The 60,948-nt window shown below is 30.9% G+C and overlaps 1 protein-coding gene and 3 pseudogenes across 1 annotated transcript; all 4 read left to right on the top strand.

The window, feature by feature from the left end:
* Positions 1–4,666: 4,666 nt before the first annotated feature.
* On the top strand, positions 4,667–6,869 carry LOC146885639 (uncharacterized; annotated as a pseudogene).
* A 2,779-nt stretch (positions 6,870–9,648) lies between these two features.
* LOC146885638 (uncharacterized) lies at positions 9,649–11,656 on the top strand (annotated as a pseudogene).
* Positions 11,656–13,306, top strand: LOC146885637 (uncharacterized). The gene is made up of 4 exons (XM_085674470.1): positions 11,656–12,245; positions 12,337–12,433; positions 12,517–13,133; positions 13,267–13,306. Exons 1-4 carry the CDS (start codon positions 11,656–11,658, stop codon positions 13,304–13,306), a joined length of 1,344 nt encoding a protein of 447 aa, XP_085530596.1.
* A 52-nt stretch (positions 13,307–13,358) lies between these two features.
* Positions 13,359–37,729, top strand: LOC146885636 (uncharacterized; annotated as a pseudogene).
* Positions 37,730–60,948: the final 23,219 nt, after the last annotated feature.

Raw genomic sequence — 60,948 nt, 5'->3', positions numbered from 1 at the left:
CCTGCAACCAAAGTGTGCAACCATGGCCACCGCGAACCTGCACCACCACCTGTAACCAGAACGCACCAGCGGCAGTGCGAACCTTCGAACAGATTGGGAACGCAGCAAAACGCGAGCCAAAAGCCAGAACCAGCGCGCATCTGAACCAGCAGCCGTTCATCACTTCCACCACCGCGCCTTCGTCGCCAGAAAATGGCAGCCACAGCCGTCATCAGGTAGTAGCTTTGTTGGAGAAGAGTAAGAGAGTGAAACCCTAATTCTGGAGAGAGAAGGAGCTGCCACGTGTCAGTCTGCTATTGCACGGTCAAATGGTCAAATCTGGTCAAGCATTCAAAAACTGGTCAAACAGTCAACTCTGGTCAAAGACTGGTCAAAGGAGAGGGGTTTAACTGTAAATATTGATATTTTTGGATGCCTCTGCAAAATTGGACTACAAAATTGAAAATAGGCTATTTAGAAAATTAATACAAATATTATTTGGTGATAATTTATAAGATATCTTTAAATAATTAATTTATTTAATTATATCATAAATTATTAACCAACTATATTTGTTAAATAGTCTATATCTCTCCAAATAGCTTTGAATATCTATCTTTATCTTTATTTTAAAAGATATTTGAGAGGTTTTAGCAACAGAAAAGCCCAGTCCAATTCCTATATAAAGAGACCAAGGGAGAAGCAGAAGAAACAAGCTCGGCACGTCGGAATTTAAGAACCCTTAGGGGGCCTAATTTCTTTTTCTCTCTTTTCTTCTCTCCATTCTTCTCTCTTTATTTTGCATTCTATGGATTGTTAAACTTCTTGGGTTGCTTCCATTGTAATTTCATTATGGATTCTGAGGTTAGAATGAAATAATTTCTTTGTTCTTTTTATTATTGTTGAGGTTTTCATTCATCTATGTCTTTTATCTTTGAATCACGTAAAAAGTAATGATTTAAAATCTATATGCATGTTGATCATATGAGTTCAAGGGTTTTTAAATTGAATTGAGACTATACATTGATTTTATTTAGAAGCTTTCATATGATGAAATGAGTTTTTACCAATAATTGAGACTTTACTTTGGTTAAAGGTATTTACTCTAATGAAAATTAATCGAGACTTTACTTTGATTAATTAAGCTTTTTATTTGGTGAAGAGATAAAATAATAGACATGATTAGGCATAGTAAAATTTGATTGAGACTGTACTTTGATTGAATTTACTATGGATAATCTAAAAGTTCTCACTTTTAATTGAGACTATACTTTGGTTAAAAGTGAGAATGCCAACAAATTAATTGAGACTTTACATTGATTAATTTGCAAATCTACAACAATAATTAATTGAGCAATAATCTTTAGATAACCGATGATGAATCTATTTTTAAAAAGCAATGGAATCAATCTATTTTCTTTACTATTATTTTTATTTCTTTTTATCTTTTAAATTTTATTTCTATCTTTGTTTATCTTAATCCCCTATATTTTTTATTTTATTTGACTAACCGCTTTGTATAGTTTTATAAAAACTAATTTGTTAAAAATCAATTCCGTGTTCGTTGGGAGACGACTTTGGGTTACTTTACCCTTTCTATTTTGTTGACTACTTTCTTAACAATACTGAAGTTGTTATAGATAAGTAGTATTAATTTGAATGCGTCAACGACAGTGATATCAAATTTGGCGCCGTTGCCGGGGAACACGGTTAGAATTTTTATCATTTTAGTTCTTATTTTTATTTTTATTCTTTTGATTTACTTTTTTATTTTTATTTTTTTTTTGTTTATTACTAACATTTTCTTTTCTCAATTTTTGTTCTAACATTTTTTTTTATTTTCTTTAGTTATTTTATTTTATTTTTTTTAGTTATTTTTTTTAAGCATAGTTTTTGTTTGAGGAATTTTGTTGGGAAATTTGTAAAACTAGTTGGGAAAAACTTTGGCTAAGGAAAGATAAGATACTTAAGTTGTCCATTGAGACGCACCTCTCTTTCCTGGAAGTCTACTCAACAAGCTTTCAACTTCTTTCTTTTCAGAAAACCTCTTTCAAAAATGCAAAATAATTTATCATACGAAAGTAATCAACATTGTAGTTTTTAAATGGATTACAATTGTTATCCACAACAACCATGTGATTTTTAGCAACAAATTGTCACACCTACTTCTGCACCTGATATAAGTGGGTTAACTTTACGACAATTTAATGATCTATATCCTATATCATCTTTTTTGGGATATGAGCAACAACCATATTCTGAGTGTCCACCTCGGCAACCATATGCTCCAAATAGTTTTCAGCAACAATACGTACCACCACAAAAAATTGAAGCAACAATGGACCATCCTACAGGGAAGTTATGATATTAATGGGTGAAGTTATAGAGAAATTAGAGTCAATGGATGAAAGGTTGCGAGTTGATCAAAGATGCAGAAATATTGAGCAAGAGTGGTACGAAAATAAGCAAATACTGTCTGATATGTTGAGGGATGCAAGTAAGAACAACTTCATAGAATTACTTGTAATTGTTAATACCACCCCTCAACCCCATCAGACATTTCCTGAAAATCCAGATTTTAATGCACTTCGTCATGAAATCAAAGATGTGCTTCTGAAGTTGGCCATCAGAGCTGAACAAATGTCTGAAGATTTGAGTCAGCTAATGAATGATGCAGTGAGAAAGGTCACTTTGGAAGATATGATGAAAATGATGACTGAAATGATGAAGATGAATCAAACAGATCAGAAAGAGATGATGAATGCCGCCACACAAAGCTTGCAGAATCAGTCTGAAAAACCAATAGCGGAATCACATCACATTGATATTTCTACTGATGCATATAATGATGGACATATTAAGGATGTTGCTGAAGTTGATATAGAAATTGAAGATTCTCACACTAACATATCTACTGATGGATATGTTGATAATGCTCAATGTGAATATAAAGTTTTATCTGTTGATGATATTTTTGAAGAGCAAAGTTGTGAGGAGAATGCAATAGAGGAACCAAGTGTAGTTGAAGAGCCAATGATATTTAAAGATGCAGCTAAAGCATCTACTATTGCAACTGACTTGGTTAATGATGAAGCAGCAGATTCAACTACTTCAATATGTTATCTTTTAAATATTTTTTATTAAAATATGTTACTTTTATTGATACATTTTCATATTTTTTCTACGATAAATCGAACTTATATAAAGATAATTTCTAAATATTTTAAAAATAAAGTATAATTTGGTAATCTTGTTTTTATATGATTTAAATATAATTTTTAATCTATCAAATCCATCAAATCACTGACAAACTTCAACTTAAAGTGAACAATACAAACTTCACACTATAATCCACTTGATGTCATCCTCTCCCTCTACATTCGATTAACCTTGAGTGAGAGAGGGCGGAAGGAAGATGGAAATTCTTCTATTTTTAAATCATTTATGTTATGTCATGGTTTGAGGGTGATATCAAAATTACAATTATGTCCACAATTTATTTTTCAACTTAATTATGAAAATGATGTAAAAATACGACTTTTAAAATTATTTTTACAAAAATTAATAATGACAAAAATTTTAAAATTGTTCTAAAATAAGGTTTAAAAAGTAATTATTCATTATAAATTTTTTTATTACATTATTTTCTAAATATTTTTTTAATAAAATATTTTATTTCGCTTTATACATTTTAATATTTTTTCTAAGAAAATCAAACTTATTATATAATGATAATTTTTTATTTTTTTTAAAATAAAGTACAATTTTGTAATCTTGTTTTTCCCTCATTTAAATATAATTTTTAATTTATGACATCTATCAAATCACTCACAAACTTTACTCTAAATCCTTCCACTTTCACCTTTAATCCACTTAAAGTGAACCACACAAACTTCACACGATAATTCACTTGATGTCATCCTCTCCCTCCAATCAACCTTGAGGGAGAGAGAGGGGAAGCAAGAGGGAAATTCCTCTATTTTTCAATCATCTCTGTTATGTCTTGCTTTGAGGGTGATATCAAGATTTCAATTATGTCCGCAATTTATTTTTCAGCTTAATTATGAACACTACAAAAAAGATTTATTTTAATGGAGATTTATTAACGGAGGTTATAAAACCTCCAGTAATTTTTACACATAGTGAAGGTTTTCTAAACCTTTGATAAATACTAGAGGTTTTATGATAAACCCCAGGAAAAATTCCCTCCACATTTGTTTCCATATCCTTTTTATATATTTTTTTAAAAACCTTTTTATCACTTCGTACATTCGATAAAAGGGACACAGACACACTATACCAACGTTCGAAAAACTCACCTGATTTACTTTGTTCGTACGTTCGAAATCCACTTTCCTCAAACTTCACCTCGCTACGTTTTCCTCAATCTCACTCTCAATCTCAATCTTTGCAGTTGCTTCCTTGCTTCCGAACGATTTGCTCGCGATTTCGTTCGAACTTCACCTTGCTTCCAAACGGTAATGGTGTTCCCTTTCTTTTCTTTAGGTTTTCAAATTTTTTCGTTTTGTGGTTAAATTCTAACTTTGAAATCCTTGATGCTTGTTTTTGTACAAAGATTCAATTATAGGTGTCGCGTTTTCTGAAATCTAAAGTGTGTCTCCGTTGCTCGTTCACTAGCTTTGCATCTCCAACAGTGGTCGACATCTTTGTTCCTGAGAGCAAACCGTGCTTAAGAAACAACACAGTGCTCATGCTTATCAAAATTCAGAGTTTGCTACATCAGCCAAAGGTATGGAGATTTGTGTGTTTTTCTTCCTCTATTGTTGGACTTGTCTGTTATGCCTTCAACTCCTTTTTCAATCATTTAATTGGAAATTGGAGCTGGTGGAAGATCTTTCTTTACATGCTTTTCAGTTTATTAATCTCCCTTTCCACCTTGTTTGCAAAGACATGGGAGTACTCCAATTCTCGCTGTTTGGAAGCTCACAACGTTTTCTACTTTGCTGGTCACTAGTACTCCTTTTTCCTTGATAAATATGTGAAAGAGAAACCAGATGTATATAGTCTTGTTTTGAGTGTTGCATTTGTTATCATGTCTCTAGGCTTGTCTAGGCTGAGTCATTTAGGATTTGAGTTGATCTTCTGTACTTTTTTTGTGGACTTCTGACTGTACAACTCATGAAAATAAAACTATGGTTAGTCATTGTTGGAGGAGCTCTTAGTTATTCCCTCATCCTTCTTCGTTCCAATTTGGATTCGTCAAACAAGAAGTAGGTATTACGGACTTCAACACTAAGATAATGTAGTGATTGAAATTGGTTCGCATTCACAACCCAAACAGTTATGGCTACTTCACACCCAGTAATTGATATGGTTTGGCCTTCCAGAGGAACAAGGCACAGTTCTTCTCACGTAGTTTCACCTCAAGAGGGTGGTACTGGTGGTACCCCTCTAGAAAACATTTACGGTACCAAGGAATATTTCAAAGCTATATCTTTGCATTCAACTCTTGGCAATAAGAGAGGGTGTACATGAGAAACTGCTAGGAACTCAAATCAAATTAAAACATTTAGTTATGTTTGATGTATAATATATTGATGGATACATTGGCATACAATCTTAGATAAAAGTTAAAAAGCAACAACTAAGGCATATGAGAGTTTGATTTTATGAGAGGCTTTTTCAAAGTTCATCTTTGGGAGATGAGAAAGATCCTGTTGGATAATCAGAGGAATTTTTGATTAGGTGTGAAGGCATCATGGCTATGACACAAAGTCCTTCCTTTTTAGATATGTTCCTTTGCATTCTGGTGTAACCATGTTCTCCCCATTATGCTCCCCAAGAGTTTCTCACTATCCAGTAATTAGTCCCATCAACCGTTGTTCCATACCCCACAATCGCTACACCATGGTTTAGATCCGTGCTACAATCACCGGTAAACACTCCTTGTAATATTAAGTTGTATGATTTGTGAGTAGTGATCATTAAGCTTACCACATTTGCCCTGATCTTTCACATCAGTGACAACACCATTCTTCCTCTAATCCACCGAAGCAGGAACACTACCAACATTCTCGTACATGAAGGTGCCGTTACCATGTGGCATGCCTTAGAACATTCTATGGTGATTAACCTTTGAGCCTGCATAGGTACTCCTGAATTCATGGTTGGTCATGTCAGCGAACTTGTTCAGTTTCAGCTTGTAAGGCTTATCCATCTTGTTAGTGTTATGGACATGTACATTTACAAATATTGTAGTGCAGCTGATAAGGCAGAGATTGTCCATTTACGAGGCTTTGGAAGATGTATCACTCAGTGGTGGGATTCATTCTATTACCCTTGAAGTGATGTACCGTATTTATTTGGTTTACAGAAATAGGGAAATTAGTAAACTTAGCCAAGATTTAAAGGAGGGAAATATTACATCATCTGTGTACATAGCCAAAGTGAGAATTCTGTTAGCGAGTAGTTTGGACGCTAAGTCCAAAAATGGTAATAAGCTTGATGTGATGTACTACATTAAATCTCTAGACCGAAGTAAGGAGAATAATCTAGGACTAGGTTTAGATACAATGTTTTCACCTGTGTGTATTTACAGGATGATAGAACTTTTAGAGAGCAGTTTGGAAGCCAACTCCAAAAATTACAAAAACCCTTCTTTGGGTTATGTTTTCATCATGAACAATCGGAGATTCATTGAAGTAGAGACAAAACTAAATGGACAGAGACTTTCTTTTGGAGATGACTGGCTTCACAAAAACATGTTTTACCTTGAGAACGGTAAACCAAATAATGTTTCGTGGATTGGTTATCCTCCTATTGTTCAGATTGATGAACAAAAGGTGGAACTCCTGTTTGTCGGGCTAGATGTGTACCAATTGGGAAAGGGATTGGGACTGAGCTGTGAGTATAGTCTTATCCATCTCTAAATCTTAATTAAAAGTTTGCATATTTGGAATAATTCTTGAAATTTGTTCTTTTTTGTTGACTTATCTTGCATTTAAGTTCTTCTCATAGCTAGCAAAGTCCACATATAAGATATTATTTTCCTTCTGTGTGTTGTTTCTTTTTTTGCAGGTAATGTAGGTTTTATGAATTTTACTGGTTTGTCATCAGGACAAATGGTGTGCTTATTTGTTTTGTGTTTTTTTATGGAAAAAAATCTTAAACTTAATGTTTTTTAGTATATTGGAGGTAAAAGATGCTAATTGGCTTCCAAATCTTTCCTTCTTTATTTTGTTTACATGTTTTAGATTGGTTCAAATTTAAGTTTGGATATATTTTCGTAATTCTATTCCCGAAGAGAAGGAAATAATACCTAAGTTTGGGAAGATTTAGTATACATGCTTAACCTATCTATGGATACTAACTGGATTTATGTCAACTGTCACTGGTCTTCTCTGTTGTGCAATGAGTTTTCTTTTTCAAAGTGATGCAAATTTTTAGCAGTTATATATTCTTCAATTTCTATGGTCTATCAAATTCGAGTTCTTGATACATGCGGCATATAATGAAAGTCCTTTGAGGAAGCGTTCATCTCACTTCAGGAAACTATGTTACTGCAATAACTGAGAAGACCAAAACACTGAACAACCACAATATTGCAAGATTATTCCGAGCTTTTTCCAATACCAATGGAAATTTAAAATTTACTTTGCAAAAAGAGAAAAAATGCATTTCTGCACCGTAATTGGGAAGCTCATAGTTAGCATGCTTGATCTTGTATCAATTTTCATAATTCTATACTATTGTCGTTCTTGCATGTACATAAACAGTTTTAGATTAGAAAATTAGATTCACACTATAATTAATTTAATTTGTTTTATCTTTCCTTTATTCTATATTTTCTATTTACCTTTTTAATAAAAAACTAATTTTATTATCTCAGTTCCAAAGGATTTGTACTTTGTATACCACTGGAAACAAAAATCCCAAATGTGTCTCTTTTTACATAATTTGTAAGCTAGTAAGTAACCTAACATATACACTACACCTTATTTATTTCTTAAAATAATAGATATATGGGTAAATTCTGTTTTACAAGTACATGAACTATAAAATTCTCGTACATATATGGAGCGTTGTAAGAGTTCAGCATCTAAGAGGCCATAGATACTGTATCTTCTAAAAAGGTATTAAAACCTTGTGCTTTAAATTTTCCTGCTAGTAAATAATGAAAATTTGAGATTGTTTTGTGGTTACTGCGTATAATAGGAGTATATGATGGAGATAAGAAAGAGGGAGGGGCGTGAAATGTTTTCCTTATCTTTGATTCAAAAATGCATGGATGAGTAGGAAATAAGAACCACATGTTGGCACACTGTTTCCATGCATTCAAAACATACAAAATTTCAATGTAATCTGTAATTATGTAGTGCATTATTATTTGAATTGGCATTGGTTTTTCCTTATTTATCCTTTCATGGAAGGGTTAGAGTATATGGTTAATTAATTTTGTCATGAAGAGGTTTGAAAAGGTGTAGGTTATGGCTGAAACCAAGACACATAGGAAGGAAGAGAGAGAGGGATAGAGTGTGTTCCAAGAATATCACTACTTCAAATTATTACTATTTACTTATTAATTAATTATTTATTTGGTAAATAAATCTTTTATTAAATCCTTTTATTTTAAGTTTTGAAGTAAACCTGTTTTCATTTTTTTAATATAAGATGGTCTTAGTGATTAAATAAATAAATTATTATTATTAAAACCTATATAAGCTGGTATTTAAAAAATCTTTACAAATATATTGTTTATGCATCTTCACAAAATATTTTTAGTTTTTATTCAGTTTTGTTAACACACTGGTTTTAATATTGTTTATGATTATGAAATTATGTTTTAAAATTAAATAAATTCGATTTCATATTTCATATTTTTCATTAGACTTTTTATATTTAAAATTAGAACTTTGTTCATTTCATTAGTCTGATAACTTGTTCATATTCCAAATTTATATTCTAGAAACGAAAATTTATGAAAACCTGATTTTGTTTTATTTTAAAATCGAGAAATAATGTCATACATAATTTACATCAAAAGGATTTAAGGTGTAACTAAATCTTAAGATTTTATTTAACATATAGGAGCCTATCCTTGAATTATTTTGAAAAAAAAAAGTAGTGTAAAAATCTTTGTAATGTAATTTTTCTTTCAAAATCATACACATATAGCAATATGTTTCATGGTTTTTGCTAACCATTGCACTAAATAAAATATTTAAAGAATCATTGAATGAGTTTTTAAAAAGTTGTGACATTCAATGAATTAATAAATTCTATTGAGTCTATATTTTTACAACATATTGATCGGTGTATTAAGGAATTGTATTGAGTCTAATATTAATTTTCATAAAACACCGACAGAAATATATTGTAAAATCTAAATATTACATTTTTTTTATAATTTTTTAAAACTTTAATTAGAATTTAAATATGGTTACTTGTAATTTATTTACTATTATAATTTGAATCTATCAAAATAGTAAATAATAAACACTAGATGACAATACTCACATCATCCATTAATTTCCGAATGGCAGTAAAACTTACAATGCATATACATTAATTTCCGAATGACCCTTATTCTCCTTATTCTCCTTTTGATCGTGGGTGGAAATATCAATATTTTTTTCTGATCTTATGTCATTAGTTACATTTTTTTTCTTTATTAAAAATATTTTTGTTCTCATAAACAAACTATTCTTAATGGATTTGGATAAGTCTTGGATTGATTTGCCTCGAAATACACAACAATACATGGATGGATTGAATAAATTTCTGGACTTTGCATTTGCTAATAAGAGCGTTGAGGGTAAGATAATTTGTCCATGTCGAAAATGCAATCTTAAAATGGCAAACTCGAGGAGCAACATATGAACACTTAATTCTTCATCCTTTTCCAAAAGGGTATACATTTTGGCTTCTACATGGTGAGACAAATTATGTACAACATACAATTTCAACACCTCCAATTTTCCAATCGAATGAGGATAGAGGTTTTGCTAATGATCCCATATGTGGCATGGTTAATGATGCATTCGGGAATTTTGTAAACACTCAAAATGTGGACAATCATGAGAATATGCAACCTGAATCAAGCCACACGATGCCTGATGAAATTGCTCAGTATATGAAGTTTATGCATGAGGGACAACAGAGTTTGTATGAAGGATGTGACAAATGTTCTAAACTTTCTTTCTTGCTCAAATTGTACCATATCAAATGTCTATGCAGAATGACTAACAAGGCAATGTCAATGATACTGGAGTTGTTAGCAGATGCTTTTGATTATGCTAAAATCCCATCTTCATTCTATGAAGCTAAGAAAATCATTAATAAGCTTGGCCTTTATTACACCAAAATTGATGCTTGCCCAAATGATTACATGTTATACTATAGAGAAGATAAAGATAGGGAATTTTGTATGAAATGTAATGAATCTAGATGGAAGAAAACAAAGAAGAGCAATAGTATTGTTGGTGTTACTAAAAGACAAAAGAAAGTTCCAGCTAAAGTTTTAAGGTATTTTCCATTGAAGCCACGCTTACAATGAATATTTATGTCTTCTAAAATAGCTGAGCATATGCAATGGCATGCATCAAGAAGTACACATGAAGGCATATTAAGGCATCCAAGTGATTCTGAAGCATGGAAGAACTTTGATCTAATGAATCCTCAATTTGCTTCAGACCCTCGAAATGTCAGACTTGGTTTGGCTACTGATGGGTTCAATCCATTTGGTGATTTGAGTACATGTCATAGTACTTGGCCTATTGTACTTATACCTTACAATCTTCCTCCTTAGATGTGTATGAAGCAAAGTTTATGCATTCTTTCCATGATAATTACTGGTAAAAGAGCATCAGGAAATGATATTGATGTATATTTAAGGCCATTAATAGAAGAATTAAAAGAGCTATGGAACACTGGGGTTGAAACTTTTGATTCACATAAGAAAGAAGTGTTTCATATGCATGCAACTATATTATGGACTATTAGTGATTTTCCTAGTCTTGGAACCTTATCTGGGTGGAACACACACACTAGGTTGGCTTGCCCTAGGTGTAATTTTGACACAACTCCTAAGAAGATTCAAGGTAAATTTTGTTTCATGAATCATCAACATTGGTTAAATGCAGGGCACAAATTTAGATTATGCCGCAATCGTTTTGATGGAAGTGTGGAAACTAGAAATCCTCCTTTGAGAATATCAGGAATAAATGTCTTACAAAAAGTTCAGAATCTTAATATTGTATTTGGGAAAGAACCAGAAGTTGAGGAACGGGGGAAAAGACAATGGAAAGGTCACCACCCTATTGATGGCCCTCTACAATGGAGAAAAAAGAGTATATTTTTTGAACTTCCTTATTGCGTGAACAATTTATTGCACCACAATCTAGATGTTATGCACATTGAAAAAAATGTATGTGATAATGTGGTCTATACATTATTGAACCAAGGTAAAAAGTCAAAGGACAACCTAAAGGCACGAAATGACTTAAAAGATTGGGGTGTTAGACCTGATCTTTGGCCTGATGCAAATAACAGATATCTTCCGGCTATATATACATTGACAAAAGAAAATAAACATATATTTATGAAAACATTGAAGAACATCACTGTTCCAGATGGCTACTCAAGTAACATTAGTAGATGTGTTGATGTCAAACAATTTAAGCTTGGAGGATTGAAAGTTATGATTCTCATGTTTTGATGGAGCAACTTTTACCTTTGGCAATGAGGAAGACACTCCCTAAAGAAGTGTGCTCTGTTTTGATTGATCTGTGTTCCTTTTTTAAGCACTTGTGCAATAAAGTTTTAAAAGTGGATGAACTTAACCAATTGCAAAATAGAGTTGTTCTTACATTATGTCACATGGAGATGTTGTTTCCTCCTGCATATTTTACAGTCATGGTTCATTTGATTGTGCATTTGGTGGAAGATGCCAAGATTGAAGGACCTGTCCAATATAGGTGGATGTATCCCATTGAGAGATATTTGGGAAAATTGAAGTCTTATGTGCGTAACAAGGCTCAACCAGAAGGCTCAATAGCTGAAGGCTACCTAACTGAAGAGTCCTTAACCTTTTGTTCTAGATATTTAGATGGAATTGAGACTATATTTAATCGAATAAGGCGTGTTGATGACGAACCTGACACCATGGCATCTAGTGTAAGTGGTTTGTTTCCACCAGTTGGAAAACCAGTTGGGGGTTTTACTTACTTCTCTTTATCAACAAAGGAAAAGTTACAAGCACATCGTCATGTATTGACTAATTGTGCCCAAGTTAACCCTTTTCTTCATTAAGTACTTTATCTTTACAACTTTTTATAATTCATCTACATTGAGGACTAACCATGTAATTATTTCATTGATTTAAATTAGAGAATTTAGAGAAATTGTACGAAGACAGTTAAGAAGTCGTACACGATCATCCTCTATGATAGATAAGAGGGTTCATAGAGAATTTGTGGAATGGTTTTCTCGTCGGGTATGTTTAATTTACATTCTTAAATTTGATAATATTAAAGATATCCAATTATGTTGATCATATTTTTCTTTTTTTTTTTTTAGATAAAGAATGACTTAAATGGACCTTACTCAGATGATTTAAAGCTCTTAGCTATGGGTCCAATTGATTGTGCAAAGCGTTACAATGCTTACAATGTTAATGGCTTCAAGTTTCGTACGTTAGAGAGAGATGATGGACTTAAAACACAAAATAGTGGAATATTTGGTACTTTTGTGACAAGGAGCTATGTAAGTAGCATTGACAATCAAATGCAATTTGGGGGTGTGCCTTATTATGGAAAATTGGTAGACATAATTGAGATCAACTATAATGGTCGATTCTCTATTACTTTGTTCAAATGTATGTGGGCTAATACAACTACTTCTAGAGGGATTATAACAGATGACTTGGGATTTAGATTAGTAAACTTTACACGTTTAATACACATTGGTGATAATGATGACGACGAACCAAACATTCAGGCTGCAGAAGCTCAAATGGTTTATTATGTAGTGGATGAATTAGATAAAAATTGGAGCATTCCTCTGCATCTAAAGCCACAAGTCTTATATGACATTGGTGGAGATAATGATGTCACTTTCCATGATTGTGAACCATTTGAACAACAAAATTTGGAAACTTTATTTCCAGATGGAGAAGGGAATATACCATTAACAAGGTCATACTGAAATTGAACATTTCTATACTAGTTTTTGTTTAAATTATCATCCATATTACTTATACATGCATTATATTAGATAATCATAATTTAATGAATGTGAATTGACTTGTATTAATGTTATTGTTTATAGAATTCCTGATGATGAAGAAAATATACATGAAGAAGACTAATGGCAAAGTTTCAACCCCTACCCAAAATAGAAGCGGCCAACCATCATCTATAATGTGCCCACCTGCGTCTCATCCATCTTGCCCAAGTAAGTTAACTAAGTTTCACCACGGGTTTCACCTATAGTAAGAATTGAAAAGTTTCACCTACTCATACTCCAAGGCCTAGTAATCCACCTCAACTTCCGTTTCTGCCACAGTCCAACATAACACCTCAATTTGCATCTCAATTTGGTATGATGGTTATATTTCCATGTTAAAAAGTATCTTACTTTTTTCGTGTATTAATCTAATTATTATGCAGCACGTCACATGAATTCCCATCCTATATAGAATAATAATGAGCAACCTCCACCCCCACCTCACATGAATTCAATGCTTTCAACATCTAAATCTAGTAAGATGTCTCATTTGCATATCATTTTGGTACTTTTAAATTTCATGTATTATCTATTTATTTAGTGCCTTAAGTTAATTTGTAGAATGTTTGAAGAATAGGTTGTTCTCCACTACCAAGACCAATTCCGCACATGAATTTGAATTTGAATTTAATAATCAACCTAGAAATGAGTTTGTGCATGATTCTACATCTAAACCAACACCAAGGTTACACTCTGATAGTGAAGGGGAAGAAAATGTGGATATTGAGATGCAAAGTAATCAATCAAATCATGTATCACGTAAAAGGTCATGGCTTGTTGATGTCATTGGTAAGATTGTTAATTTATTGATTTTTATGTGTAATTGTCCAAGCCATATAGTATTTGTGTTTTATGTTTGTCTTAAACTAACAATATATTTCACATGTATTTTTATAGATGATGAAGGCACACAAGTTAGAAAACAATTAACATTGAATGATGTTTGGTTTTTATCTCCTAGTGAAATGATTCTTGTGAAATGGAATAGTGACAACCAACCAATTGATGATAGTGGAACATTGTTGAATAGGTTTTTAGGTCGTGTTGTAAGAAATGTTAATGCCTTTCCAATCAGCTATCAAAGTTGGAGGAAGATTCCCAATGATTACAAAGAAGATATACTTAAGAAAACCATTCAAGTAATTGACCTATAATTTTTTTATATGTTTTTATTCTTGTTATATTGCAATAGTTGTTAAACTAGTTGTGTAATAATTTTGAAGGCCAAGTTTCTAGTGCAATCTAATGCTCATGTGACATATATCTTGAAATCGCTTAACATAAAATGGAGTGAGTATAGACAACAACTATCGCAACAAAGAGATGATGGAACACGTAATAGAGATGAAATCATTACAATGTGTCCAGAAGGAATGAATAGAGACCAATGGGCTTCTTTTGTTGACTACCGTTTAAATTCAAGGACAAAGGTAATAACAACTATCTTTTCTATTCTTTTAAGTGTTACTTTACTTATTTTGAGTAAGTGTCTACATATATGCTTAGGAAATTGCCCAAAAAAATAAGGATAATAGAAAGAAGAAAACAGTTCCTCACACAGGTGGATCGAAGAGCATTGCACGGAAGAAGGATGAGATGGTAAATTTATTCTTCAATCATTTTTGTTATATCATATATGATTCATGATTTTCTTAAGTTTTATAGGAGCAAGAGCTTGGTCGCAAAGTTAGTAGGGGAGAAGTTTAGATAGCAACACATAAACATGCTAATGGGGAATTTGTGAATGATGGAGCAAGAGAGATTGGAGTAAGCATAAGTTTTCTAAAGAAAAATAATGAATCAAATTGAATGTTACCTTCATTGATAACATTTTGTATTATTTGTAGGAAAAAATTGAAGCATATGAGACAAATACATCTTCCCTTTCGCAAGATATATCAATTGAAGATTCACTAGCTCATGTTTTGGGAAGTAAAGAACATTGTGGTCGTGTCCGAGGAATGGGATTGGGACCTTGCCCTTCTCGTGTGTTTTGATATACTAGGAATTTTCATTTTGGTACATCCTCATCTTGTCCTTCTTATTCGGAATTGCAAAATCAAGTTATTGAACATTCATTTTCATGTTGTTTTCTATAAGTAGGAGTAAGAAATGTAGTATATTTTTTGTTGATAGATTGAGTGTTTTATAATGTTTATGTGTTTTTTACGATTTTAATAATAGATTTTGTTTTAATATAGGTCACTGCATTTGATGACAAACGCCAGCCTTGGCCAAATGCAGACAAGAAGAGTGGTCCTCAACTGTTGACAGGGCCCAAGCTTTTATCTTTTGGGCCAACATTGTTTAAATACTAGATTAGGATTTTATTTTGGGCTTTGTATTTTGGGCCCAGTAGAATAGGGTTTTCTTTGGGCCATGTATTGGGCCTTAGAAGAAATTGGGCTTTAGAAGTAATTTTGGACCAAAAAGGGGAAATGGGCCAAATGGGCCAAGAGTAGTGTGTCTACTCTAGAAAAGCCTGGAAGCTTCTCAAACTTGCTCTCCAAGGATGAGAGTTAGCTTCCTATGGGAAGACAAGTGTGACTTGCTTAGGTGGCAAGTCACACCTTCCACATGCTCCTTTTTGGCTCCAAAATTCAACTTTCTAGACTCCTTTTTCCCTCCACTTTTTGGAGACTCCTTGGTCTCATTTTAGCCTATAAATAGAAGGCTTAGAAGATGTATTTTTCAGCTTGAAATTGAGTAATGAATTGCTGCCCAAATTTGTGCACAAATCTCTTTTGAGCTCACCTTAGAGTAAACTCTTCTCTAGTTTACTCTAGTCTTCTTCCTTAGGAGTTGGCCTCACCTCTCTTAAGAATCCTTTCACCTACACACCAAACTAAACACCTTAAGCTTTTTTCCTTCATGCTTCCGCATCCAACACCATCCATGGAGCCTCCATTCTTCATGCAAGCTTCAATGGAGACAAGAAGAAGCCATCAGCATTAAAGTCACAATTGGATGAACAAAATAAACGACATGAAGAACGTGACAAAATACTTGATGCAATCATGAACTTCTTTTCTCAAAATTATCAAGGTCAATTGCCTCCTGAGTTGACTATGTTCAATCCTACACCGGTAATGTTTAAGACTACATAACTTCTTTTATTTTTCAGAGTTTAAATTTGTAATTATTGTAGGTTTCTTATCAAGGAAGTGTGCCAACTAATACAACAAGTTCTGGACAAAAGGAAAATCATATGTGATAGTTGAAGAATATAATATAATGTGGAAGTTAATTGAATCATTTTATGGTTTGAGAACCATTGCAGTACTTCATGATAGTTTTTGCTGACTAATATTGTACTTGAATTTGAATTTGAATTCATGTATTTGTTATACTTTGATATACACTTAGTCATCTATAAATAATTTGTCAATTTGATGAGTTTATATTAATTTATGTATAATTTCATTAAATATAGATTAAAAAAATAGAATAAATGTAAATAATTGTGATTGAAAAAATATATATGAATACATGATGAAGGATTGACCCCCACCAAGGATGGAGGCACATGCTTAAGAAGACTAAGCATGTTTAGAAAGGAAGTTCACTTAGTTGAATCAACTTTAGTTGACTTGTTGACCTTTGACTAGGTTTGACTTGTTGACTATAGTTGACTTGACTTAAGCCAACATGCTAATCTATGTTTATTTGCTTTGTAAGTTAATTAGAAGTAAGAAAGCAATGCTAGGTGGCGCATGGTGATTGGGGAGCATAAATGATGTGGAGGAGAGAGTAAAGCAAAGGCATAAAGCATAAAGTAAAAGGCATGAAGCAAGTGTACCTATGTACCTTTGGTCTCCTTTGTTTTTAGCACACTTTGGCCACTTTTTGGAGACATATGAGACACATTCTTTGTCTCTTTTTGTGCTAGAACGAAATTAGTCTTGCACACACCATAGTTAGGTCTTTTGTCTCTCATTTTTGATACCTTATTTGACCTAGTTTCTAGAAGCTAGGGTTAGGTTTTTGTAGAGACATCCTTAGGTATCTTTTATTTGCTTAGAGGCCCCTAAACTCTTCTATATAAGGGGTGCTCCTAGACATGTAAAAGGGTTGAAAATTTTGAAGTAAAAACACTCTTGTGTCTCAACCATTTGTGAGAGTTTCCTCCCTAGGGAGTGAATACTTTAAGCCTTATCTTGCATAGCAAGTGGCGGCACACATCCACTCATCTTCAAAGTTGCCATGGCTTCTAGCCTAGCCTTGTAGTGGCGTGCTTCTCACATTTTTAACATTTCTTTCCTTTCCATTTTATGTTTTCTTCTTCCTTTAATTGTTCTTGGTTTTCTATGGTTTATGTGTTTTCCATTTCCTTTTTATTTTGAATCAATCCATCATCTTCTTCTCTTGAGCTTTGTGAAAGGAACTTTCACATCTAGATAGCTTGCTATCTTAATGTCCAGTGGGGATTTCACTTAGCTTTCTTAATCAACTCACACCATATTCAATCATCTTAAAAAGGAACAAGATAATCCTTCATCAATACATAAATGATAAATGAGTAAAAAAATATAATAATAATTTAAAAATCTATGGTACTTTACGGTGGTTTTGAAACCTATAATATTTTACGGAAGTTTTGAAGTCCAGGGTATTTTAGGGCGTTTTAAAACCTGTGGTATTCTATGGGGGTTCTGAAACCTATGTTATTTTTTGGAGGTTCTAAAACCCATAGTATTTTATGGAGGTTTCAAAATCCATGATTGTTTACGGAGGTTTCAAAAATCATGGTAATTAATCGTGGGTTTTAAACCCACAAAACTTAACTGAGGTTTTAACACCTATGTTAAATACAAGAGGATATAAAACCTCAGTTATTGATTGGTGCTTCCTGGGGTTCGTAAAAACCCTGGCTAAAACATTCTCTAGGGATGGTTTAGCGGGAGAAATTGAAACCCCGGGTAAAGAACTTAGTAGAGGTTTTAACCCTGGGTAATGTAAAAATAAACCTCCGTTAAAAATATTTTTTCTTGTAGTGGAAAATGAAGTAAAAATATGACTTTTCAAATTCTTTTTACAAAAATAATTAATAACAAAAATTTGAAAATTGTTCTAAAATAAGGTTTAAAAAGTAATTATTAATTATAAATTTTTTATTACATTATTTTATAAATACTTTTTTAATAAAATATTTTATTTTCATTCATACATATTAATATTTTTTTTCTACAACAAATCAAACTTAGACAATGATAATTTTTAATCATTTTTAAAATAAAGGACAATTTGCTAATCTTATTTTTCCTTCATTTAAATATAATTTTTAATTTATCACATCCATCAAATCACTCACAAACTTTAACAAACTTTACTCTAAATCCACCATCTTACACCTTTAATCCATTTAAAGTGAACAACACTTTAAAGGGGAAGAAAGACGGAAATTCTTCTATTTTTATATCATCTCTGTTTTGTCTTGGTTTGAGGGTGATATCAAGATTACAATTACGTCCGCGATATATTTTTCAGCTTAATTATGAAAATGATGTAAAAATATGACTTTTTAAATTATTTTTACAAAAATAATTAATAACGAAAATTTGAAAATCTTTCTAAAATAAGGTTTGAAAGGTAATTATTAATTATAATACTTTTTATTACAATGTTTTATAAATATTTTTTAATAAAATATTTTATTTTTACTTATACATATTAATATTTGTTTCTATGACAAATCGAACTTATACAATGATAATTTTTAATCATTTTTAAAATAAAGGACAATTTAGTAATGTTGTTTTTCCTTTATTTAAATATAATTTTTAATCTATCACATCCATTAAATCACTCACAAACTTTAACAAAGTGTACTTTAAATCCACCCTCTTACACCTTGAATCCACTTAAAGTGAACATCACAAACTTCACACTCTGATCCATCTCAATTCATCATCCCCCTCTCCCTCCAATCAACCTTCATTGAGAGAGAGGGGAAGAAAGATGGAGATTCCTCTATTTTTAAATCATCATTGTCATGTCATGGTTTGAGGGTCATATCAAGATTACAATTATGTCCGCAATTTATTTTTCAGCTTAATTATGAAAATGATGTAAAAATATGACTTTTAAAATTATTTTTACAAAACTAATTAATAACGAAAATTTGAAAATTGTTATAAAAAAAATGTTTAGAAAGTAATTATTAATTATAAATTTTTTTATTACATTATTTTATAAAATATTTTTTATTAAAATATGTTATTTTCGTTTATACATTTGCATCTTTTTTTCTACGACAAATGAAACTTATATAATGTTAATGTATAATTATTTTTCAAATAAAGGACAATATGGTAATCTTGTTTTTCCTTCATTTAAATATAATTTTTCATCAATCACATCCATCAAATCAATCATAGGCTTTAACAAACTTATTCTAAATCCATCCACTTTCACCTTTATCCACTTAAAGTGAACAACACAAACTTCACACTATAATCCACTTGATGTCATCCTCTCCCTCTCTCTCCAATTAACCTTGAGGGAGAGAGAGGGGTAAGGAAGAGAGAAATTTTTCTATTTTTAAATCATTTATGTTATGTCTTGGTTTGAAGGTGATATCAAGATGACAATTATGTCCGCAAATTATTTTTCAGCTTAATTACGAAAATGATTTAAAAATAACGATAATTTGAAAATTGTTATTAAATAAGGTTTAATAAGTAATTTTTAATTATAAAATTTTTTATTACATTATCTTTTAAATATTTTTTTATTACAATATGTTACTTTCATTTTTACATTTTCATATTTTTTCTACAACAAATCAAACTTATACAAGGATGATTTTTAATCATTTTTAAAATAAAGGACAATTTGGTAATCTTATTTTTCCTTCATTTAACTATAATTTTTAATTTATCACATCCATCAAATCACTCACAAACTTTAACAAACTTTTTTCTAAATCCACCCTCTTTCACCTTTAATACACGAACAACACAAATTTCACACTCTAATCCACTTGAATTCATCATCTTCCTCTCCCTCCAAATAACCTTGAGGGATAGAGGGGGGAGGAAGAGGGAAATTCTTCTATTTTTAAATCATATCTGTTATGTGTTGGTTTGAGGGTGACGTTAAGATTACAATGATGTATGCAATTTATTTTTCAACTTAATTATGAAAATGATGTAAATATATGACTTTTCATATTATTTTTACCAAAATAATTAATAACAAAAATTTGAAAATTGATTTAAAATAAGGTTTAAAAAGTAATTATTAATTCTCAACATTTTTATTACATTATTTTATAAATCTTTTTGTAATAAAATATTTTATTTTCATTTACACATATTAGTATTTTTTTCTACAATAAATTAAACTTATATAATGATAATTTTTAATTATTTTTAAAATAAAGTACAATTTGGCAATCTTGTTTTTTTATGATTTAAATATAATTTTTAATTTATCACATCCATCATATCACTCACAAACTTCAACAAACTTCACTCTAAATTCACTAACTTTCACCTTTAATCCCCTTAAAGTGAACAAGACAAGCTTCACACTCTAATCCACTTAAATTCATCTTATCCCTCTCCCTTCAATCAACATGAGGGAGAGAGGGGAAGGAAAAGGGTAATTCCTTGATTTTTCAATCATGTTTGTTATGCAATGGTTCGAGGGTGATATCAAGATTACAACTATGTCCGCAATTTATTTTTTTGCATAATTATGAAAACAATGTAAAAATAACAAAAATTTGAAAATTGTTATAAAATAAGGTTTAAAAATTAATTTTTAGTTATCAATTTTTTTTTACATTATCTTTTAAATATTTTTTATTAAAATATGTTACTTTCATTTATACATTTTCATATTTTTTCTACGATAAATTAAAATTATATAATGATAATTTTTAATTATTTTTAAAATAAAGTACAATTTGGTCATCTTGTTTTTCTTTGATTTCAATATAATTTTTAATCTATCACATCCATCAAATCACTCACAAACATTAACATATTTTACTATAAATCAACCCACATTCACCTTTCATCCACTTAAAGTGAATTACAGAAACTTCACACTCTAATCCACTTGAATTCATCATCTCCCTCTCCCACCAATCAACCTTGACGGAGTGAGGGGAAGGAAGAGGGAAATTCTTCTATTTTTAAATCATTTGTATCTTGTCAAGGTTTGAGGGTCATATCAAGATTACAATTATGTCCGCAATTTATTTTTCAGCTTAATTATGAAAATGATTTAAAAATATGACTTTTCAAATTATTTTTACAAAAATAATTAATAACGAAAATTTGAAAATTGTTATAAAATAAGGTTTAAAAAGTAATTTTTAATTATAAATTTTTTTATTACATTATCTTTTAAATATTTTTTTATTGATATATGTTACTTTCATTTATACATTTTCATATTTTTTCTACGATAAATCAAACTTATATAATGATAATTTTAAGTTTTTTTAAAATAAAGTACAATTGGGTAATCTTGTTTTTCTTTGATTTAAATATAATTTTTAACCTATCACATCAATCGAATCACTCACAAACTTCAACAAACATTACTCCTAATCCATCCACTTTCACCTTTAATCCACTTAAAGTGAACAACACAAACTTCAGACTGTAATCCACTTGCTGTCATCCTCTCCCTCTCTATCCGATCAACCTTGAGGGAGAGAGAAGGGTAAGGAAGAGGGAAATTTTTCTATTTTTAAATCATCTATGTTATGTCTTGGTTTGAGGGTGATATCAAGATGACAATTATATCCGCAAATTATTTTTCAGCTTAATTACAAAAATGATGTAAAAATAATGATAATTTGAAAATTGTTATAAAATAAGGTTGAAAAAGTAATTTTTAATTATAAATTTTTTTATTACATTATCTTTTAAATATTTTTTTATTAAAATATTGTAATTTCATTTTTACATTTTCATATTTTTTCTACAACAAATAAAACTTATACAATGATAATTTTTAATCATTTTTAAAATAAAGGACAATTTGGTAATCTTGTTTTTCCTTCATTTAACTATCATTTTTAATATATCACATCCATCAAATCACTCACAAACTTTAACAAACCTTTTTCTAAATCCACCCTCTTTCACCTTTAATACACGAACAACACAAATTTCACACTCTAATCCACTTGAATTCATCATCTCCCTCTCCCTCCAATCAACCTTGAGGGATGAGGTGGAGGAAGAGGGAAATTCTTCTATTTTTAAATCATCTCTGTTATGTGTTGGTTTGAGGGTGACGTTAAGATTACAATGATGTTCGCAATTTATTTTTCAACTTAATTATGAAAATGATGTAAATATATGACTTTTCGTATTATTTTTACAAAAATAATTATTAACGAAAATTTGAAAATTGATTTAAAATAAGGTTTAAAAAGTAATTATTAATTCTCAACATTTTTATTACATTATTTTATAAATCTTTTTGTAATAAAATATTTTATTTTCATTTACACATATTAGTATTTTTCTCTCCAATAAATTAAACTTATATAATGATAATTTTTAATTATTTTTAAAATAAAGGACAATTTGGTAATCTTGTTTTTTTATGATTTAAATATAATTTTTAATCTATCACATCCATCATATCACTCACAAACTTCAACAAACTTTACTCTAAATTCACTCACTTTCACCTTTAATCCCCTTAAAGTGAACAAGACAAGCTTCACACTCTAATCCACTTAAATTCGTCTTATCCCTCCCCTTCCAATCAACATGAGGGAGAGAGGGGAAGGAAGAGGGAAATTCCTCAATTTTTCAATCATTTCTGTTATGCAATGGTTCGAGGGTGATATCAACATTACAATTATGTTCGCAATTTATTTTTTAGCATAATTATGAAAACGATGTAAATATAACAAAAATTTTTAAATTGTTATAAAATAAAGTTTAGAAAGTAATTTTTAATTATAATTTTTTTGTTACATTATCTTTTAAAGATTGTTTTATTATAATATGTCACTTTAATTTATACATTTTCATATTTTTTCTACCATAAATCAAACTTATATAATGATAAATTTTAATTATTTTTAATATATAGTACAATTTGGTAATCTTGTTTTTTAATGATTTTAATATATATTTTAATCTAATACATCCATTAAATCAGTCACACACTTTAACAAACTTTACTCTTAATCCACCCATTTTCACCTTTAATCCACTTAAAGTGAACAACACAAACTTCACATTGTAATCCACTTGATGCCATCCTCTCCCTCTCCATCCAATCAACCTTGAGGGAGAGAGGGGAAGGAAGAGGGAAATTCTTCAAATTTTAAATCATCTCTATTATGTCTTGGTTTGAGGGTGATATCAAGATTATAATTATGTCAGCAATTTATTTTTTAGCTTACTTATGAAAATGATGTAAAAATATGACTTTTCAAATTATTTTTACAAAAATAATTAATAACGAAAATTTGAAAATTGTTATAAAATAAGGTTTAGAAAGCAATTTTTAATTATAAGTTTTTTATTCTATTATCTTTTAATTATTTTTGTATTAAAATATGTTACTTTCATTTATACATTTTCATATTTTTTCTACGATAAATCAAACTTTTATAATGATAATTTTTAATTATTTTTAAAATAAATTACAATTTGGTAATCTTGTTTTTTTATGATTTCAATATAATTTTTAATCTATCACATCCATCAAATCACTCAAAAACATCAACAAACTTTACTCTAAATCCACTTACTTTCACCGTTAATCCCCAAAAAGTAAACAAGATAAGCTTTACACACTATGCACTTGAATTAATCCTATCTCTCTCCATCGAATCAACGATGAGGGAGAAAGAGGGGAACGAAGTGGGAAATTCCTCTATTTTTCAATCATGTCTGTTATGCAATGGTTTGAGAGTGATATCAAGATTACAATTATGTCCACAATTTATTTTTTAGCATAATTATGAAAAAGATGTAAAAATACCGAAAATTTGAAAATTGTTATAAAAAAAGGTTTAAAAAGTAAATTTTAATGATAATTTTTTTATTACATTATTATCTTTTAAATATTTTTTTATTACAATATGTTACTTTCATTTATACAGTTTCATATTTTTTCTACGATAAATCAAACTTATATAATAATAATTTTTAATTATTTTTAAAATAAAGTAAAATTTGGTAATCTTGTTTTTTTATGATTTAAATATAATTTTTAATCTATCACATTCATCAAATGACTCACAAACTTCAACAAACTTTACTCTAAATCCAATCACTTTCACGTTTAATCCACTTAAATTGAACAACACAAACTTCACACTATATTCCACTTGATGTCATCCTCTCCTTGTCCATTCAATCAACCTTGAGGGAGAGAGGGGAAGGAAGAGAGATATTCTTCTATTTTTAAATCATCTATGTTATGTCTTGGTTTGAGGTTGATATCAAGATTACAATTATGTCTGCAATTTATTTTTCAGCTTAATTAAGAAAATGATATAAAAATATGACTTTTTAAATTATTTTTACAAAAATAATTAATAACGAAAATTTGAAAATTGTTATAAAATAAGGTTTAAAAAGTAATTTTTAATTAGAAATTTTTTTATTACATTAGCTTTTAAATATATTTTTATTAAAATATGTTACTTTCATTTATACATTTTCATATTTTTTCTACGATAAATCAAACTTATATAATAATATTTTTTAATTATTTTTAAAATAAAGTACAATTTGGTAATCTTGTTTTTTTATGATTTAAATATAATTTTTAATCTATCACATTCATCAAATGACTCACAAACTTCAACAAACTTTACTCTAAATCCACTCACTTTCATGTTTAATCGACTTAAATTGAACAACACAAACTTCACACTATAATCCACTTGATGTCACCCTCTCCTTGTCCATTCAATCAACCTTGAGGGAGAGGGGGGAAGGAAGAGGGATATTCATGTATTTTTAAATCATCTTTGTTATGTCTTGGTTTGAGGTTGATATCAAGATTACAATTATGTCCGCAATTTATTTTTCAGCTTAATTATGAAAATGATATAAAAATATGACTTTTTAAATTATTTTAACAAAAATAATTAATAACCAAAATTTGAAAATTGTGATAAAATAAGGTTTAAAAAGTAATTTTTAATTATAAATTTTTTTATTACAATATCCTTTAAATATTTTTTTATTAAAATATGTTACTTTCATTTATATATTTTCATATTTTTTTCTACGATAAATCAAACTTATATAATAATATTTTTTAATTATTTTCAAAATAAAGTACAATTTAGTATTCTTGTTTTTTATGATTTAAATATAATTTTTAATCTATCACATCCATCAAATCACTCACAAACTTTAACAAACTTTACTATTAATCCACCCACTTTCAACTTTAATACACTTAAAGTGAACAACACAAACTTCACACTGTAATCTATTTGCTGTTATCCTGTCCCTCTCCATCCAATCAACCTTGAGGTAGAGAGAGTGGAAGGAAGAGTGAAATTCTTCTATTTTTAAATCATCTCTGTTATGTCTTGGTTTGAGGATAAGATAAGGATTACAATTATGTCCACAATTTATTTTTCAACTTAATTATGAAAATGATGTAAAAATATGACTTTTCAAATTATTTTTACAAAAATAATTAATAACCAAATTTTGAAAATTGTAATAAAATAAGGTTTAAAAAGTAATTTTTAATTAGAATTTTTTTTATTACATTATCTTTTAAATATTTTTTTATTAAAATATGTACTTTCATTTATACATTTTCATATTTTTTCTACGATCAATTAAACTGATATAATGATAATTTTTAATTACTTTTAAAATAAAGTACAATTTGGTAATCTTGTTTTTTTATGACTTAAATATAATTTATAATCTATCACATCCATCAAATCACTCACAAACTTTACAAAACTTTACTCTAAATCCACCCACTTTAGCCTTTAATCCCCTTAAAGTGAACAAGACAAGCTTACACTCTAATCCATTTGAATCCATCATATCCCTCTCCCTTCAATCAACGATGAGGGAGAGAGAAAGGAAGGAAGAGGGAAATTCCTCTATTTTTCAATCATGTCTGTTATGCAATGGTTTGAGGGTGATATCAAGATTACAATTATATCCGCAAATTATTTTTTAGCATAATTATGAAAACGATGTAAAAATAACGAAAATTTAAAAATTGTTATAAAATAAGGTTTAAAAAGTAATTTTTAACTATAAATTTTTTATTACACTACCTTTTAAATACCTTTTAAATATAATTTTTAATCTATCACATTCATCGAATCACTCACAAACTTCAACAAACTTTACTATAAATCCACTCACTTTCACCTTTAATCCCCTTAAAGTGAACAAGACATGCTTACACTCTAATCCACTTGAATCCATCATATCCCTCTTCCTTCAATCAACAATGAGGGAGAGAGAAGGGAAGGAAGAGGGAAATTCCTCTATTTTTCAATCATATGTCTGTTATGCAATGGTTTGAGGGTGATATCAAGATTACAATTATGTCCGCAATTTAATTTTTAGCATAATTATGAAAACGATGTAAAAATAACGAAAATTTAAAAATTGTTATAAAATAAGGTTTAAAAAGTAATTTTAAAGTATAAATTTTTTATTACATTACCTTTTAAATACATTTTAAATATAATTTTTAATTTATCACATCCATCAAATCACTCACAAACTTTACTCTTAAGCCACCCACTTTCACCTTTAAACAAAAACTTCACACTGTAATCCACTTGATGTCATCCTCTCCCTCTCCATCCAATCCACCTTGAAGGAGAGAGAGGAGAAGGAAGAGGGAAATTCTTCTATTTTTAAATCATCTATGTTATATCTTGGTTTGAGGGTGATATCAAGATTACAATTATGTCCGCAATTTATTTTTCAACTTAATTGTGAAAATGATGTAAATATATGACTTTTCAAATGATTTTTACAAAAATTATTAAGAACGAAATTTATAAAATTGTGATAAAGTAAGGTTTAAAAAGTAATTTTTAATTATAAATTTTTTTAATACATTATCATTTAAATATTTTTTTATTAAAATATGTTACTTTCATTTATACATTTTCATATTTTTTCTACTATAAATCAAAGTTATATAATGATAATTTCTAATTACTTTTAAAATAAAGTACAATTTGGTAATCTTGTTTTTTTATGATTTAAAGATAATTTTTAATCTATCACATTCATCGAATCATTTACAAACCTCAACAAACTTTACTATAAATCCACTCACTTTAACCTTTAATCCCCTTAAAGTGAACAAGACAAGTTTACATTCTAATCCACTTGAATCCATCCTATCCCTCTCCCTTCAATGAACGATGAGGGAGAGAGAAGGGAAGGAAGAGGGAAATTCCTCTATTTTTCAATCATGTCTGTTATGCAATGGTTTGAGGGCAGTGGTGGAGCCACGAAGGAGCGGGCGGGAGCCACTACCCCCCAACTTTTTTAACTTTTTTTTTTTATGTTTTATGTATTTAAATTTTTTTAAATTATATATATTTTTAAGTTTTGTAAATTATGTTTAAATTATGTGTATCATATTAAATTAGATAGTAATCTACTAAAAATTAATAAAAATCAAATTAGATATTTTTTTATTTGTTTTATAAAGTATAATATTTAATATTAATAAATAGTGCAATATAAAATTAAATATAATGAAGAAAAAAATTGTTAAGATAATTTTTATTTTTCTTTACATTGTTTTTTTTGTTTTTTCACGTGTTGTACTTATCTCTTACTCTTATCTGATTACTTTTGTTACTGAGAAAAAAAAGGGTTAATCATAAACTCATTATTTTGTCCTCATCTTTTTCATATCTTCTCTTATTCTTAAAGGAAAAAAAATCATTTAGTGCAATACTTGTTTAATATTTAGCCCTGTTTTTTTATCTTATTATCCTTTTGTATATTTATTTTTGAATATAAAAGAGCAAATAATGTATTATGTGATTTTTTATAGAGGGTTTTAATTGTAATTTGATTATCATAATTTTTTTTAATAATTTATGTCTCTCAATTTTTTATTAGATTATAATAAATTATTTTTTAGTCTTAAACTTGTTTTATAAATAGGTATATTAATAAAACACAAATAAAAGAATAAATTTATTTTTTAAAATTGATAAAAAAGAAGTGAAGATGAGAACAAGACAATAAGGTTGTTCATCGCATAAACATAACAATGATCAAATGAAAGCTTGTGATGACTTTTGAATTGATATGTGCATATTAGTAAAATGCAAAATGAATATTTTGCACATAATATGGTTATTTACATTGAATAAAAAAAAGCTAAAAATGTAGTTATGATTCAATTATTTGATAAGTTCAAGAATATGAAAAAAATGAATGACAATATTATTTGGATATATGTATTTTCAGTTATAATGATAGCTATATTAAATTATGTATTAATTTCTACTGAATTAGTGACAAAAATATTAAATATATAAATTGAGCATATTACTTTGGCTGCCCAGAAATTTTGGCCAAGATCTGCTACTGTTTGAGGGTGATATCAAGATTACAATTATGTCTGCAATTTAATTTTTAGCATAATTATGAAAACGATATAAAAATAAAGAAAATTTGAAAATTGATGTAAAATAAGGTTTAAAAAGTAATTTTTAATTACAAATTTTTTATTACATTACCTTTTAAATATATTGTTATCAAAATATGTTACTTTTATTTATACATTTTCATATTTTTCCTACGATAAATCAAACTTATTAATTATTTTTAAAATAAAGTACAATGTGGTAATCTTCTTTTTCTTTCATTTAAATATAATTTTTAATCTATCACATCCATCAAAACACTCACAAACTTTAACAAACTTTACTCTTAATCCACACACTTTCACCTTTAATCCACTTAAAGTGAACAACACAAACTTCACACTGTAATCCACTTGATGTCATCCTCTCCCTCTCCATCCAATCAACCTTGAAGGAGAGAGAAGAGAAGGAAGAGGGAAATTCTTCTATTTTTAAATCATCTCTGTTATGTCTTGTTTTGAAGGTGATATCAAGACTACAATTATGTTTGCAATTTATTTTTCAACTTAATTATGAAAATGATGTAAAAATATGACTTTTCAAATTATTTTTACAAAAATAATTAATTACGAAAATTTGAAAATTGTTCTAAAATAAGGTTTAAAAAGTAATTATTAATTATAAAACTTTTTATTACATTATTTTATAAATATGTTTTTAATAAAATATTTTATTCTCATTCATACATATTAATATTTTTTTCTACAACAAATGAAACTTATACAATGAAAATTTTTAATCATTTTTAAAATAAAGGACAATTTGGTAATCTTGTTTTTTCTTGATTTAAATATAATTTTTAATTTATCACGTCAATCAAATCACTTACAAACTTTAACAAACTGTACTTTAAATCCACACGATCGTTGCTACAAGATCGAACTTAACGTTTCACTTCTTCTTCCCACACTTGAATTTCTCTACCTCAGCCCAAAGTAAATGCTTATGCTCATGAATTACTTTTCCTTGAAACATCCTGCTGTCTACTGAAAAGATCCAAGCATCTCCTTCTAATTATTGAACCTAATATGAAACCTTTATGCCACTTCATTCTCATCCGCATATTATTTCTCTTTCTACTTAGGAAACATCATCTTACCTAACTGATCCGCAAACTCTGATATGTCTTAACCTCCCACTAGGGATTTGTCGTCTTTTTACACTTCACGATCTTTATCTTTCTTAGCTTGCTCGATGCCAAACAATCTCATTATTTTCTGTAACCTAGGATCTACTAACTGTTTCTCTTCCACCAATCCAATAAAGCACTAGATATGGTCTTATGACTATATCTAATGACACTTTTCCTAACATTGCATGTATCTGGATAACTCTGAACCTCAAAATTGTCGAGATGTAGAACCAAGTTGATTTTCCCCAAACATTGTCGCGCTGGCATACACTGATATCTTCAATATTTCTAACCTCTGAACTCAACTCCTTTTGGAAAACTTGTGATATTTGATCTCGTGAGCCTGCCCTTGAAGCTTCCTTAGTCTAAACATTGATGCTAAATTTTAACCTTTTTATCCAGTCTACTAACCCAAAGCTTAACTTTCCTCGCTCATCGATCTACTTCATACAACAAACCTATATCCCTGAGACAAACCTATATCAAGATTACAATTATGTTTGCAATTTATTTCTCAGCTTAATTATGAAAATGATGTAAAAATATGGCTTTTGAAATCAGTTTTACAAAAATAATTAATAACGAAAATTTGAAAATTATTCTAAAATAAGGTTTAAAAAGTAATTATTAATTATAAAATCTTTTATTACATTATTTTATAAATATTTTATTTTCATTTATACAAATTAATATTTTTTTCTACACAAATCAAATTTATACAATCATAATTTTTAATTATTTTTAAAATAAAGTACAATTTGGTATTCTTGTTTTTCCTTGATTTAAATATAATGTTTAATCTATCACATCCATCAAATTACTAAGAAACTTTAACAAACATTACTCTAAATCCACCCACTTTCACCTTTAATCCACTTAAAGTGAACAACACAAACTTAACACTCTAATCCACCTGAATTCATCATGTCCCTCTCCCTCCAATCAATCTTGGCGGAGAGAGAGGGGAAGGAAGACGGAAATTTCTCTATTTTTCAATTATCTCTGTTATGCAATGGTTTGAGGGTGATATCAAGATTACAATTATGTCTGCAATTTATTTTTCAGCTTAATTATGAAAATGATATAAAAAAAAGACTTTTTAAATTATTTTTACAAAAATAATTAATAACAAAATTTGAAAATTGTTATAAAATAAGGTTTAAAAAGTAATTTTTAATTAGAAATTTTTTTATTATATTATCTTTTAAATATTTTTTTATTAAAATATGTTACGTTCATTTATACATTTTCATATTTTTTCTACGATAAATCAAACATATATAATGATAAGTTTTAATTACTTTTAAAATAAAGTACAATTTGGTAATCTTGTTTTTTATGATTGAAATATAATTTGTAATCTATCACATCCATCAAAAGACTCACAAACTTCAACAAACTTTACTCTAAATCCACTCACTATCACCTTTAATCCACTTAAAGTGAACAACACAAACTTCACACTCTAATCCACTTGAATTCATCATCTACCTCTTCCTTCAAGAAACCTTGACGAAGACATAGGGGAAGGAAGATGAAAATTCCTCTATTTTTGAATCATCTTTGTTATGCAATTGTTTGAGGGTGATATCCAGATTACAATTATGTCCGCAATTTATTTTTCAGCTTAATTATGAAAATGATGTAAAAATATGGCTTTTGAAAACATTTTTACAAAAATAATTAATAAAGAAAATATGAAAATTGTTCTAAAATAAGGTTTAAAAAGTAATTATTAATTATAAATGTTTTATAACATTATTTTATAAATATTTTTTTAATAAAATATTTTATTTTCATTTATATAGATTAATATTTTTTCTACACAAATCAAACTTATAGAATGATAATTTTTAATCATTTTTAAAATAAAGTACAATTTGGTAATTTTGTTTTTCCTTGATTTAAATATAATGTTTAAACTATCACATCCATCAAATTACTCACAAACTTTAACAAACTTTACTCTAAATCCATCCACTTTCACCTTTAATCCACTTAAAGTGAACAACACAAACTTGACACTCTAATCCACTTTAATTCATCATGTCCCTCTCCCTCCAATCAATTTTGGCGGAGAGAAAGGGGAAGGAAGATGGATATTTCTCTATTTTTCAATTATTTCTGTTATGCAATGGTTTGAGGGTGATATCTAGATTACAATTATGTTCGCAATTTATTTTTTAGCTTAATTATGAAAATGATGTGAAAATATTGCTTTTGAAATTATTTTTACAAAAATAATTAATAACGAAAGTTTAAAAATTGTTCTAAAATAAGGTTTAAAAAGTTATTATTAATTATAAAATTTTTATTACATTATTTTATAAATATTTTTTTATTAAAATATTTTATTTACATTTATACATATTAATATTTTTTCTACCACAAATCAAACTTATAGAATGATAATTTTTAATCATTTTTAAATTAAAGCACAATTTGGTAATCTTGTTTTTCCTTGATTAAATATAATTTTTAATCTATCATGTGAGACCCCACTTTCGCTCTTCCCTTTTCTTTTTCTTCTTTCCCTTTCACTCTCTCTATACTTCTGCTGCCACTCTCACAGACCAACTCATTCCACTCCACTCTTTTCCATTTCTGTTTTCTTTGTCCTCTCTCTAAACAAGTAAATTAATCCATTCTCCAATTCTGCAGCAGTAAACAAACCTGAAACAAGGCAGAAACTTCTCCCATAATTGAATCTCCTCCTTGATCCATGTAAGTTAACTCCAGTTTCCCCAATTCCCTTCAATTTTGAATTCTGGAACTCTATCCATGCTAAGTCGAACTAGGATTATATTCTCACCTTGTGAACTTGTATTTCAGCTCCCTAGGTGTTGAAATGATGTTTGAATTGCATGAATTGGTGAGTGTTAATTTGTGTATGAAGAATCTGGGCTCCTGCTTGTGGGAACAGGTTCGTAATTTGGTATTTTCGCCTAGGCAAGTGACCCTCGCCTGAGCAAAAATACTAGAAAACCCACCCATGTTCCTACGCGAAGCCTCGCCTAGGCGAGCTGAGGTCGCTTGAGCAAGAGACACTCTCGTCTAAGCAAACCAGCTTAGCCTGAGCGAGAGTTCGCCTAGGTTTTTATTTTTGCCACTGTTAGAGCCTTGCTCAAGCGAGACTGACTCGCCTAAGCAAGATGGCCTCTCGCCTGGGCTAGATTGTCTAGCTTGAGCGAGAATCACTAAAGTGGGAGGTTTGTTGTTCTATTGTAAAGAATGAAGTTATATGTCTAAATGAAACTTTGCACCATTAGTCTCTTATATGCTTGAAATGTTATGTTAATATTTTGTGTGGTGAAATTTGATGAACATGAATTAAGAGGGGCTGTGGTTGAATGGAATTTCAAGGGAAATTCAGATGAGTATGTTAGTGTGTGTAAGGATGTGAGGAATCCATATTGGTTGGTATCTTGAAACTCCAATAATCATTCACGCTCAGATAGAGCCGAATGGATTATGTCATGAGGAGTAGCAGGAGGTCCTAGTCTTTGAACTTGATCAAATCTTAGACGCGAAGGGGACTTACCTTGGGAGTGGTTGGGTGATAACCCCTTGTGCCCAAACTCTGTAGAGTTTAGAAACCTTCACAGGTGTAAGCCACCAAGAGCTCCAATGTCGCTTACACAATCCGGGTATCGAGTCTAAAATTATATATAATTGAGTTATGTTTTATGAATGATATGTATGATGTGGACTGTATGATTTCTCTGAATTCAATTAGCTTACGCTTCTTGTTTATGTTGTTTTCCTTGTGTGTTGTCCTTTGCAATGATCACCTAAGGTTGGTCTGAGCAAAACTGAATCCAGATGAAGACACCCCTCCCTTGGACAGGAGTTGATCTTGGGCTTAGAAGTTCAGTAGTGACTTTTTGAGTTAGGTTCCTTGGAGTATAAGTTGTATGAATTGACTTTTCCTTGTATAGATCATCTCCCCCTCCTTCCAATCAACCTTGACGGAGAGAGAGGGGAAGGAAGATGAGAATTCCTCTATTTTTCAATCATCTTTGTTATGCAATGATTTGAGGGTGATATAAAGATTTCTATTATGTCCGCAATTTTTTTTTTCAGCTAAATTATGAAAATGATGTAAAATTATGCCTTTTGAAATTATTTAAAAAAAAATAATTAATAACGAAAATTTTAAAATTGTAATAAAATAAGGTTTAAAAAGTAATTAGTAATTATAAATTTTTTTATTACATTATTTTATAAATATTTTTTAATGAAATATGTTATTTTCATTTACACATATTTATATTTTTTCTACAACAAATCAAACTTATATAATGATAATTTTTAATCATATTTAAAATAAAGGAAAATTTGGTAATCTTGTTTTTTCTTTATTTAATTATAATTTTTAATCTATCACATCCATCAAATCATTCACAAACTTCAACTAAATCCTCTCACTTTCACCTTTAATCCCCTTAAAGTGAACAAGATAAGCTTCACACTCTAATCCACTCGAATTCATCATCTCCCTCTCCCTCCAATCAACCTTGACGGAGAGAGGTGAAGGAAGATAGAAATTCCTCTATTTTTCAACCATAACTGTTATGTAATGGTTTGAGGGTGATTTAAAGATTACAATTATGTCCGCAATTTATTTCTCAGCTTAATTATGAAAATGATGTAAAAATATGGCTTTTGAAATTATTTTTACAAAAATAATTAATAACAAAAAATTTAAAATTGTTATAAAATAAGGTTTAAAAAGTAATTATTAATTATAAATTTTTTTATTACATTATTTTATAAATATTATTTTAATAAACTATTTTATTTTCATTTATACATATTAATATTTTTTCTACCACAAATCACACTTATAAAATGATAATTTTAAATAATTTTTAAAATAAAGCAAATTTGGGTAATCTTCTTTTTCCTCGATTTAAATATAATTTTTAATCTATCACACCATCAAATCACTCACAAACTTTAACAAACTTTACTCTAAAACCACCCTATTTCACCATTAATCTATTGAAAGTGAGTAACACAAACTTCACACTCTAATCCACTTGAATTGATCATCTCCCCCTCCTTCCAATCAACCTTGACGGAGAAAGAGGGGAAGGAAGATGAGAATTCCTCTATTTTTCAATCATCTTTGTTATGCAATGATTTGAGGGTGATATAAAGATTACTATTATGTCCGCAATTTATTTTTCAGCTTAATTATGAAAATGATGTAAAAATATGCCTTTTTCAATTATTTTAAAAAAAATAATTAATAACGAAAAGTTTACAATTGTAATAAAATAAGGTTTAAAAAGTAATTAGTAATTACAAAATTTTTTATTGCATTATTTTATAAATATTTTTTTAATGAAATTTCAATTATACATATTAATATTTTTTCTACAACAAATCAAACTTATATAATGATAATTTTTAATCATATTTAAAATAAAGGACAATTTGGTAATCTTATTTTTTCTTGATTTAAATATAATTTTTAATCTATGACATTATCAAATCACTCACAAACTTCAACAAAATTTACTGGATGCGGATTATGATGAACTGAAGGAAAAATATGAAGGCGTAGAAGTGGAGCTTGATGACTTGAAAGGTTGTATTATCCAAGAGCACATCAATGGGTTCCAGAAAGGATTGAGGCAGACGACCTTTTTTTATCATGATATTGATGTAGCTGATACTAGATTTGATGTTAACAAGGATGTGGTGGATGGCCAGCTTGTTAATGAGGCTAAGAGAAGTCCCGAGGAGGAGGTAGAGAAGGAAGCAGCGGGGGAGGAGAAGGATGCAAAAGCTGCTGTGGAGGGTGATGATAACAAGGCGGCGTAGGACTTTTATTGTTTATGATTTGAAACTGGTCACGAGTTCTACGTTTGTAATAATCCGTACATTATTTTACTTTGCTTTTAATATGATTAATGCTTGGTGTATGCTATGTTGTTTATTTGATGCCGATAACTTATGTGATAGTGGTGCGTTAGTGGTATTTATAATTGTGAGTGGGTGTTTTGATGTATGTGATGTTTTGCAAATTCGATTTTTTATTGAGGGTATTCAACCCCGACCATTTACTTGTGGTAAGTGTGGGAAACAAATTAACATCAAGTTAAGGGTGTTCAACCCAGGCCACCTACTTGTGGTAAGGGTGAGGAACTTAAACGAATTAACATAAAATTAAGGGTGTTCGACCCAGGCCGCTTACTTGTGGTAAGGGTGGGGAGCTTAAACGAATTAACATCAAGTTAAGGGTGTTCGACCCAGGCCGCCTACTTGTGGTAAGGGTAAGGAACTTTAAACGAATTAACATCAAGTTAAGGGTGTTCAACCTAGGCCGCTTACTTGTGGTAAGGGTAGGGAACTTAAACGAATTAACATAAAATTAAGGGTGTTCGACCCAGGCCGCTTACTTGTGTAAGGGTGGGGAACTTAAATGAATTAACATAAAATTAAGGGTGTTCGACCCAGGCCGCTTACTTGTGGTAAGGGTGGGGAACTTAAACAAATTATCATCAAGTTACGGGTGCTCGACCTAGGCCGCCTACTTATGGTAAGGGTGGGGAACTTAAACGAATTAACATCAAGTTAAGGGTGTTCGACCAAGCCCGCCTACTTGTGGTAAGGCTGGGGAATTTAAACGAATTAACATAAAATTAAGGGTGTTCGACCCAGGCGGCTTACTTGTGGTAAAGGTGGGGAACTTAAACGAATTAACATCAAGTTAAGGGTGTTCGACCCAGGCCGCCTACTTGTGGTAAGGGTGGGGAACTTAAACGAATTAACATCAAGTTAAGGGCATTCGACCCAGGCTGCCTACTTATGGTAATGGTGGTGAACTTAAACGAATTAACATAAAATTAAGGGTGTTCGACCCCGACCGCTTACTTGTGGTAAGGGTGGGAACTTAAATGAATGCGAGAAGTGAAGTGAAGAATAGTCGTGAAGTTGGGAACCCTTTGTTTATTCATGAAATCTGGGGTGCCTCGTTAAAACCTCCCCGACCAAAACCCTCCTTAGGGAAAAAAGACTAGATGAGGAAAAAGAGTACACCTAGGGTTAGAAGTGTTTGGTACAAAACATGTCCTTAACTAAAGTAAAACTTTAGATGGGATACATTCCATGTATTGCGTATTTCTTCACCAAACAACTACTCTAGTCGATATGCTCCTCCCCTAGTGTCTTCACGTATTCGGTATGGGCCGTCCCAATTTGCGGAAAACTTGGCATTCTTCTTTCTTGCACTGCTAGTCATTCTCCAAACTAAGTCTCCTTTTGTGAACGATTTTGGGCATAGGTTGGCGTTATATTTCCTGGCGGCTCTTTGATTGAGGGGTACACCTGTAGGCCCACAAAACTTCTACTAGTTCTTCTGGCCATTGGCCTTTGGCGTTGTTTAACCGCTTGTGTAGCTCCAATAGTATAACCTTGTTTGCCACCTCGGCCTGTCCGTTGGTCTGTGGGTGTTCAACAGAGCTGGTTACGTGTTTGATGCCCAGATCAGTGTAGAACTTAACGAGTTCTTTATCTATAAACTGCCGGCCATTGTCGGTGATGATGGTATGTGGGACGCCATATCAGCATATGATATCCTTCCAAACGAATTGTTGTACTTGTTGGGCTGTAATGGTGGCAAGCGGTTTGGCTTCTACCCACTTGGTGAAGTAGTCGACGGCTACTATCAGAAATTTTACTTGGCCTTTGCCGGTGGAGAAGGGGCCGAGGATGTCCATTCCCCACTTTGCGAAGGGCCACGGGGATAGTATAGAATGAAGATGTTCTTGTTTCTAGTGAATGAGGTTGCCATGCCTTTGGCACGGTATGCATTTCCTAACGAAGTCTTGGCAGTTGGCCTCCATGGTTAGCCAGAAGTAACCAGCGAGAAGGATTCGGGTAGTCATGGTGTGCGCTTGAATGGTAGTCGCATATGCCCTCATGTAATTCTTTAATTATGTACTGAGCATGTTCTGCCGTGACGCATTTGAGAAGTGATTGGCCGTATCCGCGTTTGTAAAGGTCATCGTCTATCATCGTATACCTAGCGGCTTTAGTTATCCAAACTCTATCGGCGTTAGGTGGAGGGTTACCAGTTTTGAGGTATTGGATGTAAGGGGTTGTCCAATTGTCGGCTTGGTCTTCGGTTAGGTTATGGCAAGTACTTGTGATGGAAGGAGTGAGCAGTGTTTGCTGTAATAGGGATCAGTGTCAGCTTTTTAACTTGGAGCTGACTAGTTTGGATAATATGTCGGCTCTGACGTTTTCGGATCTGGGAATGTGTTGTATGCTGACTTGTTCGAAGGCGGACTGAACGACTTTCCAGACTAGATGGTAATATTGTAGGAGGGTAGAGTCTTTGATTTGGAACTCATAATTTAGATGGCTTACAGTGAGCCTGGAGTCGGTTTTGCATGTTAGCGACTTGATACCAACCTCGTGGGCCAAGGATAAGCCGGCGAGGATGGCTTCGTATTCGGCTTAGTTGTTAGAGGTCTTGAAGGCGAAGTGTAGGGATTTTTTGATGAGGATGTCGTTGGGGCCTTCTAGTACGATGCCAGCACCTGTTCCCTTCGGGTTGGATGAACCATCAACATTAAGTGTCCATTGGTCCGCTTTAGGAGTTGGAGATCGTTGACAAAGTCTAGAAGGCATTGAGCTTTGATGGGGCGTAGGCGGCGAGCTGCATGTACCAAGGATAGGGCCAATTTTTCCACCATCTGGTATCTAGTTTCGGGGTCTTGTAGGGTTCTACTAACGAAGTAAGCAGGATGTTGGTTGCCGCCGACATCTTGGACCAGCGCGGCGCTAGCGTTGTGATCGGTGGCGGTTATATAGACCAATAAGGGTTGATGAGCATCCGGTTTATGAAGGATAAGTGGTGAGGTGAGGGTGGTTTTAAGCTTTTTGAATATTTGTTCCCAATCATCATTCCATGTGAACTTGGCGGATTTTTTGAGCAACTGTATGATGGGTTGGATTTGTTCGGCTAGTTTGGAAAGGAAGCGGGAAATGGCTGTGAGGCGGCCTATGAGGCGTTGTACCTCTTTGACGCTGGTAGGGCTTCGCATTTCAATGATCGCATTGCATTTTTCAGGGTTGGCCTCTATACCACATTGGGCTAGCATGAATCCAAGGAATTTACCGCGGTCGACACTAAATATGCACTTGTCGGGGTTGAGGTGAAGGTTGTATTGTCGTAATGCAGAGAAGACTGTTGATACTGTCATCTATGATGAAAGCAGTTTTGTTCATGTCGGATGTGGCCATGGGGATGTGATTGTAACCGGAGTATGCATCAAGAAAGCTGAGGACCTTGTTACCGGCCACGCCGTCAACAAGTCGGTCAATATTGGGTAAGGGATAGGCATCTCTGGGACAAGCTTTATTAAGATTCGTGTAATCAACACACATCTGCCACTTGTCGTTGGCTTTCTTAACCAGGACCACGTTAGAGAGCCAAGTGGTATAGTGAGCTTCTTCGATGAACCCTGTGCTCAGTAATTTATCAGCCTCAGCCTTGGCTGCTAGGCATCGCTCTTCGCCGAGTTTGTAGATAGATAACTTGAGAGATGCTACTTGAGGGTCAACTCCAGGCAAGTCGGCAGCTGACCAAGCAAAGAGGTCCGTGTTGCCGACTAGGATGGGTGTGATGATGTCACGCTCTTCAGATTCTAGACCGGGGCCAAGTTTGATGAAGTGGCCATTTGGGAGCTCTAGGGGATGGTCTCTTCAACAGGTTCGAGACGAACATCCCAGCCCACTCTATGGTCTAGATCGTCACCCGACAGATCGATCCCAGAGCGGGTGGTCGCTCGGTGTGATTGGTTTGTTAGATGGGGAGTTGTGGGCGTAGGCTGGCCATGTAGCATTTGCATGCAAGGCGTTGATTGCAATGAATGGTGAGGATGTCGCCAGATGGGGAGGGAAACTTCATGGCCAGATGAGGAGTGGAGACGACAGCGCCAAGGGTGTTGAGCGAGGGGCGGCCGAGGAGGACATTATAAGATGTAGGTGTGTCGACGATGAGGAAGCGAATAGGAATGGTCTTGGTTTGGGCTCCGTCACGAAAGACGGTATGGAGGTCAATGTAGCCATGGGTGGAAACTTTTTCCTCAGAAAAGCCATAAATTGGTTCATTGTATGGGACCATGGCGGTGTCTAGGAGTTGAAGTTTCTAGTATGTTGCCCAGTAAAGGATGTCGACGGAACTGCCTTGGTCGACGAGGACTTTTTTGACTACGTAATTTTCTATTTCAACAGTGATGACCATAGGGTCGACTTGTTGGTGGTTGAGGCCATGGAAGTCGTCGTCCATTAAGGTTATGGGAAGCATGCGGCGTCTGTGATGGGAATGGGTAATGTGGTTGATTGATTGGATATGGCGGAGGGGTCTCTTTCTGGCAGAAGAGGTAGAGCCTCCTCTAGCGAAACTGTAACATCTCGTCTGGATATTACGGATTTAAATAATTAAAGTAATTAAAATGAATAACAAAAACATCGCATTTATGAATAAACCTCATTTCCCAAAAGCGCGGGAAATTTAAAACTTTTATTATCATATAATAAAACACTGCTCCATAGTTTATAAAGCGAAAGAATATTCAAATATCTCTCAAAAGTTTACATATCATTTCCAAAACTAAAATCAATAAAACATAGTAATAAATCCCATGCTATCCCTTGCTCCACGTCTAAGCATCACCAGCACCACCTACATCAACATCGTCTGCTCACGTGTACCGCGTACACGGTCATCGCCAAACACAAGAAGATAGGGTGAGCTTATGAAATCAACACACCTCATAGTAATATACATATAAACAACCATATATCTATATTTTCTGCAAAGGACCCAAAACACAGTCTTTTTCTCTATTCTCTATCATTTGGCCACAACCAGATCATTCGTGTTCTACTTCTTCTGGTGATTACCCCAAGGTAATTTGCTGCCAAAGCTATCGGTCACAACCGACAGAGCACGTGCGGGAACCATTGCCACAGATCATACACCGTAACGCGAAGTGGAGTTCCCAAATACGAACATAGTCTGTAACGTCCCAAGACTACCAAACTCGTCAGCTATTTACTGAGGAGGGCAATCTATCTGGACCCATCCGTATTGGCCACAACCAGCACACTCACACCAGCAACACTCGTTAACCCGAGCTCAACTCAAAGGTTCCTCGCGTTCATCTGCCATCCCAACTCAACTCGAGGGATGCCATTCTGAGCTCAACTCAAGGAACTCAGCAATCTTACCTTTGAAGCATCCCCAAAATCCTTATAGATCACGCCTATAAAGTCCAACAACTAGGACTTACAACAGTCAAATCGCCTAGCGGGGGACACGTACCGCTAGGCGCTACAGCTTCCAAACCACCTGGCGGGGGACACGTACCGCCAGGCGCCAAGCGCCTCAAAACCATCAACAGTTGAAGACACTGCCTGGCGGAACAGTTCACACCGCCAAGCGCATCCACGTTCAAACTACACTAATTTCACCACAATCGCTTGGCGTAACCCCATTCACCGCCAGGCGGAATCGCACCAGACCTCGCTGACACTGTGGCTCTCGCCTGGCGGTCTACCAGTCCCCGTCGGGCGCTATATCAGTACTATCGTTGTACTGGTTCGGTACCAATCTGCATAAGTTGACCTAGAATCTAAGCATCACGAATTAAGCTGCTTCTCTAGTTTATGGTTTTGCCTTTTCCAGTGGTTAACTTGCCATCCAGCTCCCTACTTTTCATTCATACTTAACCACATAAGGACACAACTTGGTTTTTCTCAGATTCAACCTTATTCAGTACTACCATATCACCATGCACTTCCCTATGTTGCTTCCTGCACTTACTTCTAGCCATTTCAGCCATTCTTGACTCAATCCCCTTTCTAATGGTACCTTGTATTTACATTCCCATTCAAAAAAATTGTTCAAGTCTCTAAACCCCTTGCACCCACTTATTCAGGTCCAAATTTCCTACTGTGACATAATATAAGCAAGACCTATATTAACTAATATCACTCCTCCTAAAATACTCCCAACCTCTGTAGTTCATGTCCAAGAACTCCATCATCCAATTTACTCAATTCTCACAGAATCCAATAAAATTGAAACAGAACCCAACCCAACGCATGTCATCACAACCTCGCAGCAACATTGCCACTGTGCTGGCGCCTGACGGCAAGTCTCGTGCCGCCAGGCGGTACTCACATTTCTGGTAATTTCCTAGAATTCCCACACCAGCAGCTTCATCCAACCCCAGCTTTTCTGATTGAAATCTGATTCACTACCTAATGGATGCACTCAGGTATTCATAATTAGGGTCCAATTCCTCAAATTCCTAACACACCATCCCAACAACAATCACTAATTAACATATGACGAATCAAAATGATCCTACATAATTAACCCTAGAATATCTACTACTGTTCCATCCGATTCCCCCATCAATTTCGTGAATTTTACCAACATTATGTTATCTAATCTACTCTTTAAGGATTTGGCTAGCTTTTCTCCCGAACGGAATCATCCTAAGACCCCAAAAATACCAAAAACGAGGGGAAAGGTTCGCGTCGCCTAGCGGTTGATCATTACCGCCAAGCAGTTTAAGCAAAAACCCAGAAAACTGATAAGTCTCCTCATCAAATAAAAAGCTTAATTAATCAAAGTAAAGTCTCAATTAATTTTAGTTAGAGTAAATACCTTTAATCAAAGTAAAGTCTCAATTATTGGTAAAAACTCATTCAATCACATGAAAGTTTTTAAATAAAATCAAAGTAAAGTTTCAATTAAATTTAAAAACCCTTGAACTCATATGATCAACATGCATATAGATTTAAAATCATTACTTTTTACGTGATTCAAAGATAAAAGACATAGATGAATTAAAACCTCAACAATAATAAAAAAGAACAAAGAAATTATTTCATTCTAACCTCAAAATCCATAATGAAATTACAATGGAATCAACCCAAGAAGTTTAGCAATCCATGGAATACAAAATAAAAATAGAAGAATGGAGAGAAGAAAGAAATTAGGTCCCCCTAAGGGTTCCTAAATTCCGACGTGCCAAGCTTGTTTTCTGCTTCTCCCTTGGTCTCTTTATATAGGAATTGGACTAGGCTTTTCTGTTGCTAAAATCTCTCAAATATCTTTTAAAATAAAGATAAATATAAATATTTAAAAATATTTAGAGAGATATATACTATTTGACAAATATAGTTGGTTGATAATATCAATATCTAATATAATTAAATTAATTAATTACTTAAAGATATATGATAAATTATCACCAATTAATATTTGAATTAATTTTCCAAATCAACCCTTTGCAATCTCCTCAAATTATCTTCTAAATAATCCAATATCTTCAAGATATATTTGTTTGTTGTGGATCTAAAAAGATTCCAGAAGATCTTGTCATATTTAAAAAGATTTGGTAGTTAATATCTTTTAATATTTTTATATAATTAAATAAGATAATTATTTAAAAATATCAAATAAAATATCTAAAGATATATTTTTCCCAAATTATCTTCTATCATAAAGATAAAGAAAATCGCAAGGTCCAATTTTTTTGTTCCTCTCTTCTTGGTTTAGCCAAACTTCTTCACTTTTTCAAGTTTTTCTTGCCGTCTTCATGCAATGCTTGGCTTGAATTTTTGTGCTTTTGATAATTTCTTATTCTTGGATTTATCTTTAAGGTGTCATGAAGCTTTAATCAATATATTTCCACACCTCCATGAGCTCAACTTAGCTGCAGCTGCACTAACACACCTCAAAATATCCAACGAACATTTATGCAGCTAAAAAGTTATTTTTAACATGTTTTTGTATCTCAAGCTCAATAAACCCAATTATAGGAAATCCCAATTAAATCAATCTTTAAACACACAAATTCAATTAAATACCCATAATTAAACATTAAATGAGGGCAAAAATACGCACTCATCATACCCACACACTTATCCTTTTGCACTCCTGGGCAAAATTGAGTAATTTCAAAACTTCGTCTGAGGTATTTTATTTCACATCAACACTGGATCAAAGGAATGAACATCATTGGAAACAAATCAATCTTCTAGAAATCAAATTATTATGTATATACAAACAGAAAGGTTCTATTTTTCACACATGAGTTAATCTTTTGAATTCACAAGACAATCAATTATGAAAGAAAGCACTCAAGTTAAATGTGTATTTTATCACCAAAATTCTCTCAAGTGTTTTGGCTTGTGTTTTCACTCAAAATACTCATGTAAGCAAACTCTCATAATACTTAACAAGACTATAATATTCACAACTTTTTAGAAAAATATGCATTCAAAGATCATGAGGACTTTTCATAGGTTATAATGGGGCCAAGGCAAAGGTAGGAAAAATTTTAGGATTTTTGGGTTTTTGAAATTAAAATATAGGAAGAATAATGGAGCATAATTTCAAAAACAACTTTTTTTCGTTTATTGCTCTTTGTTGCTCTCTTTTTTTTTTTATAAAGCAATATTTTTTTTCATTTCAACACTTTTTCATCAACAATTTTTCCTTTTGCCATTTTTATTAATTTGTGGGTGAGGTACTCACCCACACACTTTATTCCTCAACCATTCCTGAACACAATCCATTAGCTCCTTCTTTCTTCCTAATGTAGAATATAGTCTTTTTCTTTTCAAGGTTATGCAATAGGCTTAAAACAAGAAAAAGAGGTTTAAAGCTCAAAGGGGCTACCAATGGATTAATATCAAGGTGGGCTTATTTGGCCAAGTAGCTAAAAACAAGAAATGCCTCAGTCATATCAAATCATGCATATTCACCTAAGATGCAAAACAAAAGACTCAAGCTAAACATTTGAGTATAAACAAACATGAGCAAGTCACTCAAGAAAAAAATAGGAATGACATATGGTAGTTCATCCTTTACATTAAGGCTCAAGACTCACAAGGTCAAATTCTTTCACAAAAGATTTAATCAAGAAATTCTCAAATCAACTCAATTAGCAAATCATAGAAACAGTCCACTCATACCAACATGACTTTTATTTTTCTATAATCATGATCATCCCAATTATTGAATCAAATCCCAAAATCCAATGTTAATATGTTTTATTGAAAGCAGGGAAATATTTTTGGTGGATTTCTTATGACACATATTGTTTAAAAGTTTCACTTAGTAAAAAGTTAATACTTTCACAATTTTCTCAAAAAGAAATCACAATTTTTTTTAAATGAAAAAAAACACAAAAAACAAAAAACACAAAAAACAAAAAACAAAAAACATAAAAAGGAAAATCCTACCTACAGTTTGTCTCCCCCACTCTTATTTCAAAAAAAATGTCCTTGATGGACTTATTTTGGGGAGGAAATGAAATTTTTTTGATTTCTGGCTCAATCTGGCCATATGTCAAAATTTATTTTCTTTAATTTTATAAAGTACAAGTCAGCTTGTACCATTTTTTTAATTTTTACTTTTTGAAGTTTATGAAAACTAAAAACAAAAAAACATATTTTTGAAATTTTTTTATATTTTTTATTAAAATCAAAAACAAAAAACAAATATGCATGCAATTTAAATTTTTTATCAACAATGCTTTCAAAAGAATTTGAATCTAACCTGTTTACTTGTTGCAACAACCTTTCTTCTTTTTCTGCAGCCATGTCAACAAAGATAACCACTGAAAACTTATTTGCATCATTCACATCAATAAACTTGATGTGTGGAGTGTGTGGCTTCAACTCAACTTGAGCATCATCAGGTGCATTCGAATGGTTAAGCGGATCATCAGTAATCCTCATAATCTCATCTTCTGAGCAAAAATTTTCACCTGGTGTTGTTGACTCTACTACTTCATCATTAACCAAGTCAGTTGCAATAGTAGATGCTTCAGTTGCATCTTCGAATATTGTTGGCTCTTCAACTGCACTTGGTTCCTTCATTGTATTGTTCTCACAACTTTGCTATTGAAAATGATCATTTTTACTCATAACATCATAAACAGGTACAACTTTATATTCACATGGAGCATCGTCAACATATCCATCAGTAGATATGTTTATGGGAGAATCTTTAATTTCTTCATCAGCAACATCTTTAGCAAAATTGATATGTCCATCAGTAGACATATTACTATGAGCATCATTATATCCATTAGTAGATATATCAATGTGATGTGATTCCGCTATTGGTTTTTCAGACTGACTCTGCAAGCTTTGTGTGGCGGCATTCATCATCTCTTTCTGATCTGTCTGATTCATCTTCAGCATTTCAGTCATCATTTTCATCATATCTTCCAAAGTGACCTTTGTCACTGCATCATTCATTAGCTGACTCAAATCTTCAGACATTTGTTCAGCTCTGATGGCCAACTTCAGAAGCACATCTTTGATTTCATGACGAAGTTTGTTAAAATCTGGATTTTCAGGAAATCTTTGATGGGGTTGAGGGGTAGTATTAACAGTTACAAGTAATTCTATGAAGTTGTTCTTACTTGCATCCCTCAACATATCAGACAATATTTGCTTATTTTCGTACCACTCTTGCTCAATATTTCTACATCGTTGATCAACTCGCAACCTTTCATCCATGGACTCTAATTTCTCTATAACTTCACCCATTAATATCATAACTTCCCTGTAGGATGGTCCATTGATTGCTTCAACTTGCTGTGGTGGTACATATTGTTGCTGAACACTATTTGGAACATATGGTTGCTGAGGTGGACACTCAGAATATGGTTGTTGCTCATATCCCAAAAAAGATGATCTAGGATATAGATCATTAAATTGTCGTAAAGTTAACCCACTTATATCAGGTGCAGAAGTAGGTGTGACAATTTGTTGCTGAAAATCACGTGGTTGTTGTGGATAGTAATCATAATTCACTTGAAAATCACACAGTTGATTATTTTCATATGAAAAATTATTTTGCATTTTTGAAAGAGGTTTTCTGAAAAGAGATAAGTTGAAAGCTTGTTGAGTAGACTTCCAGGAAAGAGAGGTGCGTCTCAATGGACAACTTAAGTACCTTATCTTTCCTTAGCCAAAGTTTTTCCCAACTAGTTTCACAAATTTCCCAACAAAATTCCTCAAACAAAAATTACGCTTAAAAAAATAACTAAATAAAATAAAATAAAATAACTAAAGAAAATTAAAAAAATGTTAGAACAAAAATTGAGAAAAGAAAATGTTAGTGATAAAAAAAATAAAAATAAAAATAAAAAATAAAATCAAAAGAATAAAAATAAAAATAAGAACTCAAATGATAAAAATTCTAACTGTGTTCCCCGACAACGTCGCCAAATTTGATAACGCTGTCGTTGACGCGATCAAATTAATACTACTTATCTATAACAACTTCAGTATTGTTAAGAAAGTAGTCAACAAAATAGTAAGGGTAAAGTAACCCAAAGTCGTCTCCCAACGAACACGGAATTGATTTTTAACAAATTAGTTCTTATAAAACTATACAAGTGTTAGTCAAATAAAATTATAAAAATAGGAGGGATAAAGATAAAAGGATAAAATAAGATATAAACAATAGTAAAGAAAATAGATTGATTTCATTACTTTTTCAAAATAGATTCATCATCGGTTATCTAAAGATTATTGCTCGATTAATTATTATTATAGATTTACAAATTAATCAATGTAAAGTCTCAATTAATTTGTTGGTGTTCTCACTTTTAACCAAAGTATAGTCTCAATTAAAAGTGAGAACTTTTAGATTATCCACAGTAAATTCAACCAAAGTACAGTCTCAATCAAATTTACTATGCCTAATCATGTCTATTCTTTTATCTCCTCATCAAATAAAAAGCTTAATTAATCAAAGTAAAGTCTCAATTAATTTTAGTTAGAGTAAATACCTTTAATCAAAGTAAAGTCTCAATTATTGGTAAAAACTCATTCAATCACATGAAAGTTTTTAAATAAAATCAAAGTAAAGTTTCAATTAAATTTAAAAACCCTTGAACTCATATGATCAACATGCATATAGATTTAAAATCATTACTTTTTACGTGATTCAAAGATAAAAGACATAGATGAATTAAAACCTCAACAATAATAAAAAAGAACAAAGAAATTATTTCATTCTAACCTCAAAATCCATAATGAAATTACAATGGAATCAACCCAAGAAGTTTAGCAATCCATGGAATACAAAATAAAAATAGAAGAATGGAGAGAAGAAAGAAATTAGGTCCCCCTAAGGGTTCCTAAATTCCGACGTGCCAAGCTTGTTTTCTGCTTCTCCCTTGGTCTCTTTATATAGGAATTGGACTAGGCTTTTCTGTTGCTAAAATCTCTCAAATATCTTTTAAAATAAAGATAAATATAAATATTTAAAAATATTTAGAGAGATATATACTATTTGACAAATATAGTTGGTTGATAATATCAATATCTAATATAATTAAATTAATTAATTACTTAAAGATATATGATAAATTATCACCAATTAATATTTGAATTAATTTTCCAAATCAACCCTTTGCAATCTCCTCAAATTATCTTCTAAATAATCCAATATCTTCAAGATATATTTGTTTGTTGTGGATCTAAAAAGATTCCAGAAGATCTTGTCATATTTAAAAAGATTTGGTAGTTAATATCTTTTAATATTTTTATATAATTAAATAAGATAATTATTTAAAAATATCAAATAAAATATCTAAAGATATATTTTTCCCAAATTATCTTCTATCATAAAGATAAAGAAAATCGCAAGGTCCAATTTTTTTGTTCCTCTCTTCTTGGTTTAGCCAAACTTCTTCACTTTTTCAAGTTTTTCTTGCCGTCTTCATGCAATGCTTGGCTTGAATTTTTGTGCTTTTGATAATTTCTTATTCTTGGATTTATCTTTAAGGTGTCATGAAGCTTTAATCAATATATTTCCACACCTCCATGAGCTCAACTTAGCTGCAGCTGCACTAACACACCTCAAAATATCCAACGAACATTTATGCAGCTAAAAAGTTATTTTTAACATGTTTTTGTATCTCAAGCTCAATAAACCCAATTATAGGAAATCCCAATTAAATCAATCTTTAAACACACAAATTCAATTAAATACCCATAATTAAACATTAAATGAGGGCAAAAATACGCACTCATCATACCCACACACTTATCCTTTTGCACTCCTGGGCAAAATTGAGTAATTTCAAAACTTCGTCTGAGGTATTTTATTTCACATCAACACTGGATCAAAGGAATGAACATCATTGGAAACAAATCAATCTTCTAGAAATCAAATTATTATGTATATACAAACAGAAAGGTTCTATTTTTCACACATGAGTTAATCTTTTGAATTCACAAGACAATCAATTATGAAAGAAAGCACTCAAGTTAAATGTGTATTTTATCACCAAAATTCTCTCAAGTGTTTTGGCTTGTGTTTTCACTCAAAATACTCATGTAAGCAAACTCTCATAATACTTAACAAGACTATAATATTCACAACTTTTTAGAAAAATATGCATTCAAAGATCATGAGGACTTTTCATAGGTTATAATGGGGCCAAGGCAAAGGTAGGAAAAATTTTAGGATTTTTGGGTTTTTGAAATTAAAATATAGGAAGAATAATGGAGCATAATTTCAAAAACAACTTTTTTTCGTTTATTGCTCTTTGTTGCTCTCTTTTTTTTTTTATAAAGCAATATTTTTTTTCATTTCAACACTTTTTCATCAACAATTTTTCCTTTTGCCATTTTTATTAATTTGTGGGTGAGGTACTCACCCACACACTTTATTCCTCAACCATTCCTGAACACAATCCATTAGCTCCTTCTTTCTTCCTAATGTAGAATATAGTCTTTTTCTTTTCAAGGTTATGCAATAGGCTTAAAACAAGAAAAAGAGGTTTAAAGCTCAAAGGGGCTACCAATGGATTAATATCAAGGTGGGCTTATTTGGCCAAGTAGCTAAAAACAAGAAATGCCTCAGTCATATCAAATCATGCATATTCACCTAAGATGCAAAACAAAAGACTCAAGCTAAACATTTGAGTATAAACAAACATGAGCAAGTCACTCAAGAAAAAAATAGGAATGACATATGGTAGTTCATCCTTTACATTAAGGCTCAAGACTCACAAGGTCAAATTCTTTCACAAAAGATTTAATCAAGAAATTCTCAAATCAACTCAATTAGCAAATCATAGAAACAGTCCACTCATACCAACATGACTTTTATTTTTCTATAATCATGATCATCCCAATTATTGAATCAAATCCCAAAATCCAATGTTAATATGTTTTATTGAAAGCAGGGAAATATTTTTGGTGGATTTCTTATGACACATATTGTTTAAAAGTTTCACTTAGTAAAAAGTTAATACTTTCACAATTTTCTCAAAAAGAAATCACAATTTTTTTTAAATGAAAAAAAACACAAAAAACAAAAAACACAAAAAACAAAAAACAAAAAACATAAAAAGGAAAATCCTACCTACAGTTTGTCTCCCCCACTCTTATTTCAAAAAAAATGTCCTTGATGGACTTATTTTGGGGAGGAAATGAAATTTTTTTGATTTCTGGCTCAATCTGGCCATATGTCAAAATTTATTTTCTTTAATTTTATAAAGTACAAGTCAGCTTGTACCATTTTTTTAATTTTTACTTTTTGAAGTTTATGAAAACTAAAAACAAAAAAACATATTTTTGAAATTTTTTTATATTTTTTATTAAAATCAAAAACAAAAAACAAATATGCATGCAATTTAAATTTTTTATCAACAATGCTTTCAAAAGAATTTGAATCTAACCTGTTTACTTGTTGCAACAACCTTTCTTCTTTTTCTGCAGCCATGTCAACAAAGATAACCACTGAAAACTTATTTGCATCATTCACATCAATAAACTTGATGTGTGGAGTGTGTGGCTTCAACTCAACTTGAGCATCATCAGGTGCATTCGAATGGTTAAGCGGATCATCAGTAATCCTCATAATCTCATCTTCTGAGCAAAAATTTTCACCTGGTGTTGTTGACTCTACTACTTCATCATTAACCAAGTCAGTTGCAATAGTAGATGCTTCAGTTGCATCTTCGAATATTGTTGGCTCTTCAACTGCACTTGGTTCCTTCATTGTATTGTTCTCACAACTTTGCTATTGAAAATGATCATTTTTACTCATAACATCATAAACAGGTACAACTTTATATTCACATGGAGCATCGTCAACATATCCATCAGTAGATATGTTTATGGGAGAATCTTTAATTTCTTCATCAGCAACATCTTTAGCAAAATTGATATGTCCATCAGTAGACATATTACTATGAGCATCATTATATCCATTAGTAGATATATCAATGTGATGTGATTCCGCTATTGGTTTTTCAGACTGACTCTGCAAGCTTTGTGTGGCGGCATTCATCATCTCTTTCTGATCTGTCTGATTCATCTTCAGCATTTCAGTCATCATTTTCATCATATCTTCCAAAGTGACCTTTGTCACTGCATCATTCATTAGCTGACTCAAATCTTCAGACATTTGTTCAGCTCTGATGGCCAACTTCAGAAGCACATCTTTGATTTCATGACGAAGTTTGTTAAAATCTGGATTTTCAGGAAATCTTTGATGGGGTTGAGGGGTAGTATTAACAGTTACAAGTAATTCTATGAAGTTGTTCTTACTTGCATCCCTCAACATATCAGACAATATTTGCTTATTTTCGTACCACTCTTGCTCAATATTTCTACATCGTTGATCAACTCGCAACCTTTCATCCATGGACTCTAATTTCTCTATAACTTCACCCATTAATATCATAACTTCCCTGTAGGATGGTCCATTGATTGCTTCAACTTGCTGTGGTGGTACATATTGTTGCTGAACACTATTTGGAACATATGGTTGCTGAGGTGGACACTCAGAATATGGTTGTTGCTCATATCCCAAAAAAGATGATCTAGGATATAGATCATTAAATTGTCGTAAAGTTAACCCACTTATATCAGGTGCAGAAGTAGGTGTGACAATTTGTTGCTGAAAATCACGTGGTTGTTGTGGATAGTAATCATAATTCACTTGAAAATCACACAGTTGATTATTTTCATATGAAAAATTATTTTGCATTTTTGAAAGAGGTTTTCTGAAAAGAGATAAGTTGAAAGCTTGTTGAGTAGACTTCCAGGAAAGAGAGGTGCGTCTCAATGGACAACTTAAGTACCTTATCTTTCCTTAGCCAAAGTTTTTCCCAACTAGTTTCACAAATTTCCCAACAAAATTCCTCAAACAAAAATTACGCTTAAAAAAATAACTAAATAAAATAAAATAAAATAACTAAAGAAAATTAAAAAAATGTTAGAACAAAAATTGAGAAAAGAAAATGTTAGTGATAAAAAAAATAAAAATAAAAATAAAAAATAAAATCAAAAGAATAAAAATAAAAATAAGAACTCAAATGATAAAAATTCTAACTGTGTTCCCCGGCAACGTCGCCAAATTTGATAACGCTGTCGTTGACGCGATCAAATTAATACTACTTATCTATAACAACTTCAGTATTGTTAAGAAAGTAGTCAACAAAATAGTAAGGGTAAAGTAACCCAAAGTCGTCTCCCAACGAACACGGAATTGATTTTTAACAAATTAGTTCTTATAAAACTATACAAGTGTTAGTCAAATAAAATTATAAAAATAGGAGGGATAAAGATAAAAGGATAAAATAAGATATAAACAATAGTAAAGAAAATAGATTGATTTCATTACTTTTTCAAAATAGATTCATCATCGGTTATCTAAAGATTATTGCTCGATTAATTATTATTATAGATTTACAAATTAATCAATGTAAAGTCTCAATTAATTTGTTGGTGTTCTCACTTTTAACCAAAGTATAGTCTCAATTAAAAGTGAGAACTTTTAGATTATCCACAGTAAATTCAACCAAAGTACAGTCTCAATCAAATTTACTATGCCTAATCATGTCTATTCTTTTATCTCCTCATCAAATAAAAAGCTTAATTAATCAAAGTAAAGTCTCAATTAATTTTAGTTAGAGTAAATACCTTTAATCAAAGTAAAGTCTCAATTATTGGTAAAAACTCATTCAATCACATGAAAGTTTTTAAATAAAATCAAAGTAAAGTTTCAATTAAATTTAAAAACCCTTGAACTCATATGATCAACATGCATATAGATTTAAAATCATTACTTTTTACGTGATTCAAAGATAAAAGACATAGATGAATTAAAACCTCAACAATAATAAAAAAGAACAAAGAAATTATTTCATTCTAACCTCAAAATCCATAATGAAATTACAATGGAATCAACCCAAGAAGTTTAGCAATCCATGGAATACAAAATAAAAATAGAAGAATGGAGAGAAGAAAGAAATTAGGTCCCCCTAAGGGTTCCTAAATTCCGACGTGCCAAGCTTGTTTTCTGCTTCTCCCTTGGTCTCTTTATATAGGAATTGGACTAGGCTTTTCTGTTGCTAAAATCTCTCAAATATCTTTTAAAATAAAGATAAATATAAATATTTAAAAATATTTAGAGAGATATATACTATTTGACAAATATAGTTGGTTGATAATATCAATATCTAATATAATTAAATTAATTAATTACTTAAAGATATATGATAAATTATCACCAATTAATATTTGAATTAATTTTCCAAATCAACACTTTGCAATCTCCTCAAATTATCTTCTAAATAATCCAATATCTTCAAGATATATTTGTTTGTTGTGGATCTAAAAAGATTCCAGAAGATCTTGTCATATTTAAAAAGATTTGGTAGTTAATATCTTTTAATATTTTTATATAATTAAATAAGATAATTATTTAAAAATATCAAATAAAATATCTAAAGATATATTTTTCCCAAATTATCTTCTATCATAAAGATAAAGAAAATCGCAAGGTCCAATTTTTTTGTTCCTCTCTTCTTGGTTTAGCCAAACTTCTTCACTTTTTCAAGTTTTTCTTGCCGTCTTCATGCAATGCTTGGCTTGAATTTTTGTGCTTTTGATAATTTCTTATTCTTGGATTTATCTTTAAGGTGTCATGAAGCTTTAATCAATATATTTCCACACCTCCATGAGCTCAACTTAGCTGCAGCTGCACTAACACACCTCAAAATATCCAACGAACATTTATGCAACTAAAAAGCTATTTTTAACATGTTTTTGTATCTCAAGTTCAATAAACCCAATTATAGGACATCCCAATTAAATCAATCTTTAAACACACAAATTCAATTAAATACCCATAATTAAACATTAAATGAGGGCAAAAATACGCACTCATCAATTTGGCTAGCTTTTCTCCCGAACGAGGGGAAAGGTTCGCGTCGCCTAGCGGTTGATCATTACCGCAAAGCAGTTTAAGCAAAAACCCAGAAAACTGGTAAGTCTCCAAGCGTCACCTGGCGGGTCGGGTAGTGCCGCCAGGCGGTCCCATCTCTGGAACCCACAAACATCACAAAAATAGCATGAGCTGCCTAGCGGCTTTGAATGCCCGTCAGGCAGTTTCTGAAAAATTTCTAGAAAACACGAAAATTGATAGAATATCACAGACATGCATCCAGTTTCATACATTTCATTGTACATTATTGAAATACAGAATAAAACAACGATTACAGCTCCCCTAACCTGGGTTCCTTTGCCAAACTTGAAAATCTCAAGCTCTTGCTTTGACCACCAATGACCACCCGTGATTCTCCTCAACCTACCTCAATAGTTCACTCACTACCCTCTAATCACTCTTGATTTTCATCTCTGTTTTCTATGGATACTTCCAGCCTTGCCAAACCTTTCTTACAACCTCTCTTTTGCTTTTTAAAGTGAGACCTTAAAGCTAGGTCAATGATCAAAACGAAAATACACTTAATAGAATGTTAATGGCCATTCATTCATCATTATAGACTGTCGTTACAGCCACTATTGGCTGCTGATTCAACTTAGGTTTTCCTTTAACCCTTCCAATTCCACCTAAAACTAATTTTAACAAAAAAAAAAGTTTACTTTGGGTTTTTCCAAGACTTGAACCCACAACCAAGCACTGCAAAATCAATGTCAAACCATCATGCCAATTCATGTTTCATGCTAACCAATATAATTTAGATGATATATCATATGAACATGATCAATCGTATTATTAAAAACAATAATAATTAAATAACACATAAATGGCATACACAAGACTTAAACCCAAGTCCTCTCACACAATTAAAGTACTCTCAACCATTTGAGCTAGTACTTTTCAAGGTCATACCAATCAGAAATTAATGTCATAAATGATCTACCCACCCGCATTTATTAATTATTTATTTATTTATTTATTTAATTAATTAAATTCCACGGGTCTTACATTTCCCCTCCTTTAAAATTTTTCGTCCTCGAAAAAGAGAACTTACCAGGAAATAGGTGAGGATATGACCTCCTCATGACATCTTCCATCTCCTACGTCATCTCCTGGGTAGCCTCGTCCTAGAGAACCTTCATTGTTCTGATCTCTTTCCCCCTGAGTTGTTTGACTTGAGAATCCAAGATTCTCACTGGTCCAACTCCGATCGTCAAATCCTCTCGTTTCTGGACATCATCCTCCTCCAACACATGAGTAGGATCTGGCATGTACTCCCTCAGTTGCGATACGTGGAAGACATTATGTAGGTTTGCCAAATGTGGTGGCAGAGCAATCTCATATGCTGCAGGTCCAATCCTCTTTATGATTTGATATGGGCCAATGAATCGAGGAGTCAACTTCCTCAATGTAAGTGCTCTCCCAATGCTTGCTGTAGGAGTCACTCGGAGAAATACGTGATCACCTGCCGACTCTGAGTTCCAGGCATTCAATCCTGTATCCTCTTCACCTTCTCGATGACAACATATCACTCCACCAATCTATCACACCATCAAATCACTCACAAACTTTAACAAACTTTAATCTAAAACCACCCTCTTTCACCTTTAATCTATTTAAAGTGAACAACACAAACTTCACACTCTAATCCACTTGAATTGATCATCTCCCTCTCCTTCCAATCAACCTTGAAAGAGAGAGGGTGGGAAGGAAGATGAAAATTCCTCTATTTTTTCCTCCATTTTTCAATCATCTATGTTATGCAATGGTTTGAGGGTGATATCAAGATTACAATTATGTCTGAATTTATTTTTAAGCTTAATTATGAAAATGATGTAAAAATAACAAAAATTTCAAAAATGTTATAAAATAAGGTTTAAAAAGTAATTATAAATTATAATTTTTTTATTAAGTTATTTTATAAACAGTTTTTTTATCAAAATATGTTACTTTCATTTATAAATTTTAATATTTTTTTACGACAAATCAAGCTTATATAATGATAATTTTTAATTATTTTTAAAATAATGGACAATCTGGTAATATTGGTTTTCCTTGATTTAAATATAATTTTTATTCTATCACATCCAAGAAATCACACATAAACTTTAACAAATTGTATTCTAAATCCATTATTTTTCACCTTTAATCCACTTAAAGTCAATAACACAAACTTCACACTCTAATCCACTTGATGTCATCCTCTCCCTCTCCCTCTAATCAACATTAAAGGAGAGGGAGGGAAAGGAAGAGAGAAATTATTTTATTTTTAAATCATCTCTGTTATGTCATGGTTTGAGGGTGATATCAAAATTACAATTATGTCCGCAATTTATTTTTCAGCTTAATTACGAAATTTATGTAAAAATATTAGTTTTAAAATTATTTTTACAAAAATAATTAATAACGAAAATTTTAAATTATTCTAAAATAAGGTATAAAAAGTAATTATTAATTACAATGGTTTTTATTACATTATTTTATAAATATTTTTTTAATAAAATATGTTATTTTAATTTATACATATTAATATTTTTTCTACAATAAATCAAACTTATATAATGACAATTTTTAATCATATTTAAAATAAAGGACAATTTGGTAATCTTGTTTATTCATTATTTAAATATAATTTTTAATCTATGACATCCTTCAAATCACTCACAAACTTCAACAAAATTTAATCTAAATCCAACCACTTTCACCTTTAATACTTTAACGTGAACAAAACATGCTTTCCACTCTAATCCAATTGAATTCATTGTGTTCCTCTCCCTCCAATCAATGTTGAGGGAGGGAGAGGGGAAGGAAGAGGGAGATTGCTCTATTTTTCAATCACCTACCTATGTTATGCAATGGTTTGAGAGTGATATCAAGATTACAATTGTGTCTGCAATTTATTTTTGAACTTAATTATGAAAATGATGTAAAAATATGGCTTTTGAAATTATTTTTACAAAAATAATTCATATCGAAAATATGAAAATTGTTATAAAATAAGATTTAAAAAGTAATTATTAATTATAAAAAATTTTATTACATTATTTTATAAATATTTTTTTACTAAAATATGTTATTTTCATTTACATTATGTTAATATTTTGGTAATCTTATTTTTCCTTGATTTAAATATAATTTTTAATCTATCACATCCATCAAATCACTCACAAACTTTAACAAATTTTACTCTAAATCCACCCACTTGCACCTTAAATCCAATTAATATAAACAACACAAACTTCACACTATAATCCACTTGATGTCATCCTCTCCCTTTCTCTCCAATCAAACTTGAGAGAGAGGGGAGGGAAGGGAGAAATTCCTCTACTTTTCAATCATCTCTGGAATGCCCTGGTTTGAGAGTGATATAAAGATTACAATTATGTCCACAATTTATTTTTCAACTTAATTATGAAAATGATGTCAATATATAGCTTTTGAAATTATTTTTCAAGAATAATTAATAACGAAAATTTGAAAATAGTTCTAAAAAAGGTTTAAATAGTAATTATTAATTATAAAGTTTTGTATTATTCATTTATACATATTAATATTTTTTCTACAACAAATCAAACTTACATAATGATAATTTTTAATCATATTTAAAATAAAAGACAATTTGGTAATCTTGTTTTTTCTTGATTTAACTATAATTTTTAATATATCACATCCATCGAATCACTCACAAACTTCAACAAACATTACTTTAAATCCACTCACTTTCACCTTTAATCCTCTGAAAGTGAACAAGACAAATTTCACACTTTAATCCACTTGAATTGATCATCTGTCTCCCTCTAATCAACGTTGACGGAGAGAGAGAGAGGCGAAGGAAGATGGAAATTTCTCTATTTTTCAATTCTCTGTTATGAAATGGTTTGAGGGTGATTTCAAAATTACAATTATGTCCAGTTTATTTTTCAGCTTAATTATGAATATGATGTAAAAATAACGAAAAATTTAAAATTTGTTATAAAATAAGGTTTAAAAAGTAATTATTAATTATAAAATTTTTATCACATTATTTTATATAAATTTTATTACATTATTTTATAAAATATTTTTTAATAAAATATGTTATTTTGATTTATACATTTCAATATTTTTTCTACGCCAAATCAAAATTATATAATGATAATTTTTAATTATTTTTAAAATAAAGGACAATTTGGTAATCCTGTTTTTCCTTGATTTAAATATAATTTTTAATCTATCAAATTACTCACAAACTTTAACAAACTTCCCCTTTAATCCACTTTCTCCTTTAATCCACTTAAAGGGAACAACACAAACTTCACACTATAATCTACTTGATGTCATCCTCTCCCTCTTTCTACAATCAACTTTGAGGGAGAGAGAGGGGAAGGAAGGTAGAAATTGCTCTCTTTTAGATCATCTTTGTTATGCAATGGTTTGAGGGTGAGATCAAGATTACAATTATGTATGCAATTTATTTTTCAGTTTAATTATGAAAATGTTGTAAAAATATGGCCTTTGATATTATTTTTACAAAAATAATTAAAAATGAAAATTTGAAAATTGTTCTAAAATAAGGTTTAAAAAGTAATTATTAATTATAAAATTTTTTATTACATAATTTTATAAATATTTTTTTAATAAAATGTTTTATTTTCATCTATACATATTAATATTTTTTGTACAACAAATCAAACTTATATAACGATAATTTTTAATCGTTTTTAAAATAAAGGACAATTTAATAATCTTGCTTGTCCTTGATTTAAATATAATTTTTAATCTATTACATCCGTCAAATCATTTTCAAACGTTAACAAACTTTACTCTAGATCCACCCTCTTTCACCGTTAATCCACTTGAAGTGGCACAACACAAACTTCACACTCTAATCCACTTGAATTCATCATCTCCCTCTCCTTGCAACGAACGTTGACGGAGAGAGAGTTGAAGAGAGATGGAAATTCCTCTATTTTTCAATCATCTCTGTTATGCAAAGGTTTGAGTGTGATATCAAAATTACAATTATATCGACAATTTATTTTTGAGCTTAATTATGAATGTGATGTAAAAATATGGGTTTTCAAATTATTATTACAAAAATAATTAATAATGAAAATATGAAAATTGTAATAAAATAAGGTTTAAAAGTAATTATAAATTATAAAAATTTTTATTACATTATTTTATAAATATTTTTAATAAAATATGTTATTTTCATTCATACATATTAATATTTTTTTTTTACAACAAATTAAACTTTTATTGTGATAATTTTAATCATATTTAAAATAAAGGAAAAATTGGTAATCTTGTTTTTTCTTTATTTAAATATAGTTTTTAATTTACCACATGCATCAAATCACTCACAAACTTCAACCAACTTTACTCTAAATCTACTCACTTTCACCTTCAATCCCCTTAAAGTGAACAAGACAAGCTTCACACTTTAATCCACTTGAATTCATCATCACCCTCTCCCACCAATCAACGTTGAGCGAGAGAGGGGAAGGAAGAGGGAAATTCCCCTATTTTTTAATCATCTTTGTTATGCAGTGGTTTGAGGGTGATATCAAGATTACTATTAGGTCTGCAATTTTATTTTCAGCTTAATTATGAAAATGATGTAAAAATATGGGCTTTGAAATTATTTGTACAAAAATAATTAATAACGAAAATTTGGAATTTGTTGTAAAATAAGGTATAAAAGTAATTATAAAATATAAATTTTTTTACTACATTATTTTATAAATATTTTTTATTAAAATATTTTATTTTCATTTATACATTTTAATTATTTTTCTTCGAAAAATCAAACTTATATAATGATAATTTTTAATATTTTTGAAAATAAAGGACAATTTGGTAATCTTATTTTTCCTTGATTTAAATCTAATTTTTAATCTATAACTTCACATGCATCAAATCACTCATAAACTTTAACAAACTTTACGCTAAATTCAACTACTTTCACCTTTAATCCACTTAAAGTGAACAACACAAACTTCACACTATAATTCACTTGATGTCATCCTCTCCCTCTCACTCCAATCAACCTTGAGGGAGAGAGGGGGAAGGAAAAGAGAAATTCCTCTATTTTTCAATCTTCTCTGTTATGTCATGATTAGATGGTGATATCAAGATTACAAAAAGAATTAATAACAAAAAATTGAAATTTTTTTTAAAATAAGGTTTAAAAAGTAATTATTAATTATAAAATTTTTTATTACATTATTTTATAAATATTTCTTTAATAAAAAATGTTATTTTCATTTATACATATTAATATTTTTTTTACAACAAATCAAACTTTTATTGTGATAATTTTAATCATATTTAAAATAAAGGAAAATTTGGTAATCTTGTTTTTTCTTTATTTAAACATAGTTTTTAATTTATCACATGCATCAAATCTCTCACAAACTTCAACCAACTTTACTCTAAACCCACTAACTTTCACCTTCAATCCCCTTAAAGTGAACAAGACAAGCTTCACACTCTAATCCACTTGAATTCATCCTCACCCTCTCCCACCAATCAACATTGAGGGAGAGAGGGGAAGGAAGAGGGAAATTCCCCTATTTTTAATCATCTTTGTTATGCAGTGGTTTGAGGGTGATATCAAGATTACAATTAGGTCTGCAATTTTATTTTCAGCTTAATTATGAAAATGATGTAAAAATATGGGCT

This window comes from Vigna unguiculata, chromosome 6 (assembly GCF_037176805.1).
Source record: "Vigna unguiculata cultivar grain cowpea cultivar isolate G323 ecotype 2 chromosome 6, ASM3717680v1, whole genome shotgun sequence".
NCBI lineage: Eukaryota > Viridiplantae > Streptophyta > Magnoliopsida > Fabales > Fabaceae > Vigna > Vigna unguiculata.
This window is presented reverse-complemented; position numbering and strand designations above follow the sequence as displayed.

What these genes read in the sequence shown, in the direction of transcription:
- LOC146885637 (XM_085674470.1), top strand. Translation starts at nt 11,656, where the DNA reads ATGGAGCAACTTTTACCTTTGGCAATGAGGAAGACACTCCCTAAAGAA. An exon ending in TGGAATGGTTTTCTCGTCGG is followed by an intron (nt 12,434 to 12,516) that starts GTATGTTTAATT and finishes TTTTTTTTTTAG; the next exon opens with ATAAAGAATGACTTAAATGG. An exon ending in GGGAATATACCATTAACAAG is followed by an intron (nt 13,134 to 13,266) that starts GTCATACTGAAA and finishes TATTGTTTATAG; the next exon opens with AATTCCTGATGATGAAGAAA.